The sequence below is a fragment of the Vitis vinifera genome, chromosome 4 (genome assembly GCF_030704535.1).
Source record: "Vitis vinifera cultivar Pinot Noir 40024 chromosome 4, ASM3070453v1".
Classification (NCBI taxonomy): domain Eukaryota; kingdom Viridiplantae; phylum Streptophyta; class Magnoliopsida; order Vitales; family Vitaceae; genus Vitis; species Vitis vinifera.
The window spans coordinates 8,635,288-8,707,376 of record NC_081808.1 but is presented as its reverse complement, the minus strand read 5'-3'; the positions used below and the strand labels follow the sequence as shown (position 1 = coordinate 8,707,376).

The window sequence follows — 72,089 nt, the reverse complement described above, 5'->3', positions numbered from 1 at the left end:
CAAGATTTCTTCAAATTGTTGTTGATGTTATTGATCTCGTTGCTGCAATAAGGCCTTCAAGTGGTCAATTTGCTCTTGTTGGGTATCAAGCTGTTGTTGTTGAGCTTCCACAAGCGCTTGAGTCTTAGAAAGTCTATACTCTAACTCTACCTCGCATTGAGAAGATAATTGTCTAGATTTGAAAGCAGAAGTTGGTTTAGGGCCAAAACCAAGGCTGTTAACATATCTTGATCATTGCCCTAAAACATTCTCACAAATTTCTACCTTAGTCATGGCCATAGCTCCATCTACTATTGGTTGGCGTTGGAGCTCCAACATTTTCTCCTATAAATGCAAAAAATAAAGATAAAAAATGAAAAATGAAACAAAACAAAAATAAAAAAGAACCAAATAAGATAGTTTAATAAATTAAAATTTCTATCAAAATTTTGGTATGATCTCTCATATTTTTTAGACATTTTTTTTTTAGTTTTTATCAACTACATAATCAATTTGCCATTGAAATCTCAAATTAGTCAATGACTAATTAAAGTTTAGTGTGCAAGGAAATTTCTAAGGGCCTAAAATTTTCATTACACCATAAATAGAATAAAGTTTCAAACAAGAATACAATATTTATATGCTAACATTGTAACACTTTGGAAGGAGTCATAAACCCAAAATTAATTTTAAGCAAGAAAAGTAGTCATAACTATAGCAAATTAGAAAATGAAAATTCCTATAAAATTTCAGCATAGTCCCTTTTATTTCTTAGTCATTTCCAAAATTTTATTAGTTATACACTCAATGTGATAAAATTAAAATTTCAGATTGGTCAATACCAACACTAAATGTTAGTTTAAGTACCGAAGGATAATATTAAAATTTAAATGAGAATCTAGTATACATACTAAAAGATAACGCTTCAAAAGCAAAGAATCCCAATTTAATCTTATGCAAGGAAAGTTATAAAAAAAAGTTATATTATTTAAGTTTTTGTATAAACCCTTATATTTTTTTAGTCATTTCCCAAATTTTACCTACAATGTTTTTGATTTAAGAATGTAGAAAACCTTATTTATTTCTTAACCTTTTCTAAAATTTTATATACTATATAATCAATTTAATAACAAAGAAATTTAAAATTATCAATAACCAAACTAAAATTTATTTCAAGGATAATACCTAGGAAGAGTCCAAACTTGACATCACACAATAAACATAAAAGTTGAAACAAAAATCGAGCATATATATACATAATAATACTTTACAAGTATCAATAATCTCAAATTAACTTAATTTTAAGTAAAGAAAGTTATAATAACAAATGGCTAAGTTAAAAATTCTATAAGACTTTTGACATAATCTCCCTTATTTTAAGACATTTCCTAGTTTTGACTTGTAATTAATTAATTTAAGAACATTAGAATTTCAACATGTTAATATGAAAATTAAATTTTAGTGCATGGAAGCTACCAAGGAAATTTCTAAGCTTAATTTTAATCAAGGGAAATTGTAATAACATGTTATTAGGTTAATATTTCTATAGAAATTTTAGCATGGTATCCCTTATTTTTGAGACATTTTTCAAAATTGACTTGATATTAATTAATTTAAGAAGATTGAAATTTCAAACACCAATAACCAAATTAAACTTTTAGGGTATGGAAAATGCTAAGGAAAGTTCTAAACTTCTCATCACATAGTAAACAGGTTGTCATGGTGACATTTCCACAATGTCTCATGATTCGTCCCTAGCAGTGGCAGTGGCAATGGCACCATCTGATTCGGGGTTCGATCCCCGGCAACGGCGCCATTTGATTCGTGCCTAATTGGTGTCTCAGCTGATTCGTGTCGAACTGGTGCTCCTTGATTGAGGGAGTAATCAACAAAATTTTATAACCTATTACACCATATACTAGGGTAGCAAAGACAAAGCTACTATAGCATAGTGGCTCTAGGATCGTTCACTGGGATGGGTTTTCACTTCACAAATGATATTAATTCAAAGTTGAATTGGTGCCTTTTCATTTCAAGGTTAGCTTTAAAAGAAAACATAAAGATGTTTGAATGAAAAAAAAGATTCGGTTTTAAACTAACTAAAAAGAAAGTAATGGGAATTACTTATGAAGAAAAGTGTTTCTTGGAGTTTCAGATTACTAGGCTCAGATTCCTCACACAAAAAGGAGAGTTTCGGTCACTTGCTTCTTTTCCTCGCATTAGAGAATTAACATATAGTTAATTCTCTAACCGGTGTTGTACAGATGCTCCTTCAATTAGATTTCACTTTAATTCTCTCACTGATGCAACTTGCAATGGTTTAAGCCTCTCACTAAGCCTTAGCCATTCAAGGTGATCTTTAACCTTGGATTACCCGTCAAAAGCTCGCAAGAGATAACTAATGGATGTCTCCTAGGAGTCCAAAAGCTTATCAAGTGTTGGCTATTCTAGAAAATCCTACCCTAAAGTCACATCCCAAAGGCTCGCAAGGGGTAAACTAGTGCATTTCCATGGTTGGAAATCACTTGCCTTACCAAGTGTTGGCCCAGGTGACTCTAAGGTGTTTTAAGTTAACTAAAAACATAGAAATCACCAAAGGATTTCACTTCCTCTTCATTACTAGCTAAAACCACAGAGCTTTGCATTCTTGCACTTGGAACCTTCCCTGGCAACATTAGCTCCAAGGAATTAGAAGTTTAGTTACTCATTCTCTAGGGAAAATTCCTCAGAGAATTCATAACTTAGAAATAAAATGAAAATACAAAGTGAGAAGGTAAGGCAGTAGAAAGAAAAGACCTTTACTTGCTTACCAAACTTTTACAGAAGGAACTCCTCTCTGAGAACAGGCTCCCGAGAGGTATATATATCAAACCAATATAAAACTAATTGTTACAAAGATATTTAGTCTTTTTACTAACTTAAAAACTAAGGAATCATGTAATTGGTGGTTTACAAGGAGTATTTTGGGATTTAGACAACAAAAATCTAATGGAAAATATCTCCCAATGTCGGTAGCAAGCTTCGGAAGGCTTCAGGAACCATTTCGCAGGAGTAAAATGGTGTCTGCGAAATTTCGCAGACACCCAAGAGGGCTGCGAAATTATTTCGCAACACCGAGCTATCTTCACAGGGTTGCGAAGTTGGCTTCCACCTTGAGGTTCCCAGCTCCCTTCTCGCGGCATGGTTCGTGTATCGTCAGAAGGAGAAACACTTTACTGTACAAAAGTGCCGCGAAATCACTTCGCAACAAAAGGGTGATTTCGCAACACTTTGCAAAATGCTTCCTTCAGCTCGGAGTGACTGGCTTGTAATGGATACAACTTTTTCGTTTCAACTCGAATTGCACACCATTTGAAGCATTGGATTGTTGACTTCCTGAGCTTTGAAATGGTATATAGAATGCATCATTTGGACTTCAAAAAGTGCTCCAAAAGTGGCTGCTACGACTGTCATCAAGAATAGGCTTTATGGCAGATTCTCTTTGCTTTTTCTCCTTGCAATCCGGATTCACTCTTGGCAAATGAATTCTAAGCTTTGCCCAAGATTCCTCATAGCTCTCCTCATTCTTGACTTGCTTTGGTGATCAAAATACTAACAAAAACACCAAAACTTACACAAAGTGATCAAAATTGCTTTAAAGGATCCTTAACATGCCAATTGAGTTAAAAGGCCCAAACTACTACTCAAAAGTGTTTAAAAGGATTAATTATAGGCTATCAAATAGCACTTTTTGAGTAATAATCACTCCCCCCAACCGACATATTGCTAGTCCCTTAGCAATAAAGGAGAGAAAAAAGAAAATAAATAACAAACTAATCTAAAATTTAAAACATCATGCTAAAGGAAAATAATTCTCAAGTGGCATGATGATCTAATTCTCACATGAATCATTAAAGAAATACAAACCCAAATCTCAACAAGAGTCATAACACCTATGTTAAACACTGTCAATCAAGGGAGTGCATTATGCAAACTGAAGTTTTAAAATCATTTCTCCTTTCTAAGAACCAAACTTTAATCTTCCACAAAAATCTATGTGTATTGGTTCCTTAGCTTCCGAGAATAATATGCTAAACTAGTCTCTCCCCCCAACCTATCTCTTTTCAACACTTTAGCAAACTGACCAAAATCAATAAGAAAAGAAAACACCTTTTTTTTTTTTTTTTTTTTCAAGGTAGCTTTATGGGGTACTCTTTCTGACTTGTCCATGTAATGGGGGTCCATCGATGACTCCCAACCAATTAAGGTTTAGGGCACCAAGTTTTAAGGATCTTTCAACCACTAACTCCTCGGATTTTTCCCCGGACTTTTAAGAATGAGATTCTAATACCCAAGCATCTACCATATGCTAACTCTACCTATTCACCCTTATAACGAGCATTGAGGTCGGTGACTCCCAACCAATTAAGGCTTAGGGCACCAGGCTTTAAAGGTTTTCACCATATACCCCTCAGACCTTGCTCGGGTTTCAAGGCAAGCAAACAACTTTCTTTATTTCAAAGGCTCATTGGCCTTTTGCAGGGTGTTTCAATTTTTATCAAATGAGGTCAAATATACCAAGTCCCAAAATTATCCTAAGTCAAGAGGGAAATAGCTTTTCATCTTATAATCGGAAACTAATGTGCACAGTGTGTGAATAGCTTAAAGTGGAAGAACTCAATTTAATTTCAGTAGAAGTTTCAACAATTGAACCACTTTAGTAAGCATAATCCATACTCTAAGTCAAGTGAAAAAGCAACAGTTCAATTTCTCTTGGTTTAATTTGAAAATTTTCCTCAAAATTCATGGAGAATAGAGTAACAAGAGTAAAAAGTAAAAACTACAACTAATTAACCAATATAATTGCAATACCAAAAAGATTTAGAATACTTCCTTCCTCATACCCCCCAACCTAACTGAGCATTGTCCTCAAAAGAAAAGATTTCATGTGGAGTTGGCAGAACAGAGGAGATTTCGCACCAAAGACGCATGGGCTGGTGCGAAATTCGCACTTGCATGGCTGGTGGTGCGAAATTTGCACTTGCTTGGGCTGCTGTACGAAATTCGCACTTGCTTGATGCAGTTGTCTACCGAAGGCCATATCTTCCTCATTTCAGCTTCAAATCATACACGGTTTGAAGCGTTGGATTCTTGACTTCCTGAGCTTTGAAATGGTATATAGCATGTAGAAAATGGACTTCGGGAAGTGCTCCAAAAATGCGAAGGAAGACTGCAGCTGCTGTTCTCTATTTTCTTCACTTTGTTTTCCTCTTTGCTTCTCTCCTTTACTTGGATTGTCTTAATGATCCAAAAAGCTGTCAAAACACTAAAACTAGCCACAAATATGATTAGAAGTCATTGGTAGGTCCTTAACATGCCAATTGGAATGAAAATGGAGAACTACTAAACAAAAGTGCTTAAAACATAATGAATTAAAAGCGCAAAATAGCACTTTTTGGGTAGTAATCACTCCCCCCAACTGACACATTGCTAGTCCCTGAGCAATGAAGGAGAGAAAAAGAAAGAAAGAAAAATAGATGATATAATAATTTACAAAATCATGCTGATCACTCCTAAAAATAATCAAGTCGCATGATTGGATCAAACTCTCACATGGTAAGTCAAGGATATAAAACTCAATCATCAACAAGAGTCATCAAATAACTTACCTATCACAACATACAAAGAGTGGGCATTATGCAAATTTGAGTATCAAAATAATTTCTACTCCCAAAGGACCAACTCTTAATTTTCCACAAAAATCTAAGTGTGAAGGTGCTTAGTTTCCAGTTATAGTATGTCAAACTATATTCTCCCCCCAACTAAGGTTTTTCTCTAACTTTAGCAACACTAACCCCCATATAAAAGGCTAAGAACGCACCTCCTTTTTTTTTTTTAATAAACTCCACCCATCCACCCATGTAACGAGCAGTGAGGTCGGTGACTCCCAACCAATAAAGGCTTAGGGCACCAGGCTTCAAAGATTTTCACCATATACCCCTCGGACCTTGCTCGGGTTTCAAAGCAAGTGAAGCAAAATTTTTCATAAGACACATTGGCCTTTTATAAGGTGTCACAACACTAATAGAATGAGGTCAAAGGCACCAAGTAAAAAATTTCCTAAGTTTAGGGGCTTATAACTGGAATCTAATGTGTTTAGTGTGTGAAAAGATTAGAGTGGAAGACTTAAGATTGAAATCAAAAGGAGCTTCAACAATTTATCAACTTTAATAAGCATAATACAAACTCTGAGACTATGACAATAAGATAAGAATTTAATTTCTCCCATTTACTTTTGAGAATTTATCTTTGAGAAACAAAGAGAGTTTGTAAAAATTTGTTAGCAAAATAACTTAACCAAAAATCCAAAAAATTACTTCCTCAACTCTCCCCCCAACTAGGATGAACATTGTCCCCAATGTTCCGAAAGCAAGTGATAATAAAAGGGAGGAAGTGATACCTCCTGATAGTAAGGGAATTTGAATGAACAGGAGAAACCACATGTTGCATAAGAAAAGAAAAATCATAAGAGTGATGATTAGAGGAAATAAAAAGGAATAGCTAAAATACATAAAAAGGAAGATGTCTATATAAACTGAGATAGTACAATATACAAGATAAACAAGGAATACATTCAATCCTAGTATAAAAGTAGTCCAAAATATATAACACATCCAAAAACGTAGAATATAGATACAAATAAAAAAGGGAGAGGAGTGATCGTATGATCAAGTAGTAGGCTCCTCTGGTGGATAGGAGGGGTCCTCAGCTGCAACTGTGGAAGGTACCGCTACAGGTGTAGCATCATCAACTGGAGCAGAAGGCTCTGAGAGCACAGGAGCAACAGGTGGAGTTGGTGGCAAAAGACTGAGGTGCTGCTGAATCTCACGGAGAATGAGAGTCTGTTGGTCCTGCTGAAGCTGGAAGTGGTCCATCCGCTCCATAATGGCCGTCTGAGTAGTGGTCAGAGTCTGGAAAGAAGCGAGCAAGTCACGATACTCTGCACCAGGGATAGTAATGGGCGGCTCTAAGGTAGGAGGAACAGTAGGTGGGGCATCAGACGATGCTGCCTCTGGTACGGGCTCCGAGGGAGCTAAAGTGGACGGAGCATATATAGATGGTAAGGGCTGTGGAGGAATTTCCCTTGGCTCGGGAAGTTCTGGGGAATGCTGATGGAGAAATACCTGATTCCATTGGTCAAGAGATAAGCTCTCTCGACAATGGCGGTGGGTCTCAGAATGAGGGTCTGTAGGGAAGCCCATATGTGCCAGAACATGGCATAGAAGCCGAGGGAAAAGTAAAAGAATGGTGTCTGCCCTCGTAAGACGCCTCTTATGCACCTTCTCCTCAAAATGGAGGAGGGCGGCCATAATCAAATGATGGAGGCCAAAGTAGTAGCCCTCAGAGATACGGAATAATGCCTCTAGAATGGCCCCTCGCCTCTGCACTTTATGCTGAAGAGGAAAAAGATTGGCGCGAAGCACCACATTAACTAGAAGCATCCCAGGGGGAAACTCCTTCCTCATAATGATCCTGTCTGAAGATGTCCCTCGAGATAGTATACGAACCATGTCCCACTCAGAAAGTGGGGCCAGGGTCTAAATGCAGTTGGATATGCTGGTGCATAAGGGATATGGAAAGCCTTGACAATCTGTCTAGCCCCCAAAATACCCTGGCGTCCATCAATGGTAAAAATGATCGAGGCGGGTACCGGGACGCCACGAGTAGTCATAGACTGGTAAAAGTCTAAAGCTACTCGAGGATAAAAGAATTGTAGTGGAGTCATAAAGGGTACAAGATGGTACCTCTCAAGTAGGTGGTATGAATCCCCCAACTCAGGCTGCTGTCGCAAAACAGAGTGATCAAAATATGCCTCGACATGGAATGCTCTCGATCGGCAATTGGAGTTGCCCTCAATGGGCGAGCTGGCGAGGATAGGACGCCTGATGGGAGGAGGCTGAGACTGTGAATCTCGAGGTGCTCTGGAGGACTCTCCTAGCTCTGAAGTCTTGGCCTTCTTTGTAGGAGGACTCCTAGCTGGAATCTGAGTAGGGGCCACAGGCGTGGCAGCTGCTTTCCTCGTATGGTATCTACGCTGGGGGGTAGAATTAGGTAAATGTGGGGGTGCATCTAGCGGGGCCCGCACAGGGGTAGCTCTATGACTACTCTAGGGAGTTGAGGTAGAGCCTCCTCGGGTCTTAGCCATGAGGGAACAAAGAAATGAGGCTTAGAGGCTTGGGATTGGGAAAGGTAGGGATGAAGAAGCTTGAAAAATTCGCATAAGGGAAGGGTGGTGCAAAATTCGCACAAGAGGAAGGTGTTGTGCGAATTTCGCACAAGGGGATAGGTAGTGCGAATTTCGCACAATGCACTATTCACCCGTGCAAATGCGAAATTGGATTCTTTCAAATGGCCAAAAGTTTTGGTTTTTGAGGGTGGGAAATGCTGGCTGAGGTAGGAAAGGAGTTTTTCATGGTGGCTAAGCTTGGAAATGGGAGCTTTACAAGAAGAGAATGGAGAATTTTGAAGCTCCCATAGCCGGTGGCAATGGGTTTCTTATGAAGAAACCGAGGCTTTGAAACCTATGCTTGAGGTTTTGATTGTGAAAAATCAAGGTTGGGTTGGGTTTAGGGATGGATTTGGAGTGTTGAGTGAAGAAATGAAGGGTTTTTGATGGTGAAAGGAGGAGAAAAAGCTGAAAATGGAAGGCATGGGCTGTTGTGAATAGTGATGGTCGCGACTATGGAATGAAGCTTTTGAGATGGGCTGCCATGGTGGCTGTTTGCTCACTTTAGCATGATTCACTCTCACATATGCTAGATAGGACTTTGATTGTTTGATATTTATCTGCTTCACATGACTGCTTGTTGCATGACAACCCTTGCTCTTGCATGTTCGTATGATTGCTTGTCTTCATTCACTATCTCACTTTAGACCTTAGGTTTTTCGGATGCACCCACATCCTTCATTGTGCACTTTAGATTATCCTTGAGTGTTGAGAGATGGGAGAGCCTTCACCATTAAGAAACCCCCTGGGAACGCGAGGAAGTGCATGTGTGGAGGTGATGACCACCTTGCATGGAAGCACCCCGTCTCCTTGGAGGCGTGCAGAGGGTTGCGTACCGCCGGAGGGTACGATCGCTTCTGCTAGGGATCCTTTAACCCACCCATCTTATCTTATAGAGCCACCTTAACCTTGTAGGTTAGCCTAGATCCAATTAAGATTTCACTCCTACACGTGGGTGCATTTGTGGACTTTCAAAGTTGCCTTGGTCACAATTGGGTTCAGTTATCCTCTTCATGATCTCCTTTTGGTGTGCTCAGAGATTGGTACATGTTTGAGTCTCAGTTGGGCCACCTTTCTGCATTGTGATTAGTGTGTTTCCACCTCTTCTAAGCTTCCTTCATGTCATTTCTCTTTCCGCGTCTTTGTACCTTATAGGAGGGTTATTCGTTTCAGTTTAGATTTAACTTCTTATATCCGAGTTGGAGATAGATTGGTCAAGGTTTCAAAGCAGTCAGGTATGGATCCTTAGCATGATACAGTTGATCGACTTACAGTCACTATGACTCTATTCAAGATGCATTAGCAGGTTTGAGCCAGATGATTGATGGACAGTGAGATAGATAGTATCCAGTTCAGGGTGAGATGTCGTATGATTCATTACCACCCACCCCCACCACCCAGTTAGCCAGTGACATTGTTGAGGGTGACTTTCGTACATATGATGAGTTTAGCGGATTATGAGTCAAAGTTTATCAGATGAGAGTTCTTATAGAGGACGTTAGTTTTTCTCAGATGGGAGCTTTGATTGACATGGTTTTCTTCATGATGAGCCTGAGATATATGTGTTGGATGATAGTTGGATGACTAGCACAGATTAGCCAGAGATGGTTCACTCTCTTGATATGCTTGAGATATTCATTGTTGAAAGTTCAGGAGAGATTCGATTTATTTATGTTGGGGAATTCCACTTATGTTGATGATGTGTTTGAGGACGATGTTAGCCCAGTTATGATTATGGAGATTCATCTATTCCAGGAGACCCTAGGGACTTACTTGGAGTACACCACTTGTCATCCGAGAGTTGACTCCAGAAGGGGCTGCATGGTTGACAGACTTAGATGGAAACCAATTTTCAGAGCCTACCAATGTGGATCAGCTGAAGAAGTATTATGTTTGAGACCGTGGTCGCAGGATGGGTGGCCACCATTTCGGTTAGCCTCATACTTTATCACCTCTATATATTAGACCATTGCTAGCCCATTGAGCTTCGCATGGTATGTTATAGCCTTATTTCTTTCTTATAGCTTTGATTACCATTTCTATACCCGGGTTGGGGCCCTTTGATGTATATGTATGCTTTGCTAGGAAAGTCTCATGAGCTTTAGACTTATAGGTCTATCTTCTCATTTTGTTACCATCCTCTTATCACCCTATTTGTTCTATTTTATTATCACTACATATTCATTCTCTTTCTTGTCCCTATCATTATTTGCTTCATCTTATCTATTCTCTTCCTTGGGTTGATGATTCTTCACGTCTTAGTGCAAGGAGGGCTGTCATATCACTCTATTCATTCCATCATTTGACATTGATTCGGAGATTTTAGTTTGAGAGGTTATCTCAGGGGTTGGGGTTCATGTATCCATCAGTGGTCAGAGAGAGTTTGTTCATTCCTTATATTTTTCCATTGGAGTTTGATTTATTGATGATCAGAGCATGCGCAAAAAAAAAAAAAAAAAAAAAAAAATCGTAATAAAAAAAAAATCAAAAAAAAAAAAAAAAAAAAAAGAAAGAAAAAAGAAAGAAAAAGAAAAGAAAAGCGCAAGGATATGAAGGAGAGGACCTTGTGGATGGAAAGAAGTGATCGGAAAAGAGGTGTTGAGAGGATTGAAGAAGAACAAGCTTAGAATTTAAAAAGAGAAATTGGCTTTTAAAGAACAAGTGCGAATTTCGCACAAGGTGAATAGTGAAGTGCGAAATTTTCGCATTCCTGTGGTTCTCCAAGATAGAGAGCATGCTTTTTTTTGGAAAATGGTCATAAAGGCAATTTCGCACAAGGTTCGCATTCCTGTGCATTTTCGCACTGAGATTTTGGGTAGGGACCGAGAGCATGCTTTTGGAAAATGCTCACAAAAGTGATTTCGCACAAAGGGGTAGGGTGGTGTGAAATTCGCACCAGAGAATTGGGTGGTGCGAATTTTGTTGTGTCTTGGCTTTTCTCCCCTGTTTTCCCTTGTTTTCCTTTGTTTTCATTCTTCAAGCTTTCCTACCTGCATGTTAACACAAAAACCAAATCAAACCACGTTAGAATGAAATTAGAGGCAAAAATAAAAATCAAAACATGCATATACACAAGAAAAAACACTAGATTAAACTAAAATTAACGCAAAAGGGAACAAAAAGAGGATGAACTTTTTAGTCTTTGAAGAGACTAAGTTCAACCATGAACTGAGTGTTTTCATGTGAGAGGTGGATCAAGGAGGATGAATTCCTCCTTGTCTCGGGAAAATGATTCCATATAAGGCTTGAGACAATGCCCATTCACTTTGAAAGTTCGAATGCTATTGGTGTTGAGTAGTTCCACTACTCCATTTGATTTCACGTCATGAATTATGAAAGGACCCGTCCACCTTGATTTCAATTTTCCCGGAAAAAGATGAAGTTTAGAGTCATAAAGCAAGACTCTTTGTCCCTTGGTAAAATTCTTCTGATTTACCATCTGATCATGCCATTTCTTCAACCTCTCTTTTGCAATCTTTGAATTGAGGTAAGCATCATTCCTCATTTCCTCCAATTCATTCAAATCCAAACATCTCTTTAACCCGGCTCTTGTCAAGTCCATGTTGAGCTTCTTGATTGCCCACCATGCTTTATATTCAACCTCCACTGGGAGATGGCACGCTTTGCCATAAACAAGGCGATAAGGAGACATTCCAAGAATGGTCTTATAAGCGGTCCTATAAGCCCATAATGAATCCAAGAGCTTAATAGACCAATCCTTCCTATTCACATTCACCACCTTCATCAATATATTCTTGATCTCCCGGTTGTCTAACTCAACTTGGCCACTTTTTTAAGGGTGATAAGGTGTAGCTACCTTGTGCTTGACCCCATATTTGCTAGAAGAGTCTCAAAAGGCTTGTTGCAAAAGTGGGTTCCTCCATCACTGATAATGGCCTTAGGCACTCCAAATCTTGAAAAGATGTTCTCCTTGAGAAATTTGAGAACCACCTTATGATCATTGCTCCTACATGGGATTGCTTCTACCCACTTAGAGACATAATCCACTCCCACCAAAATGTAGGAGTGTCCAAATGACATTGGAAATGGTCCCATGAAGTCTATCCCCCAAACATCAAAGACATCCACTATCAAGATGGGGTTCAAGGGCATCATATTCTGGCGTGTTAGCTTCCCTAGCCTTTGACACCGATCACATCCCTTGCACATAGCATGGGCGTCCTTAAAAAGAGAGGGCCACCAAAAACCTGATTGGACCACTCTCATGGTTGTTTTCTGGGAAGCAAAATGACCTCCACATGCACTATCATGACAATGGGATAGAATTCTTGATTGCTCTTGTTCAGGAACACATTTCCTTATGATTTGATCCGCATAATATTTGAAGAGAAAAGACTTCTCCCAATAATAGGCATGGATCTTAGCAAAGAAATGCTTCTTGTCTTGGGCACTCCACTCACTTGGAACTTCTCTAGTAACCAAGTAATTTGCAATGTGAGAATACCATGGAGCTACCTCTATTGACATGAGAGACTCCTCAGGGAATTCATCATTGATAGGTAGACCATGTGAGTCATGTGCTATCACAAGTCTTGACAAGTGGTCAGCTACCACATTTTCTACTCCCTTTTCATCCTGGATTTGGAGATTGAATTCTTGAAGCAAAAGGATCCATCTTATCAATCTTGCCTTGGCATCTTGCTTGGTTAGCAAGTACTTCAAAGCGGAATGGTCAGTGAACACCACTATAAAGGACCCTACCAAATAGGCACGAAACTTATCCAAGGCAAAAACTACTGCCAACAACTCCTTCTCAGTAGTTGTGTAGTTCCTTTGAGCCTCATTCAAAGTTTTGCTTGCATAATAAATCACATAGGGCTTTCCATCTTCTCTTTGCCCCAAAACAGCCCCCATAGCAAGATCACTTGCATCACACATTACCTCAAAAGGTAATTTCCAATTTGGGGCTCTCACTATTGGTGCAGTTGTGAGGAATTGCTTCAGTTCCTCAAAACTCTTCTGACATTTCTCATCCCACACAAACTTGGCATCCTTTACCAAGAGTTCATAAAGAGGTTTTGAGATTTTTTAGAAATCCTTAATGAACCTCCTATAGAACCCGGCATGTCCTAGGAATTGCCTAATTCCTTTAACATTTGTGGGAGGTGGCAACTTAAGAATTAGCTCCACCTTGGCCTTATCTACCTCAATGCCATTCTTGGAGATTATATGTCCTAAGACAATTCCTTGTTGTACCATAAAATGGCACTTCTCCCAATTTAGCATTAGGTCTTTCTCAATACATCTTTGGAGAACAGCTTCTAAATGCAACAAACACTCATAAGAACCTCCATATACAGTGATGTCATCCATGAAGACTTCCATGATGCACTCCACCATATCACTGAAGATGCTTAGCATACATCTTTGGAAAGTTGCAGGTACATTACATAGACCAAAGGGCATCCTCCTATAGGCAAAAGTACCAAAGGGGCAAGTGAAGGTTGTCTTTTCTTGATCTTCCAAATCAATCTCTATTTGGAAGTACCCCAAGTAACCATCCAAAAAATAGTAGAAAGGATGCCCTAAGACTCTCTCAAGGACTTGGTCCATGAAAGGCAATGGGAAATGGTCCTTCCTAGTCACTGAATTCAACCTCCTGTAGTCTATACACACCCTCCATCCTGAGGTAAGACGTGTAGATACTTCCTCCCCTTTCTCATTCTGGATCACAGTAATTCCAGATTTCTTTGGGACTACTTGGGTGGGGCTCACCCACAAGCTATCTGAAATGGGATATATGATCCCTGCTTGAAGTAGCTTCAAAACTTCACCCCTTACCACCTCTTGTATGTGAGGATTCAACCTCCTCTGGGGCTGCCTCACCGGTTTTGCATCTTCCTCCATGTAGATATGGTGGGTGCATACCAAAGGGTTAATCTCTTTCAAATCAGAAATTTGGCATCCAACGATTTTTTTGCATTTTCTGAGGACTCCCAAAAGACTGTCCTCTTGATCACTTGTGAGAGTTGAAGAAACCACCACTGGACACTTCTCATCTTCCTCCAAATATGCATACTTCAAATCAATAGGAAGTGGCTTCAAAACCAGTTTTGGAGTGTTCTTCGTAGCTGCCCCTTGTGAGTCCTCCTTATTGAACAATGGTAAGATCTCTTCCCGTCTCCTCCAAGGAGACATGATGGTGTGGACCGTCACCCGATCCATCGGACTGACGCGACTCGCTTTTAAAAGAAAAGAAGGAAAATGGAAAAGTTGGTGTTTTCCAGTTTTGAAAAACCCGCCCCCGATGAGGAACGGTGTTGTTTGGAGTCGCCACTTACTTTTTATTTTTGTTTTTAAAATGGGGAAAATTAAGTAAGAACAAAAACCCCTAATGACCCCAGTATGGAAAAAGCGGTCTACGAAAACTAGATTCTGGGTCCGGGGATCAGGTTACCCGTTGGGAAGGTACCTCATGCGAGGTAGCACCCCTCTAGGCCTGAAACTTGGTCTCTACTAATGAATTGGGTATGTGGGAGCATATGGGTCAAAGGTCAAATGAAACCCTAGGCTAAATAGATGTCATGAATCACACAATCCTAATTGGTATTTGGCATGCATATGAATTCAACCAAACAAAACAATGGGTGCGTACCTGTGGTCCCTAGCCAAGCGTTGCATAAAAGGTCAGCCAAACACAGATAAACACATAAAAAACATTCAAGATTAAGCACCATGCATGCATATGAATTCAACAACCAAAGCCAACGATGCGTACTTGTGGTCCCTAGCCAAGCACTACAGCAGAGGGTGAGTCAGTCACGTGACATGTATTCAAAATCAAGCATCAAAGCTTGTGCCAAAAAGGAAGATAGCTGGTTGAAATGAGGTAAGGGACTCCCCAAATGTCATACAAATCGAACTAGACTCATCTAGACCATACCACCCATAACTTCAAAATTGCCCATACAAACTGAAATCAAACACTGACTTAAACCTTCAAGATGGCTCACAAGTGCCCTATAGCAAATGGGTTTGAGCCCCCATGGATAAGGGCTCGAAAAATGCCAAAATCGAGGGCTACCTAAAGTCCTCCAGCAGAACAGGTTGAACTAGTTCTCAACTGGTACAACCTATTGAGAAAAATTCCCAAATTTTTCTAGAAAACTCCTAAATGAGTGAGGATTCAAACAAAATAAACGACACTCAATCCCGAGCCCGGATGAGTGAGAATCAGACAAAGAAAGGCAGGTGTTCCTCATGGCTGACAGAGGCTGCCAACTATGGTGCTGAACCAGTTGAACCGGTTCCCAACTAGTTCAACCGGTTGATAAAAAATCCCAAATTTAGTCTGAAAGTTCCTAAGTGATTAAGGAAGCAAACAAAAGAAACGGTTCTCAATTCCGAGCCTGGATGAGTGAGAACCAGACAAAGAAAGACAAGTGTTCCTCATGGCTGACAGAGACTGCCAGCTATGGTGCTGAACCGGTTGAACTGGTTCCAAACAGGTTTAGCCGGTTGGTAAAAAATCCCAAATTCTGTTAGAAAGTTCCTAAGTTATTAAGGAAGCAAACAAAAGAAACGGTTCTCAATTCCGAGCCCAGATGAGTGAGAACCAGACAAAGAAAGGCAGGTGTTCCTCATGGCTGATAGAGGCTGCCAGCTATGGTGCTGAACCGGTTGAACCGGTTCAGCCGGTTGGTAAAAAATCCCAAATTCGATCAAAAAGTTCCTAAGTGATTAAGAAAGCAAACAAAAGAAATGGTTCTCAATTTTGAGCCCAGATGAGTGAGAACCAGACAAAGAAAGGCAGGTGTTCCTCATGGCTGACAGAGGCTGCCAGCTATGGTGCTGAACCGGTTGAACCGGTTCCCAACTGGTTCAGCCGGTTGATAAAAAATCTCAAATTCGATCAGAAAGTCCCTAAATGATTAATAACCAATCAAAAAAAATCATGTGTGGCCTTTATTATCCACACCCAAGCAATACAATCTTCATATCAAAGGGAAGAAAAGATGATGAGGAAGGAGAAAAAGCATATGAAGACGAGAAAGATAAACTGTAAGTAAAGAAAATTCAGCATGCTTACCTCAGAATCTCCACCAAATATGATCCGTGTTTGCAGATGATGACTTCCAAAACTGAGACGCTGTCACTCTCCTCTTCAAAAAACCACAGTGCTGAAGCTTTCCCCCACGCTCTTAACTCAGAAGATGCTACTAACCTTTTGTTTTTCTCACCAGCAAAATTTCCCCTCTCCAAAGTGTCCCCTCCCTCCTTTGCTCTCCTATCCTCTCACCTTTTATACTCATACCCCTCTTAGCATTTAAGCCTCCTGGATTCCTCCCCCTTCAGCACCGAAATCCCCTTCATCAGCATGGGAACCACACCCCTCATTACTTCTCTTAAACTTATGAGGCCAGCTCACTCCTTCAGTTTTCAACTTGTTTCACCACCAAGAATCCATATGGATTCGTGGTGGGCTACAAGGAACCCAAACCAAGGCCCAAAATGGACCCACAACATTGTTTAAAACCAATCTGGAGCTTACGGGCCTGAGCCATGTAGGATTTGGGCCTCAAAATTACTAGAATTAGTGTTTTACCTCAGCTGACTCAATGAACTGGCTGAACCGGCTGAACCGGATGCCAACTGGTCGAACCGATGGAAAAAAATTCTGAAAATTTGACAGAATGTTCCTAGTAGAGTAAGGAATCCATTAAAAAAACGGTGCATGATTCCAAGTTCGGAAGAGGGAGATATGATCAAAAAAATTACCAAAAATCAGTGTTCTACACCAACTGACTCGATGAACCGGCTGAACCGGCTGCCAACCAGCCGACCGGTTGCAAAAAATTTTGAAAATTTTACAGAATGTTCTTGGAAGAATAAGGAATCCATAAAAAGAAACGGTTCTTAATTCTGAGTTTGGATGAGGGAGATACGATCAAAACAAGCCCGAGTGCTCCGAACCTCAACATGCCCCTATAAACTCCAACTAAGCTAAAACATCGGGATGACCCCACTTCCTTCCTATAGCATGATGTGAACGACTAGGAAAATGGCCATGGTGACCCTCCAAAATGAACCACATATGCACCACAATGGACCATAGACAAACCCACACGAGGCTCGGACACCGACTAAGCCCAAAAGAGGCTCTAGTGGTGCCATATGCGAACGATGGGTGGATGTGACACCCGAAGGATAAATGCCAGTGTCGAGGGACAAAATTGAGGGTCTACAGATGGCTAACACATCAGAGGGTTTAGGTAACCCTTCTTCAAGCACTCCAAAGCTTTCGTTCAAGCTCTCTTCTAAATTCTTGTCACAATGCTCTTCAACCAAAGTGTTGATCAAGCACACCTCCTCCAATCCTTCCTTCTCTTCTGGGTGAAGATGCCTCTTGCATAGGTGGAATATGTTTAATTCCAAGGTCATGTTTCCAAATGTGAGCTGCATCACCCCATTCCTACAATTGATGATGGCATTGGAGGTAGCTAGGAAAGGTCTCCCAAGGATGATTGGCACATAATTTGCTTCTTTAACAGTGGGATCAGTATCAAGCATAACAAAATCCACGGGATAGTAGAATTTGTCCACTTGAACTAGAACATCCTCTATCACCCCCCTTGGGATTTTGACTGACCTATCAGCTAAGGAGAGAGTTATGGCTGTGGGCTTCAATCCTCCAAGTCCTAGTTGCTTGAACATAGAGTATGGGAGCAAATTCACACTTGCCCCCAAGTCTAGTAAAGCCTTCTCCACATGTGTCCCTCCAATGTTGACTGAAATGGTGGGACATCCCGGATCTTTGTACTTAATTGGAGACTTACTCTGAATGATGACACTTACTTGCTCAGTGAGGAATGCCTTCTTTGTCACATGTAACCCTCTCTTGACTGTGCACAAGTCCTTTAAAAATTTTGCATATGTGGGGACTTGCTTGATCATATCAAGTAAGGGTATATTCACCTTCACTTGTCTCAAAACTTAAAGAATTTCTGATGAATTCTTAATTCCCTTCTTTCCATGTAAAGCTTGAGGAAAAGGGGGAGGCATATGTTTCTTCATCATATCCTCTTTAATCACTATCCTTGGCTCTTCTTCAATGCTTGATTTGGATGCATTTTTTTTCCCACTCTTCTCTTCTTGGTTATTGCTCTCTTTAACCAAGGTTCTCTTTGACATGAGTTCTTCATCTTGCCTCACCTTAGGCAAGGGTTGATCAACCTCCTTCCCACTCCTCAAGGTGATCACAGCTTTGACCTCCCTTAACTTTGAAGACTCCCCATCTTGGGTTTCAACTTCATGAACACCCTTGGGATTTGGGCTTGGTTGAGAGGGAAACTTTCCTTTCTCATTTACTGTGTTGAGGTTGGTAAGCCTAGAGATGGAGTATTGAATATTATCTATCTTCTGAGATAGATCATTTTGCATTCCATCCATTCTCTTAATTTGAGAACTCTCAACATTTTCAATCTTTTGGTGCAATTGGGAGTTGATTGCCTTTTGTTCACCTACAAAGTCACCCATGACTTTACTTAGGTTCACAATGGCTTGCTCCACTGAAGAGGTTTGTTGAGGTGCTTGGGTTTGGGCTTGTGGTTGGTATGGAGGTGGCCTTGGTTTTCAAGAAAAATTTGGATGGTTTCTCCAACTTGAATTATAGGTGTTTCCATAAGGTGCATTGTTGTTGGGCCTAAATTGCCCCACAACATTGGCTTGATCACCTAACATCTCCCTCACAGCTGGGATGGTTGGGCACTCATCTACCACATGATCACATGATTGGAAAATGGTGCATGGCATGACATGGGCTTGTGTCTCGAAAATGGCTTGGACTTCATGCATTTTTTTCAACTCAAGTTCTTCCAACCTCCTTGCCATTGTTGCCACCTTAGCTTTCATGTCCATGTCTTCACTTAACATGTATATTCCACCCTTTGGATTTACAGGAGCTTTCATCCTTCCCATTTCTCTTGAGTTGGGCTCATCCCATCCTCTTGATACCTCAGATACATAACTTAAAAAGTCCATGGCTTCTTCCGGATTCTTACTCATAAAATCTCCCCCACACATGGTTTCAAGAATTTGCTTCATGGAGGAAGACATCCCATCATAAAAATAGCTCACCAAGAGCCATGTATCAAAGCCATGATGAGGACAAGCATTGATGGCCTCCATATACCTTTCCCAACATTCATAGAACTTCTCATTTTCTTTTGCAGAAAAGTTTGAGATTTGTCTCTTCAACCCATTGGTCCTATGGGTGGGGAAAAATTTCTTCAAAAATTCGGCCTGAAGATCAACCCAATTCCTTATGCTCCTCAGCCTTAAGGAGTTAAGCCATATTTTTTACTTGTCCTTCAAAGTAAAAGGGAATAACTTGAGTCTCATCAAGTTTATTGAAGCTCCTTTCTCTCTAAAAGTATTGCACACCTCCTCAAACTCCTTGATGTGGGCATATGGGTTCTCACTCTCCATTCCATGGAAATTTGGTAGGAGGGGCACAATATGGGGCCTTATAATCAGCTGCTCAAGAGGAGGTACGATGCATGAGGGTGCACTCATCCTTGGTGGGTGCATCCTATCCCTCATGGATAGATATGCATTTGGATTACCCCCTTGACCGTGTTGAGAATTCTGATCCTCTTGTGGAGGGTCCATGATGTTTACACAAATATCCAACTCCGTGTCTTGAGGATTCTCAATCCTTACTAATCTTCCCTCTTGGTCCCGAATCCAATAGGGCATGCACAAGTTACTACTTACCTGAAAACAAAACAAAGACAACAAAAACAAAAGAAAGCTAGAAGAAAGTTAAGGTTAGAAAGAAAATGAAAATAAACTTAACAAAAGGAATTCTACAATTAAAAGAAAGAAAATGAAGTTAGTGAAAAAGGAATTCACCAAACTTGTGATGGAAATCACAAGTAGCCTCTAAAAAGTTGTATCACTGTATCGTGGCACCATCCCCGACAATGGTGCCATTTTGATTCGTGCCCAGTCGGGTATTTTAATAAAAAATATTTATAAATCCTATGACCTCATACTAGCATAGCAAAGCTACTATAGTATAGCAGTTCTAGGGTCAAACTTTGGGATGGGTTTTCATTCTACCAGTGATAGACTCAAGATTAGAAATTGAATCTGATGATTTCCTTTGTCAAAAACTTAAAGTTTAAAAGAAAATAAAATTTGTTTTGAAAGTGGTGTTTGGAACTAAACTAACATAAACTAGGTAAAAATGGAAAAAAGAAAGTCTCTCGGAGCTAAAGGTTGCTACAATCAAGTTCAGAATGCAAAGTGGGAAATTCCGGATTTTTCTTCTCGTATTGGGGACAACAACATAAAGGATTGTTGTTTCCCGAATCGGTATAGGTTTAACAATGAAGATTTAATCCATAAAAAGTCCATAGAAATGGTAGTCAAGTTCCATTAATGGCTTTAGACACTATGGGTCTTCACCTTGAGCCACTTTCCAATGGCTCGTACATGATAACTAATGGTCTGATGTGGATCTAGCAATAAGTATCCACAGAGACCTAAAGCTTATCATGTATTGGCCCATTCAAAGTGATTCTAAGGGATTTAAAGCAAAACTTTAGATTTAAAAGCCATTTATGAACTCCAACTATCTATATTTAATGCACGAGAGTTTTCCATTTTAGCATCTGGAATTTTCACCTAGCTTCTTTCACTCCAAGAAACCAAAGGTTTAGCCTCTCATCCTCTGGGAAAACATCCTTAGAGGTTGTTTGGCTTCCAAGAAAAAGAAAATAGAAAAGAGAAAAGGAAAGCAAAGAGAACTCTGTTTTTTCCCCAGAGGAAAATTTCACTAAGTGTAAAATATACAATATGTTAGTGTGTTTCGAGAGATGATTTCCACCCCTCTTATAGCCTTTACAAAAGCAAAGCCTGTGATTGGCTAATTATAGGGATAAGAAAGGAATTTTCATAAAAAAATACAAAAGAAAAGATCTCATGTGGAGTCGGCAGAACAGAGGAGATTTCACACCAAAGACACATGGGCTGGTGAGAAATTCGCACTTGCATGGCTGGTGGTGCGAAATTCGCACTTGCTTGGGCTGCTGTGCGAAATTCGCACTTGCTTGATGCAGTTGTCTTCCAAAGGCCATATCTTCCTCATTTCAGCTTCAAATAGTACACGGTTTGAAGCGTTGGATTCTTGACTTCCTGAGCTTTAAAATGGTATATAGCATGTAGAAAATGGACTTCTGTAAGTTCTCCAAAAGTGCGAAGGAAGACTGCAGCTGCTATCCTCTGTTTTCTTCACTTTGTTTTCCTCTTTGCTTCTCTCCTTTACTTGGCTTGTCTTAATGATCCAAAAAGCTGTCAAAACACTAAAACTAGCCACAAATATGATTAGAAGTCATTGCTAGGTCCTTAACATGCCAATTGGAATAAAAATGGAGAACTACTACACAAAAGTGCTTAAAACATAATAAATTAAAAGCGCAAAATAGCACTTTTTGGGTAGTAATCAATAAAGCAACCATAATCACATAAAAATTAAAGGAAGTTGATAAAACACCTTACAAAATTATAATAGCTTGAAGTTATAAGTGTGGGAAATTTCTTAAAGTTGCTAGTGCCCTCATCAAATGTGGGCATTGGAGCGTTAATGGAAAGAGGTGTTGTGGGTGCCATTATGGGTGAAGGAGTCAGATGAGGAGTTGGCTTTTTTTGTTTAGGAGCCATCTGTAATCAATGAGCAACATAAAAAAAAAAAAAGTAAGAAATGAATAACAAGTGTTATTAAATGAAAAAAAAAAAAATTAAAGATATGTAACTAGATTAAATTTTAGTTTTTGACATATAATAAAATAAATAAAAGATAGCTTACAAGAGTTTTTAACCATTTTCGCTTTCACTATCACTTGAAAGCCACTTCTCTTATTCATTATTACAAAATCTCACCTGTTAAGTATTACAGAATCAAACTCCATAACCCAACCTCCACTATACATTTTATTTATCTAACAAAAAAATAACGTCAAACCAATGAAATTGCATTACATGGTGTTATAAAACCAAAACCCATATTATACCATTACAAAAATCAAGCCCACACTAACCCATAATATATGGAAATAAAAGGTTAAAACCCACATGAAACCATGATCTATAATATCATGAAGGCATAATATATGACATTAAAAAAAATCAACTTCCATACATGTACATGAAAGCAAAGTGCAATGCATTATATTAAAAAATCAAACCCATCGTACACAATGGGTTTCAAAGTGGTTTTTGTTTCTGCAACAGGGATGCAAAGTTGCAGAATGGTTACCCGATACGTTGATGAAGACCTTGAGAAAGGGAGTTGTGGGTTGAGGTTGTTGATGGTAGTGGTGGAGTGAGTTGTGGGGGGCTATGTTTGTAATCTTTATTTCTAAACATGCTATAAAAAAACATTAAATAGAAATTAGATCATAAACGAAATTATAAACTGATCGGAAAACATACCTCCCACCATTACCATTCTATAGGTTAAAATGGGTTTTGCTAATTTCGGGTTTCAGGTGCTTCTAAACCTTCGCAATCTCCACTTAGATGGTGTTTTTGAAAACTGAAAAGAGATTGCAGGCTTAGGGTACCCTCCCGTTAGTGTTCTGCCTCGTTTTAAAAGACTCTCTCCATCACTGAGTCTACCTGGAACGTGCACAGAACATGGGGTAGTGATGCGAACATGGTTTGGAGCATGAATCCTCGTTCCTAAATTGATAGAATGATGCGGACCACATTCCAATCACGTCTTCGGTTTATTACCAAAGATGTAGGAGAAATAAAATCCCAACATTCTCCCACTTGGTCCATATATTCCATCATTCATCATAGCAAGAAACAAAATACATGATTCATGGCGATAGGTCCTCTAATATTGAGTATTATCTTCCATGTATCACAATGCATCATGTTTCTTAAACACTAGTCCATCTGGCTTAATGAATAAACCTTATGTTTATTCTATGTCCAAATATTAATGATATTTCTCAATAAATGAATAAAAGTGTACACAAAGAAAATCAAATATGAGAAAACATCACAAATAGAGTTTCATTGAAAATAACATTCGTTCTTACAACGAAAATCACACAAAGGAACCAAGTCCCAATCTATCTACATGATCCCTAAGTTTCAACGGTGGCATGCCTTTAGTCAAAGGATCAACAATCATCAATTCAGTGCTAACGTGTTCAATAACCACTGTTTTCTCTTTAACACGTTCTCTTAGGGCTAAATACTTGATGTCGATGTGCTTGTTTTGACTGCTACTTTTATTGTTCGTAGCCATAAAAACTACAGCTGAATTGTCACAATATATCTTTAATGGCCAAGAAATTGAATCCACAGCTCTAAGCCCAGAAATGAAGCTCTTTAACCATACACCATGCTAGGAAGCCTCAAAACAAGACACGAACTCAGCCTCCATAGTGGAAGTTGCAATCAAAGTTTGCTTTGCACTTCTCCAAGAAACAGCTCCACCGGCTAGCATAAAGACATATCCTGAAGTTGATTTTCGCGAATCAATGCAACCAGCGTAGTCCGAATCAAAGTAGCCAATCACTTCCAAATTATCAGTCCGTCTATACATAAGCATGTAGTCTTTGGTCCCTTGAAGGTATCTCATCACCTTTTTTGTAGCTTTCCAATGGTCCATACCTGGATTACTCTGATATCTCCCTAACATCCCAACAGTAAATGCAATGTCAGGTCTTGTGCAGACCTGAACATACATCAAGCTTCCAACATCAGAAGCATAAGGAATGTTCTTCATTTGTTCCCGCTCAAGATCATTCTTCGGGCACTGGTCCAAATTGAACCTATCGCCCTTCACAATGGGAGCTATACTTGGTGAACAATCTTTCATCCGAAATCTTTCTAAAACCTTGTTGATATAGGTCTCTTGAGACAAACCTAAAAGGCCTCAAAATCTGTCTCTCTGTATCTTAATGCCAATAACATAAGTTGCATCACCCATATCCTTCATATCATAGTTTTTAGATAGAAACTGTTTCACCCCATGTAGCAAACCCTTATTATTGGTTGCAAGTAAAATGTCATCCACATACAGAACAAGGAAACATATCTTACTCCCACTGACTTTTTGATATATATATTGATCCATAATGTTCTCCACGAAACCAAATGAAGAGATAACATCATGAAACTTCAAATACCACTAATGGGATGCTTGTTTCAATCCATATATGGATTTCTTAAGCTTGCATACCAAATGCTCACCACCACTAGAGGAAAATCCTTCTAGTTGTTTCATGTAAATCTTTTCCTCTAGATTTTCATTGAGAAATGCCGTTTTCACATCCATTTGTTGCAACTCTAAGTCAAAATGTGCAACTAATGTCATAATGACACGAAGAGAATCTTTCTTAGATACAGGAGAAAAAGTCTCCTTGTAGTCAATTCCTTTATTTTGAGTTAATCCTTTAGCAACGAGTCTCGCTTTATATCTTTCAATGTTGCCCAATGAATCTTTCTTTGTCTTGAAGACCCATTTACATTCAATGGCTTTTGAACCATCAGGCAACTCAACAAGATTCCAGACTTCATTAGATGCCATAGAATTCATCTCATCTTTCATAGCATCATACCATAAATTAGACTCTTTGCAACTTATGGCTTGTAAAAATGTTTTAGGATCATTTTCGACTCTAATGTCATAGTCCAATTTTTGCAGATACACAACATAATCACTAGGTATTGCTAGTTTTCTCACTCTTGTAGATCTTCTTAATATTGAATCAACATTTTCCTGAGGATCACGTTGCTCAACAGGTTGTTCAACAATTTCTGGCGAATCTTGAACAACTTGATCTACTGGATTGTCATTAGCAATTTGTGGAGCTTCAATGATTGGTTGTCTATCACCCATTTGAACTTGAGGGGCATTCTGAATGACAATCAAGCTATCACTTGAAGTGGATGGTTGAGCATCTATATGATCTTTTTTAGAAACAATGTCCTGAAATCGATCACTCCCACTAATCAAGTCATTATCAAGAAACTTAGCATTTCTTAACTCCACAATTCTAGTACTGTGAGATGGACAGTAAAATCTATACCCTTTAGACCTTTCGGCATATCCAATGAAATACGCACTAATGGTCCTTGGGTCTAGTTTCTTCTCTTGTGGGTTGTGAACTCTTACTTCAGATGGGCATCCCCAAACGTGTATATGTCACAAACTTGGTTTCCAACCTTTGCAAAATTCAAATGGCGTCTTGGGGACAACCTTTGTTGGAACTCAGTTCAATATATACACTACCGTTTTAAGAGCTTCAGTCCACAAGGATTCAGGAAGCTTGGAGTTGCTACGCATACTCCTAACCATGTCCATTAATGTTCGGTTTCTTCTTTCAGCCACACCGTTCTGGTCTGGGGAACCTAGGCATTGTGTATTGAGCAACTATCCCATGCTCTTGAAGAAACTTCGCAAAGGGACCAGGTGCTTGTCCATCCTCGGTGTATCTACCATAATGTTCTCCACCTCTATCTGTTCTCACAATCTTTATTTGCTTTCCGCATTGTTTTTCTACTTCAGCCTTAAAAACTTTAAAGGCACCCAATGTTTCATTCTTGTTATGAAGCAAGTAGATATACATGTATCGTGAGTAATCGTCTATGAAGGAGATGAAGTATTTCGGACCATGCGCGTCCATGTCTGGACAACAAATATCTGAATGTATGATCTCTAATATGTCTATGCTCCTCTTGGCACCCTTCTTAGACTTGTTGGTCTGCTTTCCCTTAATGCAGTCCATACAAGTGTGAAAATCAGTAAAATCTAAAGTGTTAAGTACTCCATCATTTACTAATCTCTTAATTCTCTGTATGGAGATATGTCCCAATCTCCGATGCCACAGCATAAAGGAATCTTCATTCATAACACATCGTTTTGTACCAATGTGAACATGCATAGTATTATTAGTGGTATCATTTTGCAAATCGATAGAGAAAAGACCATTAGACAATGTACCATTTCCAACAAGATTAGATTTATAAAACAAACTGAAAGATGTCTCATAAAAACTAAAGGAATAACCCAAAGGTACAATTCTTGAAACTGAAATCAAATTCCTAGAGAAACTTGGAACATAAAATGTCTTTTCTAAATTTAAAATAAAACCACTACTTAAAACTAAATTGCATGTTCCAACAGCCTCCACATGTGAACGCATCTTGTTTCCTGAATAAATGCATTGCTCACTTGGCATTGGCTTCCTTAGGTTTTGCATACCCTGCAAGGTATTCGAAACATGGATTGTAGAACCAGAATAAATCCACCATGTGTTATAAATAACATCAACCATATTAGATTCATAACAAAAAAATGAGATTGGTTTACCTTTCTTCTCAAGCCATTTCTGGAATTTGGTGCAACCCTTTTTCATGTGCCCCTTTTTCTTGTAGAAGAAGCACTTATTGAACTTCTTGATTCCACCTTGGGGCGGTATTTTACCTTTCCCTTTCTTTTTGGCCTGATTTTGATCCTTTCCTTCCATTGTCATTAATGCATTCTCACCCAATTCCATTTTCAACCTTCCCTCCTCTTGAACACACATGGTCAGAAGCTCATTAATTGACCACTTATCTCTGTGTGTGTTGTAGGAGATTTTGAAGGGTCCATATTGTTGTGGAAGAGTGTTTAAAATGAAGTGCACAAGGAAGGAGTCAGAAATTTCAACCTCAAGTGTTTTCAATTGTGCCGCAATATCCCTCATTTGCATTATGTGCTCTCGCACACCATTCACATTAGTGAGCCTTAAAGATGAAAACTTCATTATCAGGGTGCTAGCAAGTGCCTTATCTGAAGTCACAAATTGTTCATCAATAGCCTTCAGTAATGCCTTGACATTGTCATGTTGATCCACAGAACCACGAATACCATAAGAGATTTTGGTCTTTATGAACATCAGACTAAGGCGATTTGATCGCTCCCATTGTTCATAAAGAGCCTTTTCTGCTGTAGTGCTAGTGTCAATAATGGTTGGTTTGTCTTTCCTGATAGCATAATCAATGTCCATGCACCCTAAATGAAGGAGAATTCTCTCATTCCAAACCTTATAGTTATCACTTTTCAATTTGGGAATGTCACATTTTATATTAGAGAAATTCGCAAGTTGCATGACTGCACAAAAATTAAACATACATGCTTATAATTCAAATTTGAGACTAATAAACAAATATCATGTTTTACCAATGTAACTCATGTTAAAAAATTATGAATCTAGTGACATAAAACTTGCATGTGGGCTAAAGTTCTAATTCAATTAGATCCATGTAAAACCTTATGATAAAACTATCAAATTGTGTTTTATTTCCTAATTCCTGTGGGTAATTAAGAAATATAATCTGATATTCTACCCTAATTAATAACACAAATATAATAAAAAATTCTTGTGGGATAAAATTTTATTATATCAAATATAATTAATTACCCATAATGTCATTTTCCAATATGTGATCCCAAAACAATTAATATATAATTTTGCATAATTAAAGATGCTGTGGCTACTTCTTAATTAATTAAAATTATATGGATCACTTGACATTAAATTAATTCACAAGAAAACTTATATAAATTGCATGAAACCATAAGCAATTTTTTTTTTTTTTACACAAAACTCAATATCAATGTGCAAAATTTCTGAAATTGTATAAATTATAAGCACATTAATATCTAAAATTAAAACCATAAAAGCCTTTAAGAATAAATTTAATGTGCAAATTATTTAATTTAATGTTGTATGCACAATAAACCATTAAAATAAAAATATGCATTCAACTAGCAAAAATAAATAATCTATCACATAAAATATCCATAAATTAACATATTTTAAAAAACATTAAATTTTATGATTTTTTTATTATTATTATTACATTCACTAAATAAAAATAAGTTTATAGGTTACTGCTAGGAGGACTCGAACCTGTGCAATCAATGAAGGTAAACAAGGTTGTGACCATCTGGGTTACTGCCCATTTTCTGATCACTTGTTTACTTATTTAAGTCTTATTGACAGTCAAAACGATAACCCCTTGTAGTCGTCCCCTACCTTCAGTCGGGTCTGTTTGACCCATCTGCAACCCGAAATGAAACCCGACGGTTTCTAGGCATTCCAAACACCAAATTGATGATTTAAAACACCAAAATGTTAGAAATCTCATCTCCTAATGATTTCTAACAATATTTTTCATCAAAAACTTCTAAAACCAAAACCTCCAAAATACCAAAACTCACTGGATTGAAAAATGTAAATTGTAAAATGAACAAGGCAAAGGTATACAAGGCTTTGATACCAACTGAATCTTTATTTCTAAACATGCTATAAAAAAACATTAAATAGCAATTAGATCATAAACGGAATTATAAATTGATCGGAAAACATACCTCCCGCCATTGCCATTCTACAGGTTAAAAAGGGTTTTGCTAATTTTGGGTTTCAGGTGCTTCTAAACCTTCACAATCTCCACTTAGATGGTGTTTTTGAAAACTGAAAAGAGATTGCAGGCTTAGGGTACCCTCCCGTTAGTGTTCTGCCTCGTTTTAAAAGACTCTCTCCATCATTGAGCCTACCTGGAACGTGCACAGAACATGCGGTAGTGATGCGAACGTGGTTTGGAGCATGAATCCTCGTTCCTAAATTGATGGAATGATGTGGACCACATTCCAATCACGTCTTCGGTTTATTACCGAAGATGTAGGAGAAATAAAATCCCAACAATGTCCCCCTATGTCTGGATAAGAGGTGGGTGAATGAAGTGAGTTTTCATGGGTATAGGGTAAGTGTGAGAGTAGTAGTTGTTGTTAAGTGAATCAGAGATGAAATGGTGTATTCTTTCAAAAGGGAAAAGGAAAACAACCCCCCTCCCCCTTGCATGTCATTCAAGCCTCCCATTTCATCATTTTAGCTCCATTCAACACAGCAAGATAACTAAACAACTATTCGATGCATTAGATGCACCTCGAGTTTTCTCCCATCATTTCAATTTTCTACTATTATTATTAGAATAAGATAATGTAGAGGGTAAAATTAGAGAAGCAAAAATTTATATTAAAAATAAATGTTAAGATAAAAATTGAAGTTAAGATTAAAAAGAAAAATTATGATTAAATTAAAATTAAAACTAAGATTACTATTAAAATTTAAAATTCAAAATTAAAATTGGAACTAAAATCAGAGTTACAAAATAAAACTAAAACCTAAAATAACAAACTAGAACTAGAACAAAAATTAAAATTGAAATTGAAATTAAGATTAACTCAAAATCAAAATTAAAATTAAGATTGAAATTAGAAGTAAAAATAAAATAAAAATTTAGAATCAAAATTAAATTAAATTGAAATCAAAATAATCATACTATATATATAATATTATTATGAGGTCCTTAAACATCACTTTTATTCAATTATAGCCTAATGAAATAAAAAAACATAAATTCATTGGAAATGATAATCTCCAATATTTCTAGAGTTGGACTGATCATTGAGTAAAAAAAGTTAAGACATAATTTGTTGGTTAGATCGTGGCTCAACTATGGTCAAACCAATGGTTCAAACTTACAAACTTTAATTAAGGTCAAAATTAAAACTAACTTTAAAGTTAAATATTAAAATTAAAATTGAAATTAAGATCAAAGTGATAAGACAAAAATTAGAATTAAAATCAAAATTAAAGTCAAAATTAGGATCAATGTTAAAATTGAAAATGAAAAATATAATTATAATAAAAACTAAGATTAAAATTAAAGTTAAGACCAAGATTAGGGTTGAAGCTAAGGTAAACTTTAATTAAAGTCAAAATTAAGACTAAAGTTAAAGTTAAAGATTAAAACCATATTAAAATTACTAAAATGAACGTAAAAATTAAACTCAACATTAAACTAAAGTTGTACTTTGTTTGTTTTTATTAAAACTTCCATTCTCCAATTTGTATGTTTAATGGTACAATTCAATTTTTCTTTTCATCTCAAATATTAAAATCAAAATCAAGATCAAAACCAAATTAGAGTCAAGATTAAAAATAAAATTAAAATTGAAATTAGAATCAAAATTAAAGTCAAAACTAATATTAATGTCAAAATGATTTTAAAAAAAAAACGATTATAATTATAATGAAAATTAATATTAAAATTAAAATTAAGCCTAAGATGAGGATTGAAAATCCGGTCAAAACTAAGATTAAAATTAAAGGCAAAGTTAAAACTAAAGTTCAAGTTAAAAATTAAAACTAGAATTAAAATTACAAAAATTAACATTAAAATGGAAATTTAAACTAAGATTAAAATTTTTATTTAAACTAATACTATAATTAAGATCTAAACTAAGATTAAAGTTAAAATCAAAATTAAAATTAAAACTCTCAAATAATATACATATATACTTTAGGGATTCCGCATATCATTTTCATAAATTAAAATAATTATAATGTGGTAAAGAAAAGATAATTATATATTAAATCAAAATGAAAATTAAGAGTTAAAACATGAAATAAAATCACAATGCCTAAAATAGGAATTGGAGTATGCATGAGGATGGATCTCCATCTCAAATTTTCCCACCACAAATTTTGGTGACAAAAATTTCAATTTCATCATGAAAAGTTGTCAAGAAATTGGTGTTAGTGACAATATCTAGAATTTCGTCTGGAAAAATTAGTTTTAAAGATAAATTTTTAATTTGTCCCTAAATTTTCATTGGGAAAAACATGTTTTCTTGTAGTGTCCATTTCATTAAACACAACATGGCGGGTAATATAAACACAACCAAAAGAATCAAGACATTTGTACCCCTTATGAACATCAATATACCCAATGAATACACACTTAGTGTGAAAAGCAAACTTAAGGGTGTTATAAGCATGAATGTTAGGAAAACAAGTGCAATAAAAAGTTTTGAGGATAGCATAATCAAGAAGGGTGCCAAAGAGTTTTTTATATGGAGATATGGAGGACAGGAGTGGGCAACTTGTTGATAAGAAAGGTAGCAATATGAATAGCTTCCCACTAGAAATAGAGAGGTAACTGTGTCTGTGCTAATAAAGTGAGACCACACTCAACTACACGTCGATGTTTATGCTCAACATGACCATGTTGTTGGTGCACATGTGGGCAAGGATGGCGAAAATGAATTCCATGTTTAATAAGAATAGGAAGAAAAGGTCTGTACTCCCTACCCCAGTTGGATTGTAAGGCTTTAATACACAAGCCGAATTGAATTTCCACAAAACACTTTGAAAAGAAAAAATACATTTAGAGCATTAGATTTAGCTTTCAATGGATAAATCCAGGTAAACCAAGTATAGTCATCGATAAAATAAATATAATAGAGAAAACCAACACTGGACTTGACAGGAGAAGGCCCCCACAAATCAGTGTGAACCAATTGAAGAGGTGCCATGGTTGTAGTTAGAGCTAGGAAAAAAAGAAGAGCATGGTTTTTGCTAAACTAACAAGAATTACAAAAACTTGGAGATAAGTTTTCATTGTGTAAAGAAAAGATACAAGACTTCAAAACAGGCTTGAGTACAAACTTGGGGATAAGTTTTCATTTTGCCCAACCTTTGGTGCCAAACCTCAAGTTTATTATATTTAAGAGACTATAAAACTGGACTAAAAGTGTGATTATCAGCAGAGGAAACATGGGCAAAAAAATGAAGTATCCCTTGGAGTGACTGTGGTAGAACTGGAAACAATGGAATAGAGGATTCTGAGGTGGTATCAGACAATAAAGGCCATCTTTAATTGATCATTGGAACAAAACATTCCCTGAGCTCTTGTCTTTCACAAAGCAATGATTTTAGTGAAACTCAACATAAACATTATTATCTATAGTGAACCTAGAAATCCTCAAGAGATTTTTAGTAATTTTTGGGCTGCAAAATATTTATGAGATGCAAGGTTTTGAGAAAAAAAGGTAGGGAAGAATAACCAACATTTTGAATGCACAAACCTTGATCATTGCCCACAGTAACCTTATCATGACCATTATAGTAAGATTTGAAGCTCAAGTTGTCTGGATTATTGGTCACATGGGTTGATGCACCACTATCAAAGTACCAAGAAGGATCTGCTATTGTATTAGGAAGGGCAACCATAAAAGTTAAGGAATTACTTGGGGGAGATTGAAAAGCCCGATCAAATCTATGGTAACAGTTTATAGCAATGTGTCCTTGTCGACCACAAACTTGGCAAGTTGGGAGCAATCCATTACCTCTACCATAACCACCAAGCCCTAGACCAAAATACTGACTGCAATGAAAACTGTTATGACCTCTAGTATGTGCCCTGTCATTCCCATGAGTATTTCTACAACCACGACCATCCTTGGAAGAACCACCTACTGTAAAATTAGCAGACATTTTGGAGACAATTTGTGTGCAAGAATTCAGTTGCTTAATACTGGTTTCATGATTCTGCAACAGTGCACAGACTTCTGATAGAGTGAAGAGTTCCGGTCGTGTTGTAATAATGACAAATACTGGATCATATTCTACTCTAACATCAGTCTACAAATTCATTATAATATTTTCATCAGTAAGAGGTGCTCTAGATGCTATTAGATTATCTACAATAGACTTGATTTTGCTAATGTAATCAATCATTGAGAGAGAGCCTTTCTTGGTTGTCTGCATTTCTATTCACAACTGAAGTAATCTTGCCTTCAAAGGTGAGGCAAAAAGATGCTCCAGAGCTGCTCAGACTTGCTAAGAAGTGGTACAGCCTACAATCTGACCAACAACACCTTCTGACATTGAAGCAATCATCCACCCAAGGATCAACTGATCTTGTCTTTGCCTATAAAAATACTTTGGATTTACCATTTGATTAAGGCCAAATGAATCACCTGCAACGTTGATAAACTCATTCGGGCAAGGTTTCATTCCTGTAACAAAACCATCAGGACCATGACCTCTAAGAATAGGAAGAATTTGTGACTTCCAAATAAGGTAATTACCTCTTTCCAACTTGATCGACAGAGTGAAGTTGAGATTAATAAAAAAGGAAGACGCCATTGCTGGATTCGTAGTTATGGTTGGAGTTGTAGTGGTGGACATGGTAGGAGGGGTGACGTAAGTCTCATGGAGCTCTGATACCATGATTGAATTAAAAAAAAAAAAGGATTGAATCACAGGAGTTTTTGAGAGAGAAAATAGAGGGGCAGAGAAGAACATAATGAAAAAAATATTGCCTAGAATAAACCTCTTATCTTTTTTTACATATATTTATATATGAGAGTGTACAACCCAATTCTCTGTTACAACTGCATTTGGTGTGGAGTTGGTGAGCTGGTGCTTTACATGTGAGGCTAAGAGAAGCTTCTAGAATTATTCTCGATAATGTTCAATTTACACTTTGAGCTTTCGGGCTTGACATGTGAAATGATCGTCATGCCCTTGGAGCGGGTCACGGGGCATGACATCTTGTTTGCTCATGATTTATATTAGCAAGCTCATATTCAAACAATATATGTGGATGCATCGGCTGATTTGAACTGACCGGATCAACATGTCCAGAAGAAGGCGTTCCTTGTTCACCGAAGAAAGTAAAATTGTTGTGTGTTGGGATCAAAAGGCTTGATGGACTTGGAGGGCAGTTGGTGTAGCTGGCGAGGCTATAACTACATCCATGGCCTTGATGTTGCTTGTCTGGAAGTTGATCACTATTTCTAAAGGTATGGGACCTGAGATCTTTGTCTTCAAAGCGTGTTGCCATGGCTTTAATTTTTCCCCATATGGAAGATGGGGGATTCAAGTTTATTAAGGTATCTCTATTTTCATAAAGGAACATGGTGATGCATGTGATGAGAGCTACGAATGAAGCGACTCCAGCAATGAGGAATAGGCCCCAGAAGCTATTAAGGCCGATGCTGTTTGAAGAAACTGAGCTGGTGAGCTCTGGACAACTGGGTGTTTGCCCAAACCATGCCTTCTCGAATTGTAGCATTTTAGCTCCCTCTGTCACGTTTAAGACTTCCCTTGAAACATCAGTTACAAGGGGTGAACCCTTTGGAAACACCTGAAAAATGATCAAAAATCAGAAACCACTAAATGAAAATCTGTACACTTTAAGAAAGAACGCTTACAAATCCAAACCCATCAAACTTGTATGTTGGTCCGACTGCTGTGTATTTGGAGCAATATTTTGCAAGGAAAATCTTCATGTAAGGGATTTCATCAAATGCAGCAGCAATTCCACCTTTTGAACTCTTGTTTGAAAATAATTCATCCAGTTCTTCTGGGGACTCGTACTTTACAAGCTTGGACTCATCAAATTTCATCGACTCGATCAAGAATTCACAAACGAAAGAGTCATTTTGGCAACCTACAGGCTCCCCCTTCTTTATGAGCTCATTTATATCGGTGATAGTCGGGTTGAGTTGTTGAACTGTTAACATTGAAGCCAAGCTGGCTGTGTAACTTTGAGTAAGAATCAGCACCACAAAAAACCATATGATCATCACGATCCGAGCCAAGTTGCTGACAATTCTCTCCTCTGTTAACATAATTTAAGAAAGAAAAAGAAAATCCAATCCAGAAAATCAATATAAAGTCAAATATATATAATTCTTGAAACATAGAAATTATCTTGAAATTTACTTGCATATTGTATGGAATGTCCATATATTAATAGAGGTTACAGTCATGGGAAACAAGCAAGCAGGCCATATATACTAGAAGTTAGTTTCGATTGTGTTTGAGATGCACTCACTATGCTTTGTATTTGAATATTACATAAGTACATAAATTGCTAGATAAAATTCAAGGAGGTGGAAGAGAAATTACTCTGAGTAAACACCAATGTTGAGAATGAAAACCAGAAGATAGTGCCAACTTGATGTGAACGAGGCCCTCTGAAGTCTTTATTTACTCGATGTTCAAGAACCCAAATCACAAAGCCAGTGAATACGAAGAAACAAAAGCTTGTCACCCAAAGGTCCCAAGTAAGTGGCTTCAAGAAAACCCATGCATTTTTTTTTCTTTTATCTATAGTGGGCACGACCATTGACAACCCAGAATCTGTGTAAGGTAGTGTAAAGTCTACATACAAGGACCTGTTCGCTAGAATAGTAGTATCTCCCACCACAGCATCATACTTCTGTTAACAATAAACAATGGGGCCATTCTGTTATGCACTGCAGGAAAATTTGCTGCAAGTTTGGTTGTTTCCTATGTACTCAAAAGCCAACAACGGGGAACTGCAATAGCTTTTTAGTTTGACAAAATTCATTATAATTGAAGCCAACCAAGAGTTGTCTCTATGTGCTAGGAAAGGTAAAGAGTTCAACTGACCTGGAGATATACTTGATATATCAAATCGTTGTAATCACCGGCTTGATTGCCATCAGGCCCCTCGAAGGGAATGTACTCATAAGGAACAACATATGGTAATGCTGCCATCGCTGCATCGAAGACTGCTATGGAAAATCCAGTGACCTCCGTTGTGTTACTGCTAGGATCTCGCGTCACCTTTACAAATTCACTATAACCTTGGCCGACTGGTACTCCTATTCTCAATTTCTTCTCATTGGTTGGAAGGACCCAACCTTTAGGGACGGAGGGAGATTCTCCTGGCCATACGATTGTTCCTAGATTGGGCTTGGAAGTAGAATCCAACTTTCTTACAGTTCCATTCTCTGGTGTCCAAAATCCTACCCCTCTTTCCCCCTTGCCTATCACATTGACTACCTGAAAAGCTGATGAGTGTAGTTGTCTGTTAACAATTTGAAAATCCCCACTGAGGCCTCTAAATCTAGTATTTAATAGTGACTGGAGGAGTTTTGGACCAATTAGGGAGACTCCTACAGTATCAAGATCGGTTGAATTTCTGGAAATATGAGACTTTTGGAAGCTGAAGTTTGTTGCCCCAAGTTTTTCAACTGCCATGGCTAACCCAGAAGCGGCATCATAAGCCCAGAGTCCAAAAATGTTCAGCTCAAAGCTTTCATTGGTCGGATATTCTTGTTGGATTTCCCTTTTCCATCTGATTTTAAAACTTTCAAGCTCTTTCGATCTTGGAACATGAGGCTTCACCCCCAACACTCCTTGCATTGAATCAATGACAGATGGATCCAAAGTACTCAAGATATCAGTTAACCCATCAGTTAGAATCCATACATAACCTTCTTCCATCATTCCAATCTCGTTCGCTCTGGCAAAAAGTCGTGGGCCTATAGGTGTAAACATGTGTACGATGAAAACTCTGGTTGGCATTGTCATCAACTTGTGAAGCTCTTCGAGGATTTGATCATCTGTGGCTAATGGATGAATGACGCTCCTGTAGGAGATACGGGTGTGAATCTCTTGCAAGGCATCAGTAAGATACGGTATAACTCCATTTCCGTACTCGTTGTCAAAGTAAATGAGCACAACTTGTCTCCACCCAAAGGCTTGGACAATTGCCCTTATAGCTGGTACTTGTGCTGAGTCATTCAGTGTGGCTCGGACAAAATATCGACTCCGGAGTGAAGAAAGAGAAGGACTAGTTGCAGAAAATGAAATGATGGGCACATGAGCCTTGTCTCCGAGACCAATCACAAAGTTGGCCTGCATGGAGGATGCTGGTCCTATGATGGCTTGAACTTCCTCATTTTGTAATAAATCTAGAGCTGAATTTCACAATAATTAAAATATAATAATTCTGAAGTTTCATTCAATTTCTACTATATTATCAACAATCAAACAAGGTACAAAAATGGAAAATACATCCCCTTGGTCCGATGGATACTGGAATTTGTAAACAAACTATCAATCTTCTTATTATATCAAATTATCAATCTTTTTTATATACTTCTGCATCACATTATTTCTCAATAACATAGATCATAGGCATCGGTTTTGGAACATGACCACAATATTAGAGTGACTTTTAAAACAAGGAGGAAATCAAATTTATGAAGACTTTTTTCATCTTTGAAGCATCGTGTGGTTAACAAAGAAACATCTTCCGAGGCAAGAAATGTTGCTTAGTTGAAAACACGTGCTACAATTTAACGAGACTTTTTGCCATCTTTGATGGGCATGCTAATCTTGGTTCAACTTCATGACTCTTTTTCCTCAAAAACTTTTCTTATTTAATGTCTTCACTACAATTTTACCATGTTAATTAGGAAGAACTTGAACTTTGATATGAGGTTGGAAATGGTGATATGGCAGAAGAAGGAATATAATTTTCTTTCATCCAATTCGATCTATTAGTTAAACGCTTAACATTTACACCATTTATCAATTTTTCTAATCTCGTATTTCTGTGGCAAGTTGTGATTAAAAATGATAAAAGTTCTGTTAATAATCAATTGCTCATCTAAAAGGGCAATAAAAATATCTAATTGTTTGAAAATAAGAGGGCAAGTTTAAACTTTTGCTTCTATATGTCTCTATAATGCAATTGTTTTCTAAATGTATTCTAAGTTTTATGAAACGAGAGTACCTGCTGCAGCTGCACCCATAACATCTCTTTTGGAATCTCTGATTTCCAGAACCAGCCTAGTCTTGTAGTGCCCATGAGAGGCATAGAAGTCTGAGAGGGCCATGGTGATGCAGCTCAAACCCATCTTACCCAGCCATGTATCCATGTCAAGAACCACTCCCACTTTAACTGGTATTGTTGTGTTCTGTGACATGGCCATCTCTATGAAGAAAATCCATAAAGACAGACAGCAGAGGAGAAATAAAGGGAGTTGGGTAAGGTTGTTTCTCATTCTGAAGTTTTATGGGAGGCTTTGGGATTCATAATGTTTGGGAGAATAATGATATTATTTATAGTATTTAGAACTTGAAAAGTAGGAATCGGCAGCATCCAAGAAAGACCACACCACACAACGTTAGCAGAAAGGACCCGACTAACTGGTCAATACAAAGGAATACTTCTTGAGTACACCGTCAATGCTTGGAACTTTTATGCTCCTTTAGATGGAAGAAAGTCACTCCTATCTGCCGACTATCGTACAATTTCTTTTTATGGTTTATATTTTTAAAAAAATAAATGGAATCATATCTAAATCAAAATAATAATGCTACAATAAGTATAGAGTAAGTCACATTTTTAATGGATCTTTCAATATATTTTACTTAGTGGACCAAGAATAAAATTTTGAATTAAATAAAAAATAACAAACAAGAGTAAGGATGCTCTTAAAGATAAGCACATGCGAGAACCAATTTTGAGTGTAGGTCAAATGGCAACGTTATGATATAACAAAGGCGAGAACATAATTCAGTTGGTGGAGCAAAGGTAAAAAAATTCATTGTTTATTTGGATATATTTTCTATTTTTATTTTTAAAAACAAAAAAGGTTATTTGATTAAAAAGTTCATTGAAAATTCAATTTTGAAAATTTAACCTTTTATCCTTTTTGACCTCATTTTGACAAAAATGTCATTATTTTTTTGTAAAAGTGACAATTACTTTTAAAATATATTGTAAATACTTGAAATAGTAAATGACATTTATATTAAAAATGCGTTACTTTTCAAACAAAAACATAATAATTGATGAATTCACAAAAGGAGTATTTCATCCCTTTTAACCAATTATTTCAAACAAAAACTTCTTACATTTTATATAAATTTAATTTATGCCTTTAAAACTTACTTTCATAAATTTTAAAATTTGAGAAAGTAAAATTTTTTATACCTCAAAATTTTGAACAAGTTTTAAAGTAATTACTTTTTATCTTTTAGAATCCTCTCGGCCATCCATCTCAAGCTCCCTCATAAGCTCTGACAAGTTTCACAATCACTCATAAATAGAATAGTTGAACTCAAAATTTTCAAAGGAATTTGACAAGGTCTCTAAGATCAAATTAACCTTGGTTTTTCTATCAATCTTAGCTACAAGGATCTTTATCTCATTAAAGAGCCTAATCATATATACCATATGATTTTTAATGAGAGTTCCTTTTATCATCCTAATGTTGATGCATGATAGTGTTTAAAGCAACTATTCTAGTTGACTTACCCTTGTCATCAAAGATCTCTTGTAAAATGAAGAGAATATCATAAGTCATGGCATGAGACACATATTGCTATTCCAACATGTTATCTAAAGACCCGAGTATGATACACTTAGCCTTTTGATCTACCTTATGTCATCTATGATAAGCATCTCTCTCTTCTAGTAAGGATAGTTTATTGGAGGCATTTGGAGTAAAATTTTAAGTTACCACCCATTTTAACTCCTCTTATGTGAGAACTATGTTTAGATTTATTTTTCAATCCATGTAGTTAAGCTTAACCAATTTATTACTGGTAAGCATGAGAGTGATTGGATTATATTACATGATTGTTATAAAGAAGTTAAACATGTATTAATAATTGAGCATTCACAATAAAGTAAACCATATGAATTTAGCAAAATGTAGAACTCTTAGGACTACATGTCTTTGGTAAGATATCCTAGTATTATAAGAATTAAGCTTATATTGGATTGGTTATGATATTATTACCGGGCAAAAACCCTCTCAAATTGGTCTTGTCTTATTTAACCCTATGGCAAGGTTAGCATACCTTTTATATTTAGCCCTTAGACTATGCAAGTAGGATCATGGTAGTTGATTCAACCACTTTATATCCAAGGTATAATCATTATTCTTAATATCAATGTTACCAAGTGAAGAACCTCATCTTTTTAATTACAAATTCATTAATTTGAGGAATACCATATATAAATTAAAGAGTTATTAATGAAACTTCACCTAAAAACATTTTAATATTTTCTTAGCTATCAAACACAATTAAAAATCCTAATTATTATTCAATTAGCAATTTTTAATTGATTTTAAAATATCCAAAATCTTAATTATTATTCAATGACTAATTTCTTAGTTAATTTTTAAATATTTTATCTTAATTATGTAAAATAAAACGAAACATAATAATTATTTTTATAAATATTTTTAATGTGTAAAAAGAAATAGAATTAATTAATACTTAATAGTATGCAAACATTAATAAAAACATGCAACTCAACATTTAATAGTATTTACACATTAATAAAAAATAAATTGTCTAAACACTCGATAATGTTAAACTTTATTTTGACATAAATCAAATTCAAACATATATATATATATATATATATATATATATATATATATAAAAGAAACTTTAAAAATTGCAACTTTCATCTTCATTCAAATTTAATTGGAGTTTAGATTTATTCCGATATATTTCACATAAAAAAGAAACTCTAATTCTTGTCAAATATTAAAGGATAATCATTTTCTTCTTTTCATTTTTCCCAAAACGATTCTAAAACTCTAAATATTTCAACTACTTCATGATTTATAAATTTAGATTAACCATGTAAAGTTGCAACTTTGAAAAGTTCTTATTGGGGATGTTCCGAGTCCATAACGATTGCACCAAATATCCATATAACTTGCATGTCATATTTAGCGTGGTCCATAGGAGTGGAAAGTGTATAACTGGTCATGATTTCTCATGCTACAAACCATATAGAAGATGATGCTCCTTTCACAACAAATTTCTGAAGAAAGTCGCAGTCAATCCCATCAAACCAAACCTAACAGGCGATTAAACAATAGTCTTGTCATTTTAATTAAGCCTTTGCAAGAAAGTATATATTCCACCCACTTGCCAAGCAAATTATAAGTAAATAATGCCGATTTTTTTTTTCTTATAAACATATTTGAAGTAGATCAATTAACTTTTTAGCAAGAAATAATACATTAAAATTAGTAGACTTTTTTTTTAAAAAGTAACAATAATTTTTAAATTGTAAATTTTCTTTTAACATTATATTTTAAGTGTGTCTGATTATTCACAAATATATATATAACACTATAGTTTATACTTTTAGTTTATCAATTTTCTTTTCTCTTTCATTTTATTTAATTGCAGTGAAAAGTCAGCACTTAAAAGAGAGTTGAAACTTTATTGTTGACGCTGAGACTCTAAGTTTTGCATTTTTTTTTCCTTGTACCATTGACTTCAAAAGAATACAGTATGATATGATAAAGTATTAGCTATTGTTTCCTTGATAATTAAGAGACAAAGAGTAGCTTACAACGAAAAATCATAGGTATCCTTCATGGAAACTCATGTCATAGCTTCCTTGTCGCGTCAAAAATTGACTTTTTCTTCAATCTTCATAACTAGTGGAGGTGCTTAGCTGTTGTATAATATAGGGTTGAATCGCTATGAATCTCTATCTCCAGCTTCTGGCATGAGAACCACATATTAGCTGGTAGGAAATTTCAACATTTCCAGCTCTTGATGGCAATATTTGGCAGAGGTCGAGGTTATTTTTGTACCAAATGTACAATCATGAAAGCAAATATTTCCCTGCATTTCCTGCATTTCAGGCAGAGCCAGTCAAAACTCAAAACTCAAAACTCAAAACTCAAAAGCCTAGTGTAAACATATCAACTTGGAATATTAATATTTCTACATAACACAAGTTGACGTCTATATATAAGCATGGAATTGAGGGTTCATTATCTTTGAATTCATGTAATATTGTATTGGATAGTCCAGATGATGAAGCATACGGTCTATGAAACTCATGAACTTTCGATAAAATGGGAGAATTACCCCTAAGGGTAGGCTGGGGAAAAAAATTACTGAAAAGGGTGGGTAGATTTGATAATTCTTATGAAGGTCTTATATTTTTATTAGACCAATTTACCCTGATTTTTCAAGTCCATTTACCTATTGAAAAGTACATCTTCTTTCTTGACAATCATAAAGTATAAGTACAATACAAATGCAATATAGTTACAATAAAAAAATATTAACATTACAATACATTACAATATACCAAAATGATAAATTATTGAATTCATTTTTTTTTACTGAACTAGTATTTCTAGGCTATCATGTTATATTCCTATCATAAAGCATCCTTGCAAACCAAAATTATAAAAAGACAATAAAAATACACTATTATAATTTTAATACATAAAGTTATTCATGGTAATCCAATGATATATAAAAAAAAAAATCTATAAAATTAATTTTTTATATAAAAATATAAATGTACAATAAAAATATACTACGATTATAATATAAATACAATAACATTACGATACATTACAATAAGGTAAAATTTTGAAAATTTCAAATTTCTTATGAAACTGGACAATTGTCTAATATACATGTCTAATATACAACAAATATTGTTCTTTATTATATAAAATATGTTTCAATTGATTATAATTTTTAATTTTCAATGAAAATCCAAATATGTTAATAAATACCCAAATAAGCTTGAAACAACTGAGAAAATTTTTTATTCTGCCATACCAAACAAGTCTCAACAACAAAATTAAAGTGCAAACCTTTTCAATGGAAATCAATAATAATCATATCAAACAACCCACTCGGAAAATAAATTAAAAATAAAAACACATCTTCAATATGACCAAAATAATATAAAAAAATTCAAAAAAAAATTTAATAACATTTTACACAAAAAAAATGTAATTTCTTTCTCAAAACCTCCTTCAATATTTCAGATCTACATTGTTAAAATTATTAATAGTTCTTTCCTTCAATCCAAATTTTAAATTATTTATTTATTTGCATAAACTAATGTATTTTTGTTTTTTTGGCATTTTTTTTCTTTAAATCTTACCTTTAATGGATTTCTTGCTAGATTCACACAAAAATACAAACTTTGTGGAGACGGTTCAGATCATAACCTGGAGTGCTGGAGTTTTTTCCTCTTTCCCTTTTCTTCTTCAATACCGATAAGCTACAGTTGGGTTAAAAGAAGATTTTTTTTTGTGCATTTTTTTTTTTAAAATCTTACCTTTAATGGATTTCTTGCTAGATTCACACAAAAATACAAGCTTTGTGGAGACAGTTCAGATCATAACCTGAAGTGCTGGAATTTTTTCCTCTTTCCCTTTTCTTCTTCAACATCGATAAGCTACAGCCGGGTTAAAAGAAGATTTTTTTTTGTTTGCTGGCTTTTCACTTGTTAAGGGTAGTCTTGGCATTTAAACAAAATAAAGCCTTTGAAAGAATTATCATAATTCCACCCTACCCTTCATAAGAATTATTAAATATACCCACCCTTCTCGGTCATATGTTTTCCCAGCCCACCCTTAATAGGAATTCTCCCTAAAATATCATGGTCTGAGATCCAAGTGTTGAATTTGAGTTCCATTCAGAGAAAAGAAACTGGAAATAATATTCACTTGGCTTGGTCTTGGTAGGGCATTGATCGTATATCGTATGTTAGATTAATTAATTATACTTAAAGAGAAAGAGAGAGAGAGAGTATGAGAAAAGGAATATGGGTATTTTCTTTTTCTTTGTTTGTTAATGCAAGGAGACTGACTGGAGGTATATATCCTGGACTCCTATAAAAGAGTTGTGACATCCAAACCTACATATCCAAGGTTGTTTGGACTGGGCATAACTAATGTTAGTAGAGGATAGAGAAAAGATGTGAAGCATAGTTAACTGCATAGGCAGAATAGCTAGTTTTTCGTTGGACCGATCTAATCACAATCACAACAACCTCACTAAAGCAATTATCAATATTAGAGAGTATAATTCAAGCTACAAAGATCTTCCATAAGTATGTTTTTTGGATTATAGTTTTAATTTTTTATCTTATATTGGTATCATAGCTAGATCAAGCTTGTTTTTGTCTCTATTTGTATTTATTTATTTGAAATAAATAAATATTTGTGTCCATTAATTGAAGAGTTTTTATTTTTTTTATAATAATAATAAAAAGGTTATTCAAAAGCGTAGGTTCAATCTAAAAGTATAGGCCTAAGTAGGCAAACACAAAAATAGACTGCCTAGAAGCACATGTTCAATCCAAAAGTGTAGGCTTAAGCATGCAAATACAAAAATGGGTTATCCAAGAGTGCATGTCCAATCCAAATTTGTGGGCTCAAACATGCAAACACAAAAAAATGGATTGCCCAAAAGCACAAGTTTAATCCAAAAATATAGGCCTAAACATGCTACTACAAAGTGCACTTCAACTCAAGGTGCTACACTATTCATTAAAAGAATTTTGGTAATAAGGTTATTGAATTTATGGATTACTTTTTTTTTTTTAATGTATACAATGTTTATTTGCATATGAATTGTTTATGTGAATTTTTTTTTTTGTCCAATACTATTTAAATTGAACTTATATATAGGCTAATTAACTTAATAAAAACACCCAAGAGGGGGGAGAATTGGGTTTTAAAAACTTTTTGGACAATTATTCTCAAGCAATAACAAAAAAAAATAAAAATAAATAAAGAGATAAAGACATAGAGAGGTTGCAAACACTGATTTTATAGTGGCTCGGTCAATTTCGCCTATGTCACTCTCCTCAAGTTCCTCCTAAATGAGGATTCCACTAATTTGAAGCTTCAACTTAGCTCCCAAGTTTTTACAATTGGATTCCTTGGCTCCAATGGGTACTATAAGCAATCATTCAAGTCTTATCCTCAAACTTGAAGCTTAACACTCAACCTTACTTCAATAAATGAGAGTTTAAGATCACTCAATCCTAGCACAATTAATGAGGAAATAAAAGGCAATTAGGATGAACAACAAGGGTGCACTAGATGGGTTTGCAAGTGAGAGATTTAATGCATCAAGAAAGAAAGAAAGAAAGCATTGAATGTGAGAAACTAGTAGGCAAGAAGTTTAATGCAAGTGTTCTCTATGCAATAAAAGAATGAGAGCTCTCAATTTATAAGTTTTCAACCTTGGACACCAAAAAGTGCTCCAACAAGCCTTTCCCGATCGAGCTCCGATTGATCGATTAACTAGTCGTTGGGTATTAAATGTTTGGCAGGTGACCATTAGGGGCTTGACTAGACCTCGGTTGGGAAAATGTTTTTCTTGATCAACAAAGAAACCCTTCTAGAAGAGAGAGAAGATTTGTTGTGCTTGTTGACTAAGCCTTGACCATAAAAGGGTAATTGGTCAATCGGTTTCCTAATCAATTGAGTCGTTGAGATAGCTCTTGATTGATTGACCATTTTTTTTTCTCGAAAACCTATCTTTTTCAATTTCAATTCTTTCTAACACTTAGACAACAACTTTAAACACTTTTATAAAAACTAGTTGAGAGGTTTTTGCCTATGGTTTTGAATTAAAACTCAAGTTTATAAAAATTTTACTTTTAAAGCTTAAAACCCAGTATGAAAACAATGCATGGATAAATCTAAACCCCTAAATGCACCCAAGTGAACATCTTACATAGGATTTCTAAGCTTGAATGACCTTCATGCACACTCAGTCTTGCTCTTCATTGATCCCTTGATGATTATATTGATTTTCTATTTGATTTTTTTTTTTTATAATTATTACCTAAAACTTATCTTAATTTTAACTCATTAGCAAACTAACTATGATTTGTTATTATTAAAATGAGATTAGAAAAACCATTAGGCTAATAGTGTTTTTTAAGGAATATTGGTATCTTTTAAAAAAAAAAATTTAAATTAGTTATAATGATCTAGTGCACATTTAATGAGAGTAATGAGCATTACAAAATTTTCGATCTCATTATGTTAACAAGAATATCATAGACTAAGTTGAAATTGAGAAATGTATGCTAATGTGTCCTATATAATAAATATAGTGAAAAGGTTACTAAAAACATTGTTAATTTGACAAAAGGAAAAAAATTAGATGATAATAATTATGATATGTGGCATAGAAAAATCCAATACCTGTTAAATGAACAAGAGGTCTTAGAGACCTTAACTAATATCATGGTCCAACTTGAAGAAAGGAATCTAGCCCACTGCTACTATGATATGGAAGCTTATTATTATTAGGTTAAAAGAGACCTTTGTGCATGTTTCACTGTGTTTCGTAGCATGCATAATGACTTAAAATGGGAGTTTGAGAATTGCCCCATTACCTAAGACATGTAGAATAAGTTGAAGATTGGTTATTATTTAACATTTTATGACTAGGTTGTGAGTGCTCACTTTGAAATCTGAGCAATATATTATGGACCCTAAACACACCATGGTTGAACATTTGAGGGAAATTTTAGCTATAATTTGTGACTTAAATGCAGTCAGTAATAACCTGACTAACAAGTAGCAAGTCACAGTTGTTATATGCCCTTTGCTTGAATCATAAGGGAAACTTGTGCTCACAGACAAAGAGAATATTAAAACTTTTACTGATATTTCTCACCACATTGAATTGAAAATGGAGCGTTTAGGGGTGCAACACACCACAATTGCCACTCATGTGGGGCAACAATAGGCTAATAAGTTTAAACATAAGGGATAAGGAAAACATGGTGGTACAATAGGAAATCTAGGGCCAACAAAAGGAAAAAAAAAAAAAAAAAAACTAGAGAAGTAAGTGAGATGCAGACAAGGATATGGCCAAAATGAAATGCTACAACTATAGCAAGTTAGGCTACTTTGCTCATGAGTGCATTGAGCCAAAGAAGGTATACCCAAATCTTAATAGTCTCTTTTCATATGCGTGTACACATGTATTAATTTTTCATTCTCTTCTTGGGTGAATGATAGACTCAAAAACAATAAATCATATAACAGGGGATCAATTGGGATTCAAAGATTACAAAAGGATACCTATTGGAAGACACTGTGTTACTCTAGGTAACGAATCAAGGGTAGATGTTTAAGGGGTTGGAACATACCAACTCAAACGAGGCATACATTACTTCTTCATGATGTGTTATATACACTTAGTGTCCATTATAATATACTTTCAGTAATAACACTACTTGAATTAGGTTTTAAATTTCATTTTATTAAGATAAAAGTTGAATTCTATTTAAATAATAACACTACAAGGGATCAAGTGGGATTCAAAGATTAAGAAAGGATACCTATTGGAAGACACTATGTTACTCTAGGTAACGAATCAAGGGTAAATGTTTTAGGGGTTGGAACATACCAACTCAAACGAGGCATACATTACTTCTTCATGATGTGTTACATACACTTAGTGTCCATTATAATCTACTTTTAGTAATAACACTACTTGAATTAGGTTTTAAATTTCATTTTATTAGGATAAAAGTTGAATTCTATTTAAATAAGGCCCTATATGGACAAGATTTTTTTATCTAATGGTATATTCATGTTGAATTTGGATTCTTCATCTTCTTATGTAGCTTATGGTAATACAGTTGATTCTTTGAATTGACATTCTATATTAGAACACATAAGTAAAAAAAGAATGACTAGACTAGCTAGAGAATGTCTTCTAGGGTCTCTTGCCAATGTTAGTTTACCTATGTGTGAGTCTTGTCAAGCAAGAATAGCCTATAAGAAGCCTTTTGGAAAGGCACCTAGGGCCTCTTACCCTTTAGAGTTAGTCTATTAAGATATCTATGGACCTATGAATGTAAAGGTACGCCATGACTCCTCTTATTTTCTCACATTCATTAATGCTTCATCACTTTGAAGCATTGAATTGTTTCAAGTGTTTTTTGGTAGAGGTTGAGAATCATAATTTAAATATTCTTCAAACTGACAAAGGTCAGTAATACGTGTCATATCAGTTTCAGAAACTATGTGAAGAGAAAGGGATATGTAGATTGTTAACAATTCTTAACACTTCACAACAAAATAGTATAACGGAAAGAAGAAATCATTCTTTACTAGATATGGTTAAGTCAATGTTGGTGTAGACCCTCAATTTTGTCCCTTTAGCACATGTCTTTAAGTTCACTTCCAGTGCTCCACAATAGTTCTTTGATGGCCCATTGCTACTCATACTACTTACCTTTTTTTGAGCCACCTCGAAGACTTTAGTTGAAGGATTTATCTGACCCCTCATTGTACCCTTGGTAGCCTTAATTTAGACTTAGACACCACCTTAGGCCCACTTAGACACTTAGGCACACTTGGCCCATTAGGCACCACTTTAGGCCCATCTAGGACACTTAGGCCCACTTAGGAACTTTTAGACTCACTTCTTATATGACTTACATTATTGCATGACCTACATGACTTATGTGGCTTGTATGACTTTCTTTATTATTTTGATTTTATTTTAATTTTATTTTATTTTATTATAAGTTTTCTAAATCATATTTCTTGGCTTTTTAGGCATGAGGAAACAAGTTGCCATCTACTTGGAAGGAAGATCACCAGAATTTTGGAGAAATGAAAATGGCATATTTTTTTTGGTAGGAGATGATTACTACTCAAAAAGTGCTATTTGATAGCCTTTAATTAATCCTTTTTAACACTTTTGAGTAGTAGTTTAGGCCTTTTAACTCAATTGGCATGTTAAGGATCCTTTAAAGCAATTTTGATCACTTTGTGTAAGTTTTGGTGTTTTTGTTAGTATTTTGATCACCAAAGCAAGTTAAGAATGAGGAGAGCTATGAGGAATCATGGGCAAAGCTTAGAATTCAATTGCCAAGAGTGAATCCGGATTGCAAGGAGAAAAAGCAAAGAGGATCAGTCATGGAGCATATTCTTGATGACAGTCGTAGCAGCCACTTTTGGAGCACTTTCTGAAGTCCAAATGATGCAAGCTATATATCATTTCAAAGCTCAGGAAGTCAACAATCCAATGCTTCAAATGGTGTGCAATTTGGAGTTGAAACGAAGAAGTTGCAGCCATTACAAGCCAGTCACTCTAAAGTGTTGCGGAATCAGCCTTTTGTTGCGAGAATTTCGCAGCACTTTTGTATAGTAAGGTGTTTCTCCTTCTGACGATGCACGAACCATGCCGCGAGAAGGGAGCTGGAAACCTCAAGGTGGAAGCCAACTTCGCAGCCCTATGAAGATAGCTCGGTCTTGCGAAATAATTTCGCAGCCCTCTTGGGTGTCTACGAAATTTCGCAGACACCACTTTTCTCCTGCGAAATGGCTCCTGAAGCCTCCCGAAGCTTGCTACCGACATTGGGAGATATTTTCCATTAGATTTTTGTTGTCTAAATCCCAAAATACTCCTTGTAAACCACCAATTACATGATTCCTTAGTTTTTAAGTTAGTAAAAAGACCAAATATCAGTGTAACAATTAGTTTTATATTGGTTTGATATATATACCTCTCGGGAGCCTGTTCTCAGAGAGGAGTTCCTTCTGTAACCATTTGGGAAGCAAGTAAAGGTCTTTTCTTTCTACTGCCTTACCTTCTCACTTTGTATTTTCATTTTATTTCTAAGTTATGAATTCTCTTAGGAGTTTTCCCTAGAGAATGAGTAACTAAACCTCCAATTCCTTGGAGCTAAGGTTACCGGGGAAGGTTCCAAGTGCAAGAATGCAAAGCTCTGTGGTTTTAGCTAGTAATGAAGAGGAAGTGAAATCCTTTAGTGATTTCAATGTTTTTAGTTAACTTAAAACACCTTGGAGTCACCTGGGCCAACACTTGGTAAGGCAAGTGATTTCCAACCATGGAAATGCACTAGTTTACCCCTTGCGAGCCTCTGGTAGGTGACTTCAAGGTAGGATTTTCTAGAATTACCAACACTTGGTAAGCTTTTGGACTCCTAGGAGACATCCATTAGTTATCTCTTGCGAGTTTGTGAAGGGAAGTCCAAGGTTAAAGATCACCTTGAATGGTAGGTGCTTGTGAGAGGCATGAACCATTGCAAGTTGCATCAGTGAGAGAATTAAAGTGAAATCTAATTGAAGGAGTCTCTGTACATCACCGGTTAGAGAATTGACTATAAGTTGAATCTCTAACGCGAGGAAATGAACCATCTGACCGGAGCTATGTCTTTTGCATGAGGAACCACCCCAGTGAACCTAAATCTCCAAGGAATGCTTTTCTTCCTAAATTATTCCAAACTTCTGTTAAGTTAGTTAGTTTAAGTCTCAACCTTTACCAATCAAAGTTTGTGTTTTATTTCTTAAACTAACCGTGAAATGAAACAAGACCAATTCACTTGGAATTGGTATCCTTGATTGCTTGATTAGTCATTCCCAGTGAACGACCCTAGAGCCACTATACTATAGTAGCTTTTTATTTGCTACCCTAGTATATGGTGTTATAGGTATAAATTTTGTTGATCACTTCCTCAATCAAGGAGCACTAGCTGAACACAAATCAGCTGAGACACCAATTGGGCATGAGTCAGGAGAAAGGAAAGTTTCCTTTTGGAAAAATGGAGATAGAATAAAAGAAAAGATTGGAGGGAAGAAAAGGGGGGAGGTTTTTGAAAAGGAGTACGGATAGCATGCATGGAGAAAAAAGGGAATTGGCAGCACACATTGAGAACGGTGGGGAGAGAGGAAGAACAGGAGATAGGTGGACAGATTCCAGTCTTAGAGAAGATTTCCTACTCTAAGAAAGGGGCAGTAGCCCGAAGCCAAGCAATTGGAGGGGAGATCGTGCAGGTATGCTTCCAAATATTTACTATATTGTCATTTAATTTCGATTTCACCTCATTCCTTGGCTGTCTCTAAAGATTTATTTTTGTTACTTGATGTGGATGTTTATGGTCACTTGGTTGTTATGATGAATCAGAGTTCTTTTTCTTTACATATTTTGTTTTGATTTTATAACTGCTCCCTTCAATTGATGAGTGGCTCGTTCTTGAATTGGATGATTTTAAAATCAAGCCATTGCTCTCAGCTATTGAAGCCTATTTTTAAGCCCATTGACGAAGTTATGGAATGTGGCTTTGTTTGATGATTTACACTATGCCTATCTTTTCTCTGTTTTTTCGTTTCTTTCTTTCTATTTGCATATTTTCCTGTTTCTCTGGCACCCCTTCCTTACTGCAGGACAGTTTGCATATCTACTGGGTATTCTCCTGGGTCAGTGTGTTCCGCTGTGCGATCTGGGTTTCATGTAAGGGTGATGTTGCTGATGTAATCCTCTTGGATTATTGAGCTTTTTGGTCGTTGAATTATTTAAATGGTGAATTGGAAGTATGAGAATGTATATATGAGCGCATTCTGGCCATATGGAGGAGTTCGAGAGCTGAAGAATGACAGAACAAAGAAAAGAAAGAGAACTGGTAAAGGACGTTTTCTGGATTTCTGGTGGATTCTATCTTAGTGCAGACTCTATTGTGTCTGCTAGATCTGTTCCTCTTGTCTTAGCTGCTACACATGTACCAGAACTTCGGGGTTATTCAGACATGGACAGTATAGGGCCATTTTATTCATCCAACCTACCTGTAGTTTCTGGTTATGGAGCATCACGATCAGGAGTTAATTATAAGAGTTTTGTGCCCATTTGACAAGATTGGGCGTGTTATTGGCAGGGGAGGGAGTTCCATTAAAAGTGTAAGAGAGGCTGGTGGCGCACATGTTGAGATTGATGATACCAAGACTGACCAGATTATTGATAAATAAGGCTGACGATGAATTTAATGACAAACTGGTATCATTTGGTCACTTGTTGTTCTCTTCATGTGGACTATGAATCAGATAGTCAAGATATGAATGACTTTGAATGCTGTTGGCCAGAGAGCAGTTTTGAAGCCTACTCAGTATACTGGTGTTCATGTAATAGCTGAAAGGCACATACCGGACTTCGAAGGAAATTGAGATCGCTGAGAGAAGGAATGGGAAGTTGAATACCATCGTGATTTTCTGTAGATTGGCAGGCATCTTAGACTAATTTAGAATAATGAAGTGGAGAACAATCGTGAGGCTATAGTGCTTTATGCTGGTCACTTTCAGAAAAAAAAAAATGAAAAAAGATACAAGCTGGCGAAGTGGTGAAGATCTGTGCAAATGAGACAATTCCTTGTGACATGGTTTTGCTAGGGATGATCCCAGCAGAATTGCTTACATTCGGACGATGAGTTTGGATGGAATTCCCATATCTAACTGTCCAAATTTTTTATGCCATTTTCTGGTTATTTAGTATACTGTCTCTTGTAAGTCCCTGAAGACTGGAAATTAAAGTTGTGTGAAAACTTTGAGATGCAATCCCTCCGATTCTCCACCTGATTCTGCCCATATTTCTCCATTACCAATTTTGAGGAAGCATTTGGAGTTTTATATACGATGAAGGTCCCCAATTTGTTCCCAATTGTTTGATAGAGGTTTGCCGGTTTTAGTTATGCAGTCAGTTTTACGGATGAGTATCCACTGATACATGGATCCGGTTTGAGAACTGGTTTTGAGACTGATGCAATGAAGATGGCTTTCGAAAACAAAGAAATGATGGCCATCAATGAAATCAAATGCTGTAGAAATTAGTGATGAATGGTTGATCCGATTTTGTATTTTTCATATGTCAGTTCTGGTTCATAGAATATAGAAAATTCCTGAATTTTCTGTTTATTCATGGAGGAGTCTGGAACTGAAGCTCCAATTACTGGTAAAATAGTTTCTGATCTGGTATCGGTGCCTCCTATCCATCCCCTGCATCATTCTGCATCCGCAATTGGGGGTTCCACCTCTGGCCTCCTTCTAACTCTACCATCAACTTTATTAACTCATGATCAATTATCACAGCCCATGTCATCCATACTTTCTTTCTCACAGAAAGTATACCCTGATCAGATGGATAAGGTTGCTTCAACATCAACATCTCCTAATACTTTGAGCACAATGTCTACTCCAGCATTTCAAGCACCATTATTGCCATTGCCAGCCTCTGCTCAACAGCCTCAGAAGTCTACTGTGTAGTTCACTGAAGAATTCAATTTTATGGCGATGAATGAAAGGTTTAAAAGGGATGAAGTTTGGGGTTATCTAGGAAAGGCAAAGCAAAGGGATGAAAAGAAAAGGATCGAAGACAATGCACTTGGTCAAGGCTTGGGTGACACAGAGGGTTATGGACTAGTACCCAATCAGATGCTAAATCTACTTATAATAAGAAGTTCTTTGACATGATTTCTTGTAATTCTCATACCCGCGGGACTAGGAATGGACAGAATAGGTTCTCTATGCGAATGAAGATGGATACTGAGACTTTTGGTAATTTTCAGCAGAGACCTTATCTAGGCTATGACTGGCATCAAGTGTCAGCACAGGACCATGTAGTCTTATATGATGGATGGGCTCATCAATAAGTAATTCTTCCAGAGACAACCGCAAGGTTGGAGGACTGTTTTATGTGTCAGAAAGAATTGCCTCACGCATACTCTAGTCCTTTGGTACAGAGATTGAGAGACAGCAGCGCAAGCTCTGTATCTGATTCAAGATCAGCATATCATGACTGCAAACACTTGGCATCTGATGTTCTGCTTCTTCTCTTATCAAGATTGCCTGCATCTTTCATCCCAATGGTTCTTTCTTACAAACTTGTCCAGTGTTTAACGAACATACTTTCTACCAAAGACATTTGGCTGCATAAAGTTGGCCAGTATTTTCTTAAAGAACTATCAGATTGGGTTAGATAGGATGATGTTAGAAAAGTATATGTCATCATGGCTCTATAGAAGCACAGAAGTGGGAGATTTGATTGCATTACATGGACAAAAACTGTTAAAGATTTGATGGCAGAGTTCAAAAAAGAATCTGGATGCATGCTGTTTATTCAGAACTTAATTAGCATGTTAGTGGATGAAGGTCATGCTTCGGAGAAACCTTCTGATCAGAGTTAGACAACAAATGACAATTCAAAGCTAAATTCAGCAGAGGATAAGGAATCTATTGGACCATCAAGAAATTCTGATTGTCTTAGAAGTTGGGTCGTAGATTCCCTCTCTAGTATTTTGAAATATTTGAAGTTGGATCCTGAAGCAAAGTTTTGGATGCAAAAAGGGATATTGAATTTTCTAGCTGTTCAGGGTCTATTTTCTTCATCTCTTGGCACTTAAGTAACATCATCTGAATTATAGGAAAAATTTAAGTGGCCAAAAGCAGCAACCTCTAGTGCTCTTTGCAGGATGTGCACTGAGCAGGTCCAGTTATTGCCAGCAAATTCTCAGAAAAGATGGGGTACGAAAGAGGAGAGAAAAAGGAAAAAAAAAAAGATGAACAAAGGTTTTTGAGGGATCAGGGGGGAAACACACAGAAAAAAAAAAAAAGAGGATCGGTTGCAGCCAAGATTGTCCAGGAAAACTTGCTGAGAAACAGCCTGGGATGCACTTTTTTCTTCGTTGCTAAGATTGGTCAGCATATCCACCTAAAGTCAAATCAGTTGCTGTTGTAATTGGCACTCTCTTTCAGCAATATTTGATCCAGCTTGGTGATCTCGAAAGCATGTTGGATTTCTCTTGCGATGTTCGTCAGGGCACTTTGCTGTTTTGCAAAGTCATGGCCTGAGCATTTATTTGGAGGAATTAATTAGTTCATGCATGAAATGGAGGGAAAGGATGTCTTCTATGATAATTTTTTCTTCACCATCTGATTCAGCATATGCGCAGTTCTCCACAAGCGGATGGTAGTCTTGATGGCTCTTCAAATGACACGTTCCCCCCTATTTCCAGTTTCCTCTTGGCTGGACCTAGTTGAAATTTTTTTTCTAGTGGGATCATCATCTTCATTGCTGCCTGGGATATGACATACTTCATGGGAATCCACTTTCACAAAAGCTATCTTTGGAAAATTCGCCACTAGTGCAGCCACCTACCTTGATTCAAGGTGCTGAAATGTCCTTAATCCAAGCACTTCAAGCATAGTGTTCTCAACCATTCACTCTCAGTGGAATGCTAAATGAAATCTCTGCAGTGGGAAGAGAGCAGAACACACCGACTTCTTTTTAGTATTGAAGTGTTGCTAGAAGATTCACCCATTCGGATTACGAACATCCAACTCGTACGTCAAAGAAATCATCAGTTTAGTCTTGATAAATAAATAGAATCATAAGCAGATTTCGTTCTTTTTCTTCAGCTGGGAATTAAATGCATCTCACCATCATACAGTTGAAATCTTTGAGGCGGATCAGAGAAGAGGAATGCTGGAAAAATGAATTGCAATTTCATTTTTTTATGAGCTCCAATTCTAGAAACCTGGTTGTTGTTGTCGGTCTGTGTTAGAATTTGAGAATTTTATAGATACTTTAAGAAATCTTTTGTATCTTTTGTTAACAGTAGGATTAGTTGTAAAGGTGTGAAGATCCGTATTTTGTGGAATTTGTTTTTGAAAAAGCTAGATGTGTTAAATTGTAATATTTATATATCAGCATATGAATGAAATCGTGTGTTCACATGGTATCAGAGCACCAAAAAGATCTTAATAGAACTTGTGAGTGAAAAAAAAACCACCAACAAGGCTTTCTCTAAAAACCCTCATGGCTTCCAGCAATACGTCTGCTCTTTCAACCCTAGTTTTCAATGGTGAAAACTATCAAGTTTGGGCTGTTAAGATGAAAGCTTACTTGAGAGGTCTTGGTTTGTGGCAGTGGGTTGAAACTGAAAGGCAAATACAGCCTTTGGGAAACAATCCAACCCTCAATCAAATCAGGGCTCATGAAGAAGAAGAAGCTAAAGCTCCAAGAGCCTTATCTTACATCCATGCTGCTGTCTCAGAACCAATTTTCACAAGGATTATGGCTTGTGAAACACCAAAAGACGCGTGGGACAAGCTTAAGGAGATGTATTTGGGGAGTGACAGAACTAGGCAAATGCAGATTTTGAATCTGAAGAGGCAATTTGAAGTTTTGAGGATGAAAGATAATAAGTTCATCAAAGAATATGTAGACAAGCTCATGGAAGTTGTTAACAAAATCCGGCTTCTTGGTGAGGATCTAACAGACCAAAGGGTTGTAGAGAAAGTTCTAGTGAGCTTGCCTGAAAGATTTGAGTCCAAGATCTCTTCACTTGAAGACTCAAAGGATTTAACCAAAATTTCCTTGGCTGAGCTTGTTCATGCTTTTCAAGCTCAAGAACAGAAGAGATCAATGAGACAGGAAGAAAGCAATGAAGAAGCTTTTCTTGCACTGCAAAAAAGAAAAGCTTCTCAAGGTAGAGAGAAAAAGCAATCTGGTGAGAAGTGATTACTACTCAAAAAGTGCTATATCATAGCTTGTAATTAACTCTTATAAACACTTTTGAGTAGAATTTATCACCTTTTAACCCAATTAACATATTAATGACCCTTGCAATCAATTCTAATCAAATTGTGTTAAGTTTTGGTGTTTTGATAGCTTTTTTATCACCAAAGCAATCCGTGATTGAGGAGAGTTCTTTGGAATCCATGGAAAATATTTCCGGACAGGATGGCAGCGGAAGTCAATGACCCGGACAACATATCCTGATAGGATATGCTATCGTTCGAGTGTGATGTTCACGAGTGTCATGTGCTTCTCCCTGAGGGGATCCGGATAGCCTTGCGCGCTCCGTGTCATCCGGGAGAGGGGTCCCTACACCTTGCACACGTAGATGGTCCCCCTTGAGACATAGCTCATTCCACCCGGGGGAATCTGGATGGAGTTTATCCGGATAGCCTGACGGCGCGGGATATTTCACATCGGAATTCCGTCCACCGACATTTCACATCCGGATATCTCACATCCGGATGGGAGAGGAGGACGTTTCAACTTCTCCGGTCAGACATATCTGGATCCTCTGATAGCGCTTACCCGAAGAGTTTTTCTCTCAGTATACAGTGCCGCAGTGTTTTCCTGAAGCTTCTTAATATTTCCGACCGACATCTTGAGATATTTTGCTTTAGATATTTGTTGTCTAAATTCCCAAAGTCTCCTTGTAACCCACCTATCATAGGATTCCTTAGTCTTTAAGCAAGAACAAAGGGGTGAATAACCTCTTATATATAGTTGTAATTTTCTTTACAATCAGGGAGAGCTCTCGAGAGTTTGTTCTTGGAGAGAACCTTTTGTATAAGGAAGAAAAATATATTACAGAGCACTTGCTCTGTTTTTCATATATATATTTTTGTTTTCTCATTATTTTTATTTCTAGCAAATCAAACTCTGAGGATTTTTCCTCAGAGGATGAGTGGCTAGGCTTTTCGTCTCTTGGAGTGAAGAAAGTCGGGTAAGTTTCCTCATGCATAAATTGGAAGTTTTGTTGTTTTAGTTTTTAATGAAGAGAAAGTGTGACCTGTTAATGGTTTTTATCTTTTTAGTTAACTTAAAACTCCTTTAACTCACCTAGGCCAACACTTGATAAGGCAAGTGATTTCCATCCATTGAGATGCACTTGTTTATCTCTTGCAAGCCTTTGGGAGGTGGTTTAGAGGTAGGATTTTCTAAAATAGCCAACACTTGGTAAGCTTTTGGACTCCAAGGAGACATCCATTAGTTATCTCTTGCGAGCTTTTGACAGGTAATCCAAGGTTAAAGATCACCTTGAATGGCAAATGCTAGGTGAGAAGCATGAGATATTGCAAGGTGCATCAGTGAGAGGGATTTAGTGTTTGAACCCATTAATGGGAAGCATCTGTACCGCACTGGTTAGAGAATTAGTCATATGTTAATTCTCTAATGCGAGGAAAAGAAACAAGTGACCGGAACTCTCCTTTTTGTATAAGGAACCTGAGCCTGATAATCTAAACTCCAAGAAACACTTTTCTTTGTAAGTAAAATCAGTTACTATTTTTGGTTAGTTTAAAACCAAACCTTTTTCATTCAAACATTGTTATGTTTTCTTTTAAAGCTAACCTTGAAATGAAAAGGCACCAATTCATCTTTGGATTAATATCAATTGTGGAGTGAAAACCCATCCCAGTGAACGACCCTAGAGCCACTGTGCTATGCTAGCTAAGGCTATCCTAGTACATGGTGTAATAGGTTATAAATTTTGTTGATTACTCTCTTCTGAGGACCACAATCAAGGGACACCAGCTGGACACAAATCAAATGGCACCATTGTCAGGGACCATTGAGAGGACATGAATCAGCTGAGACACCAATTGGGAACGAATCAAGAAGAAAGATAAAGAGAAGAATGAGGGCCAAGGAAGGAAAAGTAGTGGCAAGAAGAGATATCCTCCATATCCTCACTACAAGAAACAAAGTCATTCAGAGAATTTTTGTTGGTATAGGCCTAGTGTACAATGCAGATCATGCAAGCAATTTGGTCATGTAGAGAAGGTATGCAAGAATAAAAATGATCAGCAAGGGGAGCAAGGACAACAAGCACAAATGGGTGAAAATCAGCAGCAACAGGAGCAATTGTTTATTGTTACCAGTCATGCAATGAGTAGCTGTATAGAAACTTGGCTTATTGGCAGTGGTTGTACAAACCACATGACTCCTAAGTTGAGTAATTTCAAGGAGTTGGATCAGTCATATAAGTTGAAAGTAAAGATTGGAGATGGAGATTTGGTTGATGTCAAGGGCAAGGGAGTTGTTGCTATTGAGACTCCAACAGGTATTAAATATATCTCAGATGTGTTGTTTGTGCCTGAAATTAGTCAAAGCTTATTAAGTGTGGGTCAAATGCTAGAGAAGAATTATTCTTTGCATTTTCAAAAAATGTCCTGCACCGTTGTTGATAATGTTGGTTGTAAGTTGATGACTGTAAAAATGAGAGACAAAAGCTTTCCAATTAAGTGGAAAGAGACTAATTTGCATGCTTATACCACTGTTCTCGATGAGTCTGTGTTGTGGCACAAGAGATTTGGCCATTTTCATTATGCTGCACTTAAACACTTGCATCAGAAGGGCTTAACACAAGGCCTACCTGTCATTTGTGATGAAAAAAATGTGTGTCAAGTCTGTCAATTTGGGAAGCAAAGTAGATTGTCGTTTCTTGTAAACAAGGTCAGGAGAGCTTCAGAAAGGTTACAATTGATCCATACTGATGTGTGTGGACCAATGAAGACACCCTCATTGAATGGAAACAGGTATTTCATCCTATTCATAGATGATAAAACAAGGATGTATTGGGTTTTCTTTATGAAGCAAAAATCAGAAGTGGCTGGTGTGTTTCAAAATTTCAAGGCCTTGGTAGAAAATCAAGAAAATTGCAGCATTAAGGTAATAAGATCAGATAATGGGATTGAATATACATCAAACAAGTTTTGTGTTGAAGTTGGAATTGTACATCAGTTGACTGTCACTTACTCCCCTCAACAAAATGGAGTGAGTGAGAGGAAGAATAGAACCATTATGGAGATGACAAGGTGTCTGCTATTTGAAAAGAAAATGCCCAAGTGTTTCTGGGTAGAAGCTGTTAACATAGTTGTGTATTTGTTGAAAAGACTTCCAACCAAAGCTGTGAAGAATAAAACTTCATTTGAGGCTTGGTATGGAGTTAAACCAGCTGTGGAGCACTTGAAAGTATTTGGGAGTTTGTGTTACACTCATGTGCCAGATGTGAAAAGAGACAAGTTGGACTACAAAGCTGAAATGGGAATCTTCCTGGGATATAGCTCAACCTCCAAGGGCTATAGAGTTTTCAATTTGAAAACAAAAAAAATAATGGTTAGCAGGGACATCAAAGTTGATGAAGCAGCAGTATGGAACTTGGAGAAAAATGAGATAGAAGTAGAAGATGTTGATCAAATTGGGGTAACCATTCCCCAAATTCCAAAAGAAATTGAAGATGAAGTTGGTGCTGATAACTTAGATGATGTTCTAGTAAGAGGAACAAGGTTACTTGATGAAATATATGAGAGATGTGATGTAGCATTACAGGAGGCTACATGTTATGATGAAGCTGCTAAAGAAAATGGGTGGAGAGTTGCAATGGAGGAGGAGCTAAAAATGATAAAGAAAAATGGAACTTGGGAGTTGCTTGATAGACCTAAAAATCAAAAGATAATTGGAGTTAAGTGGGTTTTCATAATCAAATATAACTCAGATGGTTCTATAAACAAACTTAAGGCCAGATTGGTTGTAAAGGGCTATTCTCAAGAGTATGGTGTTGATTTTTCAAATACTTTTGCTCCAGTGGCTAGGCATGATACTATAAGGCTTCTGGTGGCTTTAGCTGCAAAGATGGGCTGGAAAATTCATCATCTTGATGTGAAGTATGCCTTTCTAAATGGTGTGCTTGAAGAAGATATTTATGTTGAGCAACCAGAAGGATTTCAAGTTCCAGGTTGTGAAGACAAAGTTTACAAGCTCCACAAAGCTCTCTATGGCTTGAAACAAGCATCAAGAGATTGGTATAGTAGAATTGATGCCTATCTGCTGCAGTAAGGATTTAAAAGAAGTGAAAGTGAAGCCACTCTATATGTGTTGAAGGTTCAAGAAGAAGTTCAGCTTATTGTCTCTTTGTATGTAGATGACCTGCTAGTTATAGGTTGTAATTCAAAAATCTTGAAGTAATTCATGGTGTAGATGGAAAGTGAGTTTGAAATGTCCAATTTGGGTGAGATGAAATATTTTTTGGGCATCGAAATTCACCAATGTGAAGTTGGAATCTTCATCTCACAACATAAGTATGCTCTAAAGGTTTTGAAGAAGTTTCATATGGAAAGATCCAAATCTGTAGCAACTCCTTTGGTTGTGAATGAGAAATTAACAAATAATGAAGTTAACATCAAAGCAGATGCCTCTGTTTATAGAAGCCTAATAGGTAGTCTGCTCTACTTATCTGCTACAAGGCCAGATTTAATGTTCTCAGCAAGCCTACTCTCAAGGTTTATGCACTCACCTAGTAAAATTCACTTTGGGGTAGCTAAGAGAGTTCTAAGGTACATTAGAGGTACTTTTGGCTATGGTTTGTGGTTTGTTAAGAAAGAAAGTAAAGAACTCCAAGGATATGCAAACAGTGACTGGGCAGGAAGTTTAGATGATTCCAAAAGCACTTCTGGTTATTCTTTCTCATTTGGTAGTGGAGTTTTTTTATGGAATTCAAAAAAACAAGAGGTCGTGGCTCAATCCTCAGCAGAAGTTGAGTATATTTCTGCAGCAGCAGCTGCAAACCAAGCCATTTGGCTAAGGAAATTGCTGACTGATTTGGGGCAAAGCCAAGCAGATGCTACTGTAATTTGGGTTGACAACAAGTCAGCCATTGCTATTGCAAAAAACCCTGTGCAGCATGGAAGAACCAAACACATAAATGTGAAGTTTCATGCTATTAGAGAAGCTGAGAAGAATGGTGAAGTCAATCTGGTGCATTGTTGCTCAGAAAATCAGATTGCTGACATATTAACTAAGGCACTTTCCAAAGCCAAGTTCGAAGAGCTAAGATCAAGGCTTGGAGTCTCTAAGAAAATTCTCAAGGAGGAGTGTTAGAATTTGAGAATTTTATAGATACTTTAAGAAATCTTTTGTATCTTTTGTTAATAGTAGGATTAGTTGTAAAGGTGTGAAGATCCGTATTTTGTGGAATTTGTTTTTGAAAAAGCTAGATGTGTTAGTTGGGTTTGGTATTGACTCAACAGTAGTGTGCCTAAAATTGTAATATTTATATATCAGCATATGAATGAAATCGTGTGTTCACAGTCTGGCTTTGCTCATGATGCTCATCTTGAAAATAGGTTGGGGAATTTGTTCATGGCATCAGGAATGGTATATGTACACATCAGCATGAAGGCTCTGAAGCTACTGGCAGTCAAAGGGGTAGTGGAATTAGGTCCGATTTGCAACAGAAAACTTATGGTTTTTCAAATGGGGCTTTAAATGGTGGGCTTATTGGGAACAATATGCAACTGGTGAATCGACTCAGCACTTCTGAATGGTTATTTGTCCGACACACTGCATAGTACGTGGTTCATCCGAACCTTTAAAACAACAGTTTGATCAACATCAGTAACCCCTTATTCAGGGTAATAGATATGGATGAACGCTGCTGATCCTTCAGGGTCTGCAAACTCCTACAATACTGTAACACCAGCTGAATCAATGATGAATACACAGGAATTTGAATCCAGTTAGCTTGCAGTCGATGTCCAAAGCTAACTCCACTTTGATACTCAATAAGTTGAATTTGCACAAAACAAAACAAGCCTGCAGCAATTTACTTCATCGGAAAATGGCGGCGTAAAACCTTAAGCATAGAGGCTGCATACAGAATTATCGATTCAACTGGAAGAGGACCAATATCTTGCGCAAAGAACACTTCAAATTCCATGTCCTTTCTGATCAGATACAAAAGGAGGACTCTCTCCAGGTAAGAATTATAATGGTATGGAGAGGATGGAAAGTCACCATGCAAAGCTGTTCTATCCGTTTAGTTTGGCAGTTGACAACTTTGTTTTCAAATGATGGAATTCCATAAATAAGGAGTTTTAAGACATGCCAATAAATTGCCAAAGAGCAGTCAGCTTCTTCACCCAACAGTGGTTTGCCAGAATTCCGTATTTCTGTTTTTAAAGACTTGATATCGATCAACGCTTCAGTAAGAGAAGCGGCAGTAGAAACGATGGTGATGGAGTAGCAGGAAGTTCAAAAGGTGTATAATAAGCTTGGGAAAAAGGAGGTATGAAAGAGCAGGTAGAATTTATATGGAAAAATGTGGGGAACCTAAGCTGGATAAAGCCGGGGAATGTTTTTCTCTGGCAAGATGCTACAAGAGTGCAGCTGAGGCCTATGCTAAAGGAAACTATTTCTCAGAATGTTTGGTTGTACACATTAAAGGAAGACTCTTCTACATGGGTTCGCAAGTCATCCAGTAGTGGAAACTAAATAGTAAGGGTGTTGTTGCTGCAAGTGGTGCTAATAGTGAAGATGATATTTCGTCCAATAATCAAAATTGTCTAGTTCCAAAAGATCTTCAATACCTGAAACAGTTCAAGCAGAACCTGTAGCTGGGACTGCTGTTGCTGCTAGTGGTGCTATAGTGAAGATGATTTTCCATCTGGTTATCAAATTATCCCGATCCTAAGGATCACCTAAGCTTGGATGATTTAGTAACTGAATCAGTTCCTGTGACACATTTGGTTTCCGCCGTTGCATGTGATGATGAAGTTGATGATGTCAACAATGTTATTTGTCCGTCTCTGGATTTGATACCATATAGGAATATCCTGAATTTGAAAGAAACACTTCCGAGAGAAATGGAGATTAATAAGGCAATCCCTCCTGAGTATGACATAGAATCAGATGCACCAAAAGAAGTGAATCAACTGGCATCTGCTTCGATTGACTTAGACTCCAATCATGGCATTATAGGAGCTTATGTCCATTCCAATTCTAAATTGCTCAATGATGTTCCAAATTAACAATACCAAGATAGCTTGCATCTTACATCTTCAAAACAAATCAATCAGGATTTGGATTCACAAGTTGCTCCTCATCAGATTCATCTTGGAGAGAACTCTGAACGTTTGGTGTCTTCACCTTCCCATTACTTCCCAGAGCCTGGAGTTCCTTTGGAACAAGTGTTGGAGGTACAAGCTGATGATATCAGTGTGGGATATTTGCATGCAGATGAAGCAAGATTGAACCCATCAAATCCTCAATCCACTCAAATTCATACTTCGAATCGTATAGAACAAGAAAGTTGCTTTGATGCTTCTTCAAAATCTTGTCCAAAAGAATCTTTAAGCAAACCTTTAGTCTCAGAGGTCCCATTGCAGTCAGCTGGAAAGAAATTAGAGAGTCCTAAGCCAGCAGTATATCCATCAGAGCCGAGTTCAGTTTAAAGAGGCCTGATCATGGCTTATTGGCTTCAGAGAAAGAAATGGTGCTGCCTAGTTTGCACATGTTCTTACCTGTACGAACTGTAAAAAATACAACTTCAAGACATGCTCTTGCATCCTTACGGGGAGAACTGATCCAACCTCTGGACCACTTAGCCTTGGAACCCGCTTTAGAAGAAAATAAGCTTTAAGGCACTTGCTAAAATTCAAAAGGGGTACCACACACATACAGCTTGGAGACATTGCAACAGTCCGTGCATTTATTCGAAAAGCTACATCTTCGAATAATGGAAGTGGGCCATCAGCGAACTCCCTCATGCAGGCTACAAATGACTGATTAAGATATCGAAGGGGTAAGAGATGAAGCTCGAGATGAGTAAGAAGACACAGAATCAAAGCTACAGAAAAAAAATCCAGAAGTGAACAGTGAGAAAATGGATTAATGAGATGAACTTCTGAGCAAAGACTTGAAACTCCAGAATAAGTGGCAGCAAAGGAATCAGATCTGAAACTGGACTTTGCTGCTTCACTGCAATCTTCTGTTGATGATTCGAGTTATGGTTATGAAAAACCAGACCTATCGGTAATCTATAGAAGACTCCTCATGAAACCACCATCAATGCAGTCCCAATCACACTCTCAGATCTCACTCTAACTTAACCACCTTGCCACATATCATACTCCTAATGTTTCTTTTTCTTCTTTTTGTGATCTTATACATCTTAAAGCTGGATTTCAAAACCATTTTCCGTCAAAATAACTCTAGTTTTCTTTAAAATTCCTTAGGAGTTTCCAGGCATAAAATCCAGATTTTAACATATTATTTGCTACCATTTTCCTCCTGGCACACATTTTCACTACTTTTTTTTACTAATTTTCTTGATTTTCTCAATTTTTAACAAGCATGAATAAACTTCATGATTCCAAACAATGGAATTCATAGAATCAATTCATACAAAATTAATTAGGGCTTTGGTGGGGGCCCGACATCCATGATAGTTTCTTGATCAATATAGCTCGTTTGATATTTGATTGATTATGCCTCCTCTTTGTGGCATATATGAGATTACTTTGAATTTGTTATTGGGCTAACTTTGTTTCCCATAGAGGAGTACTAGCTTGCTATCCAGGTATGCTCCTCCACACCTACCCTTGAGAATTCTATGGACACATATGCTACTGATAACTATATCCATACTTGATGTGATTCTTGTGTGCTTAGGTATATACTTGATTTGCTTGGATAAAACACAGGTTGTGTGATATGTTTCTATACTAACTTTTATGTTTCATGATAGCGCTTGAAAAGTCGTTTAGGTATGCACTATGACTCTCTCTTATGATCAAACTTTCTTGTTATACATGCTTATTTTTTAAATCACTTAGCCTACTTAGGTATCTATAATTAACCAATTAATTGCCCCAATTCCCTTAACTTAGTCAGTACAGACCTTCATAAGGCTTAGAGGGGTGCTACCTGCTAGAGCTACCTTTCCAATAAGTAACCTGATCCCCAGACTTAGACTCGGGTTTTTCAAAGACATGCTTTTTCCAAAAATTGTGGAGTCACTTTTTAGTGTTTTCTTTCTTGTTTTATTTTCCCTTTAAAATAAAAATAAAATAAGTCGCAACTTCAACTTTTTTAAAACTAATTTTTCACCAAATAAAAGTGAGTCTCACCGCACGTGAGAAATGCGGGTCCACAGTTGGTGCAAGCTAACCTCCCAATATCTTTTTAGGGGGATGCTCTTTTGATTACTACCTTAATCCTTAACTGAGTGTCTTCTAAATCAGTCCCTCCAACTCCATATGTGCTATGGAATGATGCAAAACCAAATTTGGAGAATTTATGACCTTGGGGTTGTATAGGTTATGTTCATAACACTTCTCATAGATGTAAGAAGTTTGACCCTAGAGCAAATAAGAATGTCTTTATAAGATATTTTGACTACTTAAAGGGTTAGAGGATTGACTGAAATAGAGTCACATAATGTTGACTGAAAAAGAGTCACACAATGTTGACTGAAACAGAGTCACACAATGTTGATTTTATAGAAAATGATTTTCCTACTATTGAAGTAAAGAAGAGTCTTGAACTCTATGAGTTGCAAGAGGAAGCAACACAATATTTGAGTGAGGGTAGGGAATTACAAGCCCATCTTGAAATCACCAAAGATAGTGGGAGTGTTTATTTCCTAGTGGGAATGTGTCACTAGACGATCTTCACAAGGTCTTGAGTTACAAAGAAGCAAATGTGGTCAAATTCCCCAACACCATTTTGAGATTAAAAGGGAAACCTACATGTCTACATAGTTAGATCTTGATAAATCTGCTTCTTAGGAAGAAGCTTTGACTTTATCTAAATCAGTATAATGGATGGCTACTATGAGGAAAGAAATGAATTCCATGGCAATGAATTATCTTTGGGAGTTAGTTGATCTTACACCCGAGCATAAGACCATTGGAAATAAATGGGTTTGAAATTAAACACAAGACAAATGGTTCAATCAACAAATCTAAGGCTCATTTAATGGTGAAAGGATATACCCAAAGAAAGGATATATATTATGAAGAGACATTCTCCTTAGTGGTGAGATTTGCATCTATTCGCCTTATTCCAGCTATAGTTGAACATTTGAACTTAGAGATCTTCCAAATAGATGTGAAGACTATATTTCTCAATGGAAAACTAAATGAGGAGATCTATATGGATCAACTTATTCATTTTGAGGTTGAGGGACAAGAGTGCAAAGTATGTCATCTCAAGCATTCCATTTATGGCCTAAAATAGTCATCTAGATAGTAGTACTTTAGATTTCATGAGACAATTACGTCTAATGGTTTTGAAATATTATTTAGAGAACCATTGTGTATATGTTAAATGATCAGGGAAAGACTTCCTCATTTTATCTTTGTATGTCAATGACATTCTATTAACTAGAAGTGACATGGACATAATTGTTGCTACCAAAGGATGGTTGTCCTCCACGTTTGATATGAAGGACATGGGGAAGCAAATTTTGTGCTCGGACTTAAGATCCTAAGGGATCACTCATATTAAGAATATTCTAGAGTAGTTTTGAATGCAAAATTGCAAACCTATTAACACCCCTATTGAGAAGGGTTACAACCTAAGCCTTGATCAATGCCCTAAGAATGATGAAGAAAGGAAACATATGGTAAGAGTTCCTTATGTGAGTGCAATTGGAAGTATGATATATGTTATGTTGTGTACTTGACCCTACATATGCTTCGTAGTTCAATTGGTCAATCGTTACCAAAGTAACCCATACCCCATTCATTGGCGAGCAATTAAGAGGATTTTTTGCCACCTCCAAGGATGTAGAGATTTTGTCCTTTGCTATCGAGGTGGAGACTTGAGATTAAGAGGATATTATAATACAGATTGGGTTAGTGATAGAGATGAGTGCAAATCCACTACGAGATATGTTTTTGACTCAATGGTGTCACTATTACTTGGTGGACTAAGAAGTAATCCTGCATTGCTCTATCCACTGTGAAGTCGGAGTAAATTAGTTTAGTGGCCTTATAGGAGGTTGTTTGCTTGCGTATTTTATTCTTTAATGTTGAATCGATGTTGGAAGAAAGCAATATAAATTGTAAAGATTTAAAGGAAAATATAATATATATATATATATATATATATATATATATATATATATATATATATATGTTGGGAGAACTTTTCGAATTTATTTAAAAACACCTATTCAGCCCCTCTCCTCCTCTCGGTGTAGTTCATCATTGAGATATACCCTCAAATATTTTAACCAAATTTGCTATAGCTACAGTGCTACTTTTTCATGAAATATTCCACATTTGTGGATAATGGTTCCACTGGCTTAAATTACAAAAGGAAAATGAATCAGTCATTCGCAGCTGCTACTTGAGGCGGAATCATTTGCACTTGATTTGTATTAGTAAGATTAATTAATATCAAATACTACTGTGGAGATGTCTGCCTATTTGGACTGAATGGATCGCCATATTCAGAAGAAGGCGTTTCTTGGTCTCTGAAGAAAGCAAAATTACTCTCTGTTTGGATGGAAAGGCTTGACGGACTTGGGGGGCAGTTGGTAGCTAGCTGGCGAGGCTGTAACTGCATCCATACCATTGATGCCACTTCTATGTACCATTTCACTTTTCCTGAAAGTATGCGAGCTGAGGTCTTTGTGATCAAAGCGTGTTGCCATGGCTTTAATTTTTCTCCATACTGAAGCTGGGGGATCCAAGTGTACTAAAGTATCTCTATTTTCATAGAGGAAAGTGGTGATGCATATGATGAGAGCTATAGATGAAGCGACTCCAACAGTGAGGAATAGGCCCCAAAAGCTATTAAGGCCGATGCTGTTTGAAGAAACTGAGCTGGTGAGCTCTGGACAACTGGGTGTCTGCCCAAACCATGCTTTCTCAAATTGAACCATTTTAGCTCCCTCAGTCACGTTTAAGACTTGCATTGAAACATCAGGTATGAGAGGTGATCGCTTTGGAAAGACCTGAAAATTTACAAAATAAGAAACCAATTAGCAAAGTTTGAAAACTTATGCACAAGTACGTGAGAGAGACTCACAAATCCAAACCCGAACTTGTAAGTTGGTTGAACTGCAGTGTATTTAGAGCAATATTTTGCAAGGAAAAGCTTCATGTAAGGGATTTCCTCAAAAGCAGCAGCAATTCCACCATCTGAACTCCTGTTTGAAAATAATTCATCTAGCTCTTCTGGAGACTCATAGATTACAAGCTTGGTTTCATCAAATTTCATCCACTTCAAGAATTCATGAACAAAAGAGCCCTTCTGGTAACCCATACGCTCCCCGTTCTTTATGAGCTCATTTATGTCTGTGATAGTCGGCTTCAGCTATTGAACTGTTAACATTGAAGTCAAGCTGGCAGTATAACTTTGAGTAAGAATCAGGACCACGAAAAACCATATGATCACCATGAACTGAGCCAAGTTACTCACAACTCTGTCCTCTATAAACATAATTTAAGAATGGAAAGGAAGATCAGCTTCAGAACATCAATATCAAGTCAAATATAAATTTTGAAACATAAAAATATATCCTGAACTTTACTTGCATATTGTATGGAATGTCCATATATTAATAGTTGGTTTCAGTTGTGTTTCGAGTGTTATCATATTAAGGTTCTGACAGCATGGAAATATGCGGTGTTTTCAATTACTATCATGTAATTTTTTCATTGCCATGTATATTCGAGGAGGTGGAAGAGCAATTACTCTAGGCAAACACCATGGTCGAGAATGAAAACCAGAGGATCGTGCCAACTTGATTTGAACAAGGCCCTCTGAAATCTTCATTTATACGATGTTCCAGAACCCAAATCACAAAACCAATGAAGACAAAGAAACAAGCGCTTGTCACCCAAAGGTCCCAAGTCAGCGGCTTCAAGAAAACCCATGCATTTTTACTTCTTTTATCTATAATGCGCACAATCATTGACACCCCAGATTCTGTATAAGGCAGCGTAAAGTCTACATATAAGGACCTGTTCGCTACGGTAGTAGTATCTCCCACAACAGCATCATACTTCTGTTCACAATAGAATTTTGGACCAATCTATAAATGCATTTGGTTGGAATTTCTGGTTTGCTCGTCTTCTATGCACACAAAGAATAACATGAGAGGATTGCAGTTGGTTTTATAACTGGAGTTAAGCTAGAGTTAGGTCTATCTGCTTGGAAAGCTAAGGAGTTCATGAACTAACCTGAAGATATACTTGATATATCAAATCATTGTAATTGCCATCAGGCTTGCCATCAGAGGTCTCGAACGAAATGTACTCGTAAGGAACAGAATATGGAAATGCTGCCATCACAGCATCGAAGATAGCTATGCAGTATCCAGTGACCTTTGTAATGTTAGTGATAGGATCTGGTGTCACCTTTACAAATTCACTAAACCCCTCCTTCACTGGTACTCCTATTCTCAAGGACTTCATGCCGTTTGTGGGAAGCACCCAACCTTTAGGAATCGAAGGAGATTCTCCCGGCCATATGATGGTTCTTAGATCAGCCTTATAAGTAGGATTTGAATTTCTTACAATCCCATTCTCCGTTGTCCAAAGTGCTACTCCTCTTTCCCCTTTACCGATCACATTGACTATTTGAAAGGCTGATGAACGTAGTTACCCATCAACAATTTGAAAATCTCCACTGAGGCCTCTGAATTTAGTACTTAGAAGTGATTGGAGAAGATATGGACCAGTTTTGGAGACTTGTGTAGTCCCAAGACCGGTTGAATTTCTAAAAATATTAGAATTTTGGAAGCTGAAGTTTGTTGTCCCAAGTTGTTCAACTGCAAGAGATCTTCCAATTGTGCGAATGGTTGAAGAGTTGAGAAACTTACTTCAGAGATGGTTTTCAAATTGCCAACAACAAACATTGTCAATGAAAACTGAGCTTACTACATGGGCTGGCATGGAGTTGTGCTTAAGGTTTAATAAGTCATCAGGTTATGAGGTTGAGCCTATCAACTCTTGGGAGTTTAATGTCAAATATGCTCGGGTAAGTAATCAAGTTAATTTGTAAACCCGTTCATGCACATGTAGGATGTTTGATTTTGACCATATTCCATGTGCACATGTTATTGCTGCATGTAGATATGGAAACATGTCATGCTATATTCTTTGCTCTCAATACTATATGAAGAACTCACTTATATCTTCATACTCAAAGTCTATATATCCTACTGGAAATAACAAAGATTGGGTCATTCCGGAAGACATCTGTTGTAGAGTTGTGCTACCACCAAAAATTCGGTGGCCAGCAAGAAAACCAAGAAAGGAGAGAATTCATTCAAGTGGAGAGGTTAAGGCACACGATGCTATGGTAGATGTGGTGATTATAGGCATAATAGAAAAATATGCAAACGACCAATCCCATTACATCCTAGAGATGAATATAGTTGTGTCAATATTGTTGAAAACAATATCAACATCTAAGAATTCTCCTTACAACTAGTTCATCAATCGCTTTAATAATGTTACCACAAAATTTGTTTTTTGGGGATGATTTAGCTATGTATCTACACTTTTTTTTGTATAAGGCCATGAAGAATTTTTGAGCCTATTTTTTTATATATGCTTAGAGCAATTTTTTTGAATGATGGATTGAAATTTTAAGTTAATGTTTTAGTTTTATCATATAAATTACCTGGTTAAGTTTAACTATGGTTAAGTTGATGATCATTTCATTAACAAAGAACTTAACTATGATTGAGTTGAATTAACAAAGAACTTAACCACATTAACAGTCATAAATTTCACCTGAACTTAACAATGGTTGAGTTGCATTAATAAAGAACTTAATTATGGTTAAGTTCTTTGTTAATTTTTTCACCTGAACTTAATAGTAGTTGAGTTGCATTAACAAAGAACTTAACTATGGATAAGTTCACAGTCAGAATTTTCACCTGAACTTAACAGTAGTTCAATTGCATTAACAAAGAACTTAACCACAGTTAAGTTCACAGTCATAAATTTCACTTGAACTTAACAGTAGTTGAGTTCCATTAGCAAAGAACTTAACCACAATTAAGTTCACAGTCATAAATTTCACCTAAACTTAACAATAGTTGAGTTGCATTAACAAATAACTTAACCACAGTTAAGTTCAAAATCAAAAATTTCACCTAAACTTAACAGTAGTTGAGTTGCATTAATAAAGAACTTAACCATAGTTAAGTTCACAATTAGAATTTTCACCTGAACTTAACAATGGTTGAGTTGCATTAATAAAGAACTTAATTGTGGTTAAATTCACACTCAGAATATTCACCTGAACTTAACAATTGTTGATTTGCATTACCAAATAACTTAACTATAGTTAAGTTGAAAGTTATAGTTACATTACAAAAATTGTAACTTTGAGCATCAAGTCAAATTCATCTAAAATAATAGTCAACACTCAACAACATATAAACCTATTACATAATCAAAATGAAACCCACTACATGGGTAAAATTTTGAAGTAGGACAATTCAGTTGCCATTTTCTCTCTAAACCAATCAATGCGGGAACCGGTCAGTGAACTTAATGGATGATCATGCATTAAGTATTCTGCATATTTAATCAGGAACATCCCACAATCACCACTACATGAAACACAAGTAATCAAAATTAAGATGACTAAAAAAAATTTACTGTATAAGGTATAAAGGTGAAATGATAAGATGAAGTTTGAATATTTGTTAACTTACTCATACTCTTGTTGAGGAACATCATGCAACCGTTCAATGTCCCACTGTTCTTCACTTTTAGGATCACCGCTCTTCCCATAATATGATGTAACATACAAAACATGCGGTAACAATTTAGCTAAAGGTATTTTGGCACCTTTTAGTCAATTATCACTATTAATGCCTATCAATGAGTCATACACAAATATTCTCCTCTGAGCAAGGTGAACTACTCCCAGTACCCAATGCATACTTCAAATATTAATAGAGACATAAACAATGTCCACTTCAGACCATTTCATGGAAGGAATTGGGT

At 36.7% G+C, this 72,089-nt stretch overlaps 1 protein-coding gene, 1 non-coding gene and 1 pseudogene across 2 annotated transcripts; 1 reads left to right on the top strand and 2 right to left on the bottom strand.

Moving 5' to 3' along the window:
* The first annotated feature begins 19,358 nt into the window (after window positions 1-19,358).
* LOC132253695 (small nucleolar RNA R71) lies at window positions 19,359-19,465 on the top strand. The gene has a single exon (XR_009465581.1). It is a non-coding gene; the product is annotated as a small nucleolar RNA R71 (small nucleolar RNA).
* Window positions 19,466-33,664: 14,199 nt separating this feature from the next.
* LOC100245431 (glutamate receptor 2.1) lies at window positions 33,665-37,898 on the bottom strand. The gene is made up of 5 exons (XM_019219291.2): window positions 37,688-37,898; window positions 35,551-36,866; window positions 35,044-35,356; window positions 34,344-34,753; window positions 33,665-34,276 (listed from the first exon to the last, which is right to left on the bottom strand). Exons 1-5 carry the CDS (start codon window positions 37,884-37,886, stop codon window positions 33,665-33,667), a joined length of 2,850 nt encoding a protein of 949 aa, XP_019074836.1. The 5' UTR covers window positions 37,887-37,898.
* A 29,705-nt stretch (window positions 37,899-67,603) lies between these two features.
* LOC100247025 (glutamate receptor 2.7-like) overlaps window positions 67,604-72,089 on the bottom strand; it is a 6,159-nt pseudogene continuing 1,673 nt past the window's right edge.

Coding starts and splice junctions, on each gene's coding strand:
- LOC100245431 (XM_019219291.2), bottom strand. CDS start 37,886: ATGGCCATGTCACAGAACACAACAATACCAGTTAAAGTGGGAGTGGTT. Junction 36,867..37,687: donor TATGGGTGCAGCTGCAGCAG/GTACTCTCGTTT, acceptor TGTGAAATTCAG/CTCTAGATTTATTACAAAAT. Junction 34,754..35,043: donor AACATTGGTGTTTACTCAGA/GTAATTTCTCTT, acceptor TTATGTTAACAG/AGGAGAGAATTGTCAGCAAC.